General features: G+C 41.8%; 3 protein-coding genes across 5 annotated transcripts in view; 2 read left to right on the plus strand and 1 right to left on the minus strand.

Annotated features, from left to right (window-relative positions):
* The window catches only part of LOC306981350 (phosphatidylinositol 3-kinase regulatory subunit gamma-like), a gene marked incomplete at its 5' end in the record, with an annotated part of 19,771 nt that extends 5,306 nt beyond the window's left edge, over positions 1-14,465 (plus strand). The window contains 10 exons of the mRNA XM_079580942.1: positions 3,507-3,611; positions 4,197-4,299; positions 5,856-5,954; positions 6,092-6,272; positions 6,343-6,462; positions 8,456-8,589; positions 10,281-10,454; positions 10,934-11,005; positions 12,541-12,702; positions 14,029-14,465. Coding sequence (XP_079437068.1) covers positions 3,507-3,611; positions 4,197-4,299; positions 5,856-5,954; positions 6,092-6,272; positions 6,343-6,462; positions 8,456-8,589; positions 10,281-10,454; positions 10,934-11,005; positions 12,541-12,702; positions 14,029-14,218 — 1,340 coding nt within the window. The 3' untranslated portion in view covers positions 14,219-14,465. The remainder of the gene's footprint in view (positions 1-3,506; positions 3,612-4,196; positions 4,300-5,855; positions 5,955-6,091; positions 6,273-6,342; positions 6,463-8,455; positions 8,590-10,280; positions 10,455-10,933; positions 11,006-12,540; positions 12,703-14,028) is intronic.
* A 13,164-nt stretch (positions 14,466-27,629) lies between these two features.
* On the plus strand, positions 27,630-53,115 carry LOC306981241 (gamma-interferon-inducible lysosomal thiol reductase-like; the record flags this gene model as incomplete). Its single annotated transcript, XM_079580802.1, has 7 exons — positions 27,630-27,770; positions 32,585-32,773; positions 34,391-34,459; positions 34,839-34,928; positions 37,246-37,398; positions 38,404-38,472; positions 53,007-53,115. The coding sequence occupies 7 exons, from the start codon at positions 27,630-27,632 to the stop codon at positions 53,064-53,066; spliced, it is 771 nt and encodes a 256-aa protein (XP_079436928.1). The 3' UTR covers positions 53,067-53,115.
* An 11,578-nt stretch (positions 53,116-64,693) lies between these two features.
* The window catches only part of pde4cb (phosphodiesterase 4C, cAMP-specific b), a 141,224-nt gene continuing 133,828 nt past the window's right edge, over positions 64,694-72,089 (minus strand). For all 3 annotated transcript variants that reach the window (XM_079580931.1, XM_079580930.1, XM_079580932.1), the window contains 6 exons: positions 70,458-70,622; positions 68,505-68,604; positions 68,275-68,429; positions 67,950-68,072; positions 67,281-67,463; positions 64,694-65,348 (listed from right to left, as the gene is read on the minus strand). In XM_079580931.1, coding sequence (XP_079437057.1) covers positions 64,833-65,348; positions 67,281-67,463; positions 67,950-68,072; positions 68,275-68,429; positions 68,505-68,604; positions 70,458-70,622 — 1,242 coding nt within the window. In that variant the 3' untranslated portion in view covers positions 64,694-64,832. The remainder of the gene's footprint in view (positions 65,349-67,280; positions 67,464-67,949; positions 68,073-68,274; positions 68,430-68,504; positions 68,605-70,457; positions 70,623-72,089) is intronic.

The following is a 72,089-nucleotide window of genomic DNA, read 5'->3' on the forward strand; positions in this document are numbered from 1 at the left end:
GAGTAAACCATTATGATTTGGGGGGCCCGTGAGATTTTCTGAACAACACGGGGTCCACGATGTCCCAGACTTTGGGAATGGCTGCCATACAGTATCTAGATTGCGTGGCAGATGTTATGGCTTCACCCCGTTGGCCTCTTGCCGACCACCATCATGAGCAGGACGCGGGCCAACAATCCGAACCACTTTATTTCTTTGACATGTGACAGGGCTGAGCGAGGCGTCAGCAGGGGAGCGTAGTACTCAGTGGCATGTACTTGAGTAACATTTGGAAGTTCTTGGAGTAAGTCTGAGAACAGCAACTACCGTCTTGGGTCTTATTCATTCGGGGGATGGGTACAGGGGCGGACTGGGACTGAAAAACTGCCCTGGACTCTGACCAGCCTGGCCCAAATTAGCGTAATTGTGACACTTCCACAAATACATATTTTAACCTCTTACCACCCGCCTAAACCAAATGCATTCTGTCCTCTTTTGGCTGTGTAAACACCTCATTTGAAAGCTAAGATCCCACAAAGCTGACCCTTTTCCTCGCGCTGTTGCTGTGTCACCTTTTGTATGTTTTTTTTTTCTTTTTTGTCACATTTTTGTCGCATTTTTGTTGCATTTTGTTGAATTTTTAATTATTTTTTCTATCATTTTTTGTTGTGTTTTTTTGTCCGTGTTTTTCCTTATGTTTTCATCCTCTTTTTCTCGCTATTTTGATGCTTTTCTTTCTAGCTTTTAGATTTGGGTAAAGCTCGGTTGAGGCGGGACCGGTGGCCCTAGAGCCAGTGGCCCCTCTGTGCTCTTCCAGACTGGACATATGGCCAGTCCGCCCCTGGATGGGTACCAAGATCCGGCATCGTAACGGTCCACCTGGTCCACCTGAACTGATAAGCTATGATTATATGATATACACCTGAGCTTAGACGAGATTATATGTACCTGTCTGGTCTGGAAGAGCGCGTTAGCTTCCAACTTCACCCCCGTTTGGAGCTATAGGAATACATTGGGAGAGGCCAAATGCTAACAACATCTTCCTTTCCGTAGTCCCTCTGGGGGTAATAGTGTTAATGGGATGACTGGGGGGTCTTTCATCTCCTCCTGCTGTCTCTGGCCAGAAAACCACACTTGCATCTTCGCTGCGTATGGGTCGGAGGCCCCATTACACACTAATAGAATCACAAAGAAGCTAAAAGGCTAATGGGCAAATCTAACTGCGGGCTAGCATCACTTAAACAGTATTTACAGCCAAGTTTGAGTAAAAAAATAATCTCCATTGTGTAATTGGATGAACAATATCCCTCTGTCCCTTTGTCTTTTCTGTCAGCGTAGTATTTACTCTCACGGACAATTAATGAGTAAAAAACCATAACACGCCACAACACCTGCAGTGGCGCTGATGGCCTCTATTGGCAAGAGTTACTTAGTACTGCTTTAAAATTGTGTTGTGCTTGTTTTCATCTTCTCATCATCAAAAAGCTTCAGCCTATAATAGTTTCATATAACGTTAGCCGCTAGCCACAAGTGCTAATCAGCGTCTGTTTAAGAGTTTTAGGTGTTTCACTTTAAACACTGGGGAAAGCCTTGGCATAGATTTTGTTTGTATAGTTAAGTTAGGTACGCATCAACTCGTCTAAGCTCAGGTAAGAACATATCTCAGTATGGAAAAACGGTGGCCTGCTCCTTTAATGACGGTCTTCTTAACGGGGTCGGTGCGTCGCCACGCTAATCGCAAGCTCAAATGAGCACTAAAAAGGCTCCCTCCCTCTCATGGATGCATTCCCTGCATCGGATCTGTTCATCCCCACGACCCAGAGGGCACAGAGGGCACATCCCCGCGCTGTGCCTCCAGCCACGTCAAAGACACATTATGTTAAACTAAGAAACCCCCGAGCCTCTGCCGTTAACCCGCTGGAAAAAGCTTTAGAAAACAAAACATAACAACCTTGTATTGAACAGGCAGAAAGGCCACTTTTCTCCCATGTGCACCTCAGCACGAGCCGGTGTTGACTAACTGGACACAATCTGACTGTGACAAGCTTTTTTCCCCCCTTTAGGTTCCCTCCCAGAGCTAAAGCCAAGTCTACCCAAAGTTGTATTTTACCTCCCACATATTAAATATACAGTATGCTCAAATTGGAAATAAATTGGGTCCAAATGTAGAGCAATGAATATAGGCCTATGTTGCCTATATATACAGCCTGTTTCTATGTATAGGCAATATTATTAGTTTTTGCCTTTCAAGTACCAATAAGAGTACTATTAAAATACTGACTGATGTTCTGACCCGCCTTAGACCCCCCCAATAGAGCAAAACTGAGCATTTCACACAGTGTCTTTTTGTGCCTTATCACTACAGGCACTACAGGCAAAACTCATTCTTTTCAGTTTTCAGGTTTTGGGTCTAATTGGTCTCTGAACATATAAGCTTTCACCCGGAAACAGAAAATATACCTAATCTTCACAATAACATGTTTAAATATTGCGCTGATTCAATGTTCCCCCATAGACTTATATGGGAGAATGCAATTTCAAGGGCCTTTTTCTCAAAACACATTTTTCTGTCATTGTGGCGACACTATGTCCACGTCAGTCGGACCTAAAGACTTCAAATTTTCCAGCCTTGGACTGAACAATATTTGGAAGATTTTTTCAGAGGGATTTTTTATTATCTAATCCCTAAGCCCCATTTATTGAGTTTTGAATGTCAAAAAATGAGGCGAAAATTACATTTTTTACACATTTTTCCACTAAAAAACAGCTTATTTTAAAACTAAACAAGAAATCCTAAATCCCCTCTGAGAAAAAGTCTTGGTAACTCATTCATCAATAATATGAAACCATAAATTGAATGTAGCTCTATCCATTATTCAAATTTCATCACCGAAGAGATGGGAAATTTGGGGCATTTTTAGGCATAAAACACCTTGTTCTTATATGAAAAGATAAAATGACAGAAAACTTGTAATGTATTTTTTTCTCACATTTCTGCCAGTGATCTACAGCAACAGTTTCAAATTGATATCTGTAAATATACATTTTTTCCCCTATTCACCTGCAGTGTCTCGCCTTAATATGCCTGTGAGTGCGGATGGATTTGTGAACAATATTTGAGAGAAATCGTTCTTTTGCGTAAATAGAAAAAGCCTTTGAGTTCAGCACATGAAACATGGGAGCAAATTATTGTCTTTTCTCATGATTTCAGTATCTTACTTGAATACATATTTTGGATGCTCCTCCCAGCTCTGGTTGTCAGGGCATCTCCCCGCACAGCTGTTGTTTTGTGGGCGAACGGAGGCGAGGCAAGGCGAGGTCTTGGGCGCTGGGAGCAGGCCCGGGTGCTGAGCGCAGCCCCTCCCGGTATTTGAGGCAGGCAGACTGTGTCACCTGTCAGCTGGCCAGTCCGAACACACACAGTCGCAATGATATATTTGAGCGGAGCGGCGGAGGGAGCAGCAGAGCGCTCTGGGATACGGCTGCAGCCTAGTCTTCACGGCTTGTTGCTGTTGTTGTTGTTGTAGAGTCTTTGGAGCGAGGCATGGACCAGTGCGACGGTGAGCCTCCATCCAACCTCTCCTTGGTTCATCTAAACGGAGCCATGACAGCCACGGAAGCCAAAGATGAAGGTATGTTCTTTCACTAAGGCCTGAAAGATTTACTAACATCCTGATTTGCAAAGATGGAGAGCACATTTTAACTGCGTCCAAGAGTATTAGAGAATATGAAGTTCTATCTGAACAAGCACAAGAGTCTAAGAAAACGATGCATGGCCATAGAATAATGTTCTATATAGTGTTTTTTGAGAAATATTCTCAGTTTTCCTGAAAAGTTTTCCATTGTCCACAGCTTAAAATTCTCTTAGGAAAACAAACTGCATCTCTTTTCCTGAAGGTTTTCACTAATACGGCTTCTCCTACTCCTACAGTACTTTTATTGTGGTGGTAGGTGGTAGTAGTAGTAGTAGTAGTAGTAGTAGTAGTAGTAGCAGTAGTAGTAGTAGTATCTGAAAAACGCATCTTAGTAAAGCCTCACCCGAAATACCGTACAATCCTTTTCATATTTTTTTCCAAGGATAGGAAGACCCTATAAAGACGCAAATACACACAAATAAAAGATGTGTTTTTATTTTCTTAACAAATCTATTGTTAAACACCTAAATAACAGATGTCCCTTTTTTTCTTTTCTTTTTTTTAATAAATCTATTTATCAAGATCTTCAACTTGCTGAGACCCCAACAGCACTGACAGCGTGTACCTTGTGCACATGTGACTCTGAGCTGTCCGAAGCAGATTGGTACTGGGGCAACATCTCCAGGTACATCCACCTACTCAACCATCTATCCGTCCATCTATGCATTCATCCACCCATCCATCTTTTAGAGATTCATGACCGATCCAGTCTTTAAATCCGATCTATTGCGATACTCTCAAAATACCTGTATCAGCTACCGATACCGTTACTGAATGTTGGATCACGACATCCCGCATATAGACTGCAAGACTATGATGTCATATTGTTAAGGTATAAAGGTATAATACTGGAATTATTGATCACATTAAACCGTTTGACACTACAGTGTTTTCGATGTATTTGTCTCTAGTGACTCGGCAGCTAACAGCTATGTTTTCATCCATCCATCGATCTATCCAACTGTCCATCCATGATGCATCCATCCATCCATCCATCCAACCATTCCATCCATCCATTCACCCACCCCATCCATCCATCCATTCACCCACCCCATCCATCCATCCATCCATCATCCAACCATCCATCCGTCCATTCACCCATCCACCCATCCATCCATCCATCCATCCGTCCATCCATCCCATCCATCCATCCATCGATCTATCCAACTGTCCATCCATGATCCATCCATCCATCCATCCATCCATCCATCCATCCATCCATCCATCCCATCCATCCATGATCCATCCATCCATCATCCAACCATTCCATCCATCCATCCAACCATTCCATCCATCGATCTATCCAACTGTCCATCCATGATCCATCCATCCATCCATCCATCCACACACCCACCCAACCCATCCATCCATCCATCCATCCATCGATCTATCCAACTGTCCATCCATGATCCATCCATCCATCCATCGATCTATCCAACTGTCCATCCATGATCCATCCATCCATCCATCCATCCATCCATCCATCCATCCATCCATCCATCCATCCATCCATCCATCCATCCAACCATCCAACCATCCATCCATCCACCCACCCAACCCATCCATCCATCCATCCATCGATCTATCCAACTGTCCACCCATTCCATCCATGATCCATCCATCCATCCATCCATCCATCCATCCATCCATCCATCCATCCATCCATCCATCCTCCAACCATTCCATCCATCCATCCATCATCCAACCATCCATCCATCCATCCATCCACCCACCTAACCCATCCATCCATCCATCGATCTATCCAACTGTCCATCCATTCCATCCATGATCCATCCATCCATCCATCCATGATCCATCCATCCATCCATCCATCCATCCATCCATCCTCCAACCATTCCATCCATCCATCCATCATCCAACCATCCATCCATCCATCCACCCACCCAACCCATCCATCCATCCATCCATCGATCTATCCAACTGTCCATCCATTCCATCCATGATCCATCCATCCATCCATCCATCCATCCATCCATCCATCCATCCATCCATCCATCCATCCATCCATCCATCCATCCATCCATCGATCTATCCAACTGTCCATCCATTCCATCCATGATCCATCCATCCATCCATCCATCCATCCATCCATCCATCCATCCATCCTCTTGCTTTGTTCACAGTGCCAAATATAACTTTTCATTCTGGTGGTGGTTTCAGGGAGGAGGTTAATGAAATCATGCGAAACACTCCTGACGGCACATTCCTCGTGCGGGATTCCTCCAGCAGAGTTGAAGGGGAATATACCTTAACACTTAGGTAAGAGCAAATCTGCTTGACAAGAGCACACTGGAGCATGAATGACAGAGTAAAAAGCTGTACGAGAGCCCAAGAGTGGCTGAAAAAGCGCTTCGTAAATGGACTGTAAAGTAAGCGCTTTGATTTTGTGTTCACAGAAAAGATGGCACCAACAGACTGATAAGGATCTTTTACCGCGAGGGAAAGTATGGTTTCTCTGAGCCTCTGGGCTTCTCCTCCGTCATGGACCTCATCCACTTCTACCACCACAAGTCCCTGGCTCAGTACAACGCCAAACTGGACACTCGGCTACTCTACCCCGTGTCCAGATACCAGCAGGTGAGTCTCAAGTGACAAACCAAATTAAGTTAGTGTTTTTTCCTTTTTCTGTATCTCTATCTTTTTTGAGGTGTTGATGGAAGTGGACATAAATGAAGTTGGAGAGCAGCTCAAGATGTTTCAGGATCGGTATCAACAGAAGAGCAAAGAGTACGACACCCTGCTCAAGGAGTTCAACCAGACATCACAGGTAGAAAACATCACTTACTGTAAGGTCCAAAGTCATTTTTCTGCTCCACGTGTGATTAAAACTAAATTAAGTCTTTATTCTATCCAAATCCTTCTAACCTTACACAATTTGACAACAACAAAAAAGGACAGTGGAAGAAACTCAAAAGCAGCCCCTATGATTTCTGCGCCAACTTCAAACTACGACACCCAGAATGTTTCATCTTCATGGAGTAAATGTATGCATATATATGGGGGCCCACATCTACAGCTTTCATCTATCATCTCCCCCTGCTGTCTCTGGCCAGAAAACCACAATTGCATCTTCGCTGCGTATGGGTCGGAGGCCCCATTACACACTAATAGAATCACAAAGAAGCTAACAGGCTAATGGGGAAATCTAACTGTGGGCTAGCATCACTTAAACAGTATTTACAGCCAAGTTTGAGTGAAAAAAAATGATCTCCATTGTGCAACTGGATGAACAATATCCCTCTGTCCCTTTGTCTTTTCTGTCAGTGTAGTATTTACTCTCACGGACAATTAATGAGTAAAAAAACGTAACGGGGGGGGTCGCAGGATGGGTCAAATGCAGAGGACAAATTTCAATGTACAGTGTAACATTGACAAATAAAGCACCTAAACCTTAACCTTAACAGCAGTTCAGTCTGAACTCACCTCGGGTTAATCGGAGCTAACTGTTCGCTAATGACAGATAAAGGTCAACTAGAAATGGTGCACAGAGTCATCAACCTGCTGGCCAGGTGTTGTGCCACTGCCCTACTGCTTCTAGAAGACAGTGGCTGTCATTTAACTGAGACTCAAATCGAGCCGAATCTTTAGCCTAGCTGGACTAGTTGGACAATAATCACTGGCCGATGTTGTAAATGCTATACGTTTGTATAGAGCAGGGGTGTGGCCCAAATGTGGCCCTCAGACCAATTTTTGGTGGCCCTCGGGCTGCTTGCTGAATCAGTTCACATCATCAGAGATTGTCCTTTTTATTTAATATGTAATAATTCTCCACAATTCTATTGTGAGACAGAGCTGGCATTAAGGTTTTCAGCATAAATAAAGGCATGAGGCACAATTCAAACCTCTGCTACTCGAAGGTTTCGTGGAACTAACTACCGACCCATGGCCCTTTACCCCGTGTACGCTCCAACATGTGGCCCCCCATGAAAAAAGTTTGGACACCCCTGGTATAGAGTCTTTCTGGGGCTATTTTGTTGGTGTCGTCCTGATGGGCACTTTCCTCCCAGAGGACATTACACTGAAGAGAGTGAAAGTCCTGAATGGATTGCAGTGGGCACTGACAGTCTTCTAGCTCAGAGCACGGTAGTACGTTTCCGTAAAAGTTATGCAGGTTGGTTATAATGACCCTTTAGTAAATTAATAGTAAAATGGCAAAGTACTGGTGAGTGCTTGGTAAAATTATGATAAAATGGCTGGAAATGATTAAAATGGAAAATCTAAAATGACAAAGGCTTGTGTAAATTGTGGTCATGGTAGTGGCCTCTGTGTGCGCGCTAACAACATAACATTTTAACAATAACGAGAAAGGGGAGTTTTGTGCCTATAGCTTACATAGTACTTCTTTAATGATGCCCGGGTGTTGGCTGTTGAGATGGTACTTGTACTTGTAGTATATCTAAGCACTGCATTGTAATACTTGCATTTTGCCCCGTCACTCTCGATAGTAAAGTGCTCCCACGCTGGCCTTTTTTTTTTTCCCCACTTCATATTGGAAAACTGGGATGAGATGGACGACTTCTTGTGGACAATACAAATGTCTGGGAGTGCCCTGGCGGTCTCTGGTGGTGCAAAAATGTATTACAAGTATATGCACTGCCACAGCAAATTAGATGTAGATTAGCCATCATCTTAGTTTACTAATCTAAAAACGTTCCCCTGGCGACACCTAAACATTCAAACTGCCAGAGGGAAAAAAAAAACAGAAAGCACACGCACTCAAGAAGACACCATGTTGAAGTGAGTCTTCCTGGCTGTTCCAGGAGCTGCAGAGCAAGAGGACGGCCATCGAGGCGTTCAGTGAGATCATTCGTATCTTCGAGGAGGAGTGTGAGACCCACGAGCGCTACAGCAAGGAATACATCGACATGTTTCTGTCCCTGAGCAGCACCGAGCAGTAAGTGTCCACTCTTACCCTGACCTCAACCCTTTGCAGTGTGTGCAGATCCGGCTCCAAGGACCACAGAAAGTCATTTGTGATTTTATGCAGGAAGTGATTCATTAAGTCAATTTTGATGTTAGCGTTTTTCCACGGCATTTTAGAGGTTCGAGTATAATCCTTTTTTTCCGCCTCCTGAATTGTTATGCACCATAAACAGAACCTGAAACTTTTCTCCACATTTTAAAGCTTATAGATCATCACTGGGCATCTGTTCCTGGAAATGGACGGGGAAGTTGGGACATTAACATTAAGTATTTCTCAGCATTTTAAGCTCCTTTAAACACCAGAGCATCAGCTATAGTACTACAGCTTTCACAGTGACAGGCACAGGCTACTTTGGTTCTACTAAAGGCCTTCCCAGCTCTCTTGTTACTTTGGAGGCCTGAGTCGCACCCGGAGCACATGACAACTTAAGGGGAGACACTACAGGCAAAACTCAATTTTTTCAGTTTTCAGGTTTTGGGCCACATTGGTCTCTGAACATATAAGCTTTCACCTGGAAACAGAAAATATACCTAATCTTCACAATAACATGTTTAAATATTGCGCTGATTCAATGTTCCCCCATAGACTTATATGGGAGAATGCAATTTCAAGGGTCTTTTTCTCAAAACACATTTTTCTGTAATTGTGGCGACACTATGTCCACGTCAGTCGGACCTAAAGACTTCACATTTTCCAGCCTTGGACTGAACGATATTTGGAAGATTTTTTCTGAGGGATTTTTCATTATTTAATCCCTAAGCCCCATTTATTGAGTTTTGAATGTCAAAAAATGAGGCGAAAATTACATTTTTACACATTTTTCCACTAAAAACAGCTTATTTTAAAACTAAACAAATCCAAAATCCCCTGAAAAAGTATTGGCAACTCATTTATCAATAAAATGAAACAATAAATTTGAATGTAGCTCTATCCATTATTCAGATTTCGTCGCCGAAAAGATGGGAAATTTGGGGCATTTTTAGGCATAAAACACCTTGTTCTTATGTGAAAAGATGAAATGACAGAAAACTTGCAGTGTATTTTTTTCTCACATTTATGCCAGTTAATCTACAGCAAACGTTTCAAATTGATATCTGTAAATACAAATTTTTTCCCTATTCACCTGCAGTGTCTCGCCTTAATATCAACGTCAACAAAAGAACTACAGAAATAGTAGCTCCGATTACAGCTGTTCTGACTCTACTCTAAATGCAACGTGGAAGCAGTATTGTATTGCGATATTAGCTGATGCAATATTGCAAGAAGCCACGAAATATATCGCAGCATCACTAAAGTCAGCCAAAAAACAAACAATGCATTGAACTTATAAATGTGTAAAAGTTCAGTTTTAGTTTAACATGTACTATCTTGTTTTGGTCCTGATGTAGTCTCTTTTTAATTCTTCTTTTGACCCAATTTGCTGAAAAATTGGTTAAAGAAGGTACTGCTTTAACATTTACTGAAGTGATTAGATTGAAAGGTGCATTCACACAAAATGTAACAAAGTGCTGAAACTGAAAAAAAAAACTATTGAAGTATTGAAAGCATTGCGATACTTGCGATGCATCGATTCTTGGTGTTGCAGAACAAAGTATTGCAATCCATCCACGTCCCTAGTAAAAACAATGTCTTAAAGTAATAATGATGCATGATGTGTTCAGGACACAGGACTCGGAGGGGCTGCAGCTGAAAGTGGATGAGATCCACAGCAGTAAGAAGAGGCTGGAGGACGAGCTGCAGACGAAGGCTCGGGCGTACTCGGAGGTCGACCAAAAAATGAACAACCTCAAACCAGACCTGGTCCAGCTCAGGAAAATCAGGGATCAGTATCTGCTGTGAGCAACTTTTAAGTCATTTATGTTTATTTTTTATTTTATTTTTGTCGTTGTCAACCAGAAGAAATATGTTTCTCTTAAATTTAATGAATGGTGTCAAATTATAAAGCACTTTTCTATCTTCATTAGGCCCAAGACGCGTTACAGGCTGAAAAGTGAATCCACTTGTCAAAACGCAGTAATGAAGAGCCTGTGCCTGCTCTGTTTAAAGCATATACAGTATAACTTTTAGAAAAGTTTCTGTAGGGAATGTGTTCCCTGCATTTAAAGTGCATATGACAGACCAGCTCTACATTAACTGACCACTCCTGAATTCAAAAAGACGAGAACGCTGGTGTGCCAAAACCAGTCTTACACTTTCATCATGAGAAGCTTCTGGAGATAGAACTGAAACATCCCTTAAATAAATCAGCCCAGTCCAGAAAATCTACTACGTGGGCCGATCCCTGCACGGCACCAACAGTTGTGTTTCATTGCAGATGGCTGATCCAGCAGGGCACAAAGCAGAGTCAGATCAATGAGTGGCTCGGGATTCAGAACGATGAAGAAGAGTAAGTGTTCAGAAATCTCAACTGCCCTTTACAAACACACACATTCAGCTAATTTGCATGGTACAACCTGTTAAGGACCACCTATTTTGATGGACTCTCGCCTGGCTTAACTAAACAGTCACTTCTCCATATTAGAATTACTGTTAAAACAACATACTTTGTCCAAATTGCTAATGTGAACCATCATAGGAATCAGGACAAGAAGCAGCTTCTTTGTACATTTAGAACGACATTGTGACAAAAACATGTAAAAAGGTTCTTTAGTTATAAAATTAATACAAATATAGCTTTTTTTTATATATATCAAAAATTACACATAAACTGAAATATCTTTCCTTAAAATATACTTCATAGCACACACTGCAAATTGAGTACAGTTGTAACCTTACTGGTCCTCAGCATGTGTGCAAAATGTCAGAAGTCTAGGTCCAAGTATGTTGGATTTGTAAACTTTTCAGTGTTTTGGTGCTACATCTTATTAGCATTGTGCACAAACCTCTCCAAAGTGACAAATGTTCTAAAAGCAAAAATATTTTCACAAATTTGTCAAACAAAGTGCAGCTGTTACGACAAACCTCCAAAAAATGGACTAAATTGAAGCAAAACGAAGTGGGTCATTTTTCTTCCATATTTATCTCAGTCACACCCTTCCCCCAAAACAAAATGGCCGCCTTGTTTACTCAGAAAAGAGCTTTTACACGTCTTCATTCACTGTTGATCTGGACTATGGCAGATTGTTGGACAGAGACAATGAACCTCTACTCAGATGTACCACTGTCCACTGTGGACATCTTAGACAAGTTTGTGCCTAAATGCTAATGTGGCTAACATGTGGCTAACATGTGCTTCTGGCACCCACTGAGCACTGCCAGCTCAAATATCAATGGATTTCTTTGGGAAATGGCTCATTTTGAAGAGATTAGTCATTAGGATTAAGGGAACAGAGCTGGAATTGCCCAAAAAATTGTTTACAAGAAGATTTTCTCATTTGTGGAGTATTTTTAGCTAATTTCTGACCGTGAAAATTGAAAATAATGAGCCAAATTTTCCAAAAAGAGTATTTTGTTGAAATTTTTGTTGAATTATATTTTACTTGAGTATTTTGGACCAAAAAAATCCAGTCAGCCTATGATTGGACTAAAAATAATTTAATATGGATAAGAAATACTTAATTTTAATGCTCGATTTTTTTATTTTATTTTTCTGTCCTTAATTAATGTTTTGATGTATGTGATGGTGTTCCATGACTGGAATAGATGTTTTGGGGAGAATTGCCTGTTTAAAAATCTGTGCCACATGTCTATATTGGTCGAAATATAATTTGCCTAAATACTGTATGCAAGTCAATGGAACTGGAATCAGTCCCTGATCAGGGACGGCGGTCCTGAACAGGTTAAGGTTAGACTTGAGGTGAGAGATTTTTGGCTAGTTTTGTATGTGACCTTTGTGATGCCTTAATTCGGTCTTCATCGTGGAAGGAGAAAAGTCATCAGCTTTGTGGCATCTTCCTAAAAAAAAAACCTCTCCCTCTCCAGCCCCTATACGCTGGCGGACGAGCCTGACCAGGAGGACAGCAGCTGGTACGTGGGCGCCATGAGGAGGAAAGAGGCCGAGGAGCTGCTGAGGGGCAAACGGGATGGGACCTTCCTCATCCGGGACAGCCAGAGTCACAAGGGCTCCTTCGCTTGTTCTGTCGTGTGAGTGGCTGCGTTTTACAATAGGGCCGGTTCTGCCAATTTGGGGCCTGAGGCAAGGCAAGGCAAGGCAACTTTATTTATACCGCGCATTTCGCACACAAGGCAACTCAGTGCGCCTTACAAAAGAAAACATGTGAAATTACAATCAGGTTAAGTTAAGGCAAAGCACATATATGAAAACATCAAGACATTGGAAACACACAGTACACCTGGGCAGGCGCTGGAATTTTTTGTTCTTCTTGCATTACCGAAATATCTACTGTAGTCATTGCTTCAGTAGATATTTAAGATTGTGCTACTACTATAGATACAGACGGCATCGCTGCAATCGCCCATATATGGTCATGCAAACAGTTAAGGGGGAAAACAATTTGGAGAAAAATCTAAACTTTCTCTAATCATTCAAAAACTACTCCATTTATAATTCAGCATTTGCTATAGTTTTCTACTAAATAAAGAAACAAAGACATGGAGAGGAGCAAAGTTGTTCAACAGCCCATAAATACATAAAAAAAACGGAGAATAGATACAGACGGCATCTCGTCATAGAAGGGGGCGTGGCTTCGCCGAGGGGGAAAATAGAATCTTTAGAGAAACACAATTTTCCCTCTTTTTAGCCATTTTCAGGTGGAATATCAACTTATTTATCACATAAATAAAGTGTAAATCGGGTCCATATGGATATTTTCTCACAGCAGATTGTTCTGTAGAAGTGAAAAAACTGCAGTTGTAGCTAGCGCTAGCTAACCGTTAGCATTAGCCCGATGCTAACATGTAGCATCAAGTTAGCATTCTCCGTTATTCATGTATTTATGGGCTGTTGAACCACTTTGCTCCTCTCCATGTCTTTGTTTCTTTATTTAGTAGAAAACTATATTCATAATTCAGCATTTGTTACAGTAGTTTTTGAATAATTAGACAAAGTTTAGATGTTTTCAAAATTGTTTTCGCCCTTAACTGTTTTCAAAAATGACCATATATGGCCGATTCTAGAGATGCCGTCTGTATCTATGCTAACTTGATGCTACTTGTTAGCATCAGGCTAGTGCTAACGGTTAGCTAGCGCGAGCTACAACTGCCGTTTTTTCACTTCTACTGAAAAATGTGCTGTGAGAAAATATCTATGTGGGCCCGATTTACACTTGACTTTATTTATGTGATAAATGAGTTGATATTCCACCAGAAAATGGCTTAAAAGAGTGAAAAATTGTGTTTCTCTAAAGATTCTATTTTCCCCCTCGGCGAAGCCACGCCCCCCCTTCTACCACTTTCACCACAGGATACATAAATATTGTTCTTTTTGTCCCTCCCCCCCTTGTGTTCCAGTGTGGATGGGGACGTGAAGCACTGCGTGATCTACCACACCTCCACCGGCTTCGGCTTCGCGGAGCCCTACAACATGTACCCCTCCCTCCGAGAACTGGTCCTGCACTACCGCCACACCTCGCTCATCCAGCACAACCAGCAGCTGAATGTCACCCTGGCCTGGCCCGCCCTCAGCCCCCAGCCCAGCTAAGACCCCGCTTACGACCCAGCGTACCCTTCCTCCTTCCACCAACGGTACCATAACGATTCCACACTTTCAACCATCTCTGGTCCAGTTAAGGTCCACCAGCACAAATCATGAACCAAAACCACGTGCTCATCATCGATCCTTATTACCTTCTTAAAGTGGAAAGCACAACGTACAATTCTTTGGTTGGTAAAATGTTTCCAAGTATAATCTCCTGGCCAATATAAACCCAATCAAAACCAATTATCGCATTATGGGAACACTTTTTAATACACAACTTTGATGAGTAACAGATCTAGAAAATGTAAAAATGTACTTGAGGCTAAAGCAAACAGTATATCATCCTTTCTGAAGTCCGAGGCATTTTACCAGCCAGAGCGGAGACACTTTGTTAAAGCACATTTTCGTGGTGGACTCACAAGGACAACCTTAACAAAGAGCACAAACTCAAAAACAGATCGACATCGTCATTTCGCTATAAAAAAATCACACCAATCCTCATGAACTGCAGAGTGGGCCTCTTCAGGGAACCTCCGCTCAGGACGGACGCTGCACTACCTGCATGTGGGGAATGCTAAGCCTGTGTTAGACGAGCACTTTAAACCGAACGAGGACAAGAAGGGAACCTGGAGAAAGAAAGGGAGAACATTTCGGGTTATGATTACGAACAGGTTATTACTTTAGCTTGTTTTAAATCAGTTCAAATGTGGAACAAAACGTGAAAATTGGGTTCATTACAGAATTTCAGTTACCATATTTTGTCGGGACTCCTGAGAAGCATTTCGTCCGGGGCGGGGATGAGTCAAACAATACATCCTTAACTGAACATCTCAAATATAAAAGTCCTGTGTCGCGGAAATAGGACACAGAGGGCGAGCCGTGTTTGTAAACTACGTACATAGTGAGAATAATGGCCGCCGACTCGTCAAACTCAAGTGAACCAGCAGAAATAGACTCAAGATCAAAATTTACCCCCAAAATACTTTTTCTGTGCATAAATCCTATTTATTAACCTCTTAACTCCCGCCTGAACCGAGAGCATTTTCTCCAGTTCAGCTTTACCCAAATCCTGTAGGCCAGTGCAACGCCTCATTTGAAAGACCTACAAAACTAAATGGATCTTTTTCCTCACATCAGATTTTTTTTCATCACTTTTTTTGGTTGGGCAGTCGTCTCATTTTTGTCACATTTTCGTGACTTTTTCGTCAAATTATTCGCATTTTTTTGTCAAATTCAAATCACTTTTTCGTCCTTTTTTTCTCGCAATTTTTCGTCATTTTTTGGTCAAATTTTTGTCAATTTTTGTCATTTTTTTTCAATTTTTTTGGTCACTTTTTCGTCAAATTATTCGCATTTTTTTGTCAAATTCAAATCACTTTTTCGTCCATTTTTTCGAAATTTTTCGTCAAATTTTTCTTACTTTTTTGTCAATTTTTTGTCAATTTGTGTGAATTTTTTGTCAATTTTTGTCATTTTTTGTACATTTTTTGTACATTTTTTGTACATTTTTTGTCACTTTTTTGTTAATGTTTTCTCATTTCATCCTTGTTTTCGTCTCACTTTTGTTGCTATTTTCACACCTTTTTTCCAGAAGCTTTTGGACTGGGGGAAAATGTGCTCGGTTCATATTGCCTGCAGTTCACAAACTATCCACCAGGGGGGTTGCATCGCCCTCAGCACCCTGGGTTCCCACGGCCTTGGCTACAAGCTATTGCTAACACCCTGATAAGCTAAAACACTGATTGTGACGGCACTGCAGACAATACAAACTCTAATAATCACAAAGAAAGCATTTGTATCATTATATTACCTCTCGGATCATTCAATCTTTAGAGTAGAAACAGAACATGGCGCTGCTGCAGGTTCGTACTTTGTTTACTCGACGTGCGCTCTTGAACCATGCATTTGAGGCGACAATCTTCACAAAGATGATCCCAAAGAAAAAAAACCTTGGCTCATACACATATATACTTAATAGCTTTATCGTTTTTTTCCACCACAGAACTAAAAATATGGACCGTGATATCTGATACGAAGTGTTTTCCTCACTCGATGTTGGAAACTTGGCTGCCAGTTCTATCGTTTGATCAATGTTAGCGTTTGGTCGCATGTAATTGTTTGTTAGCAAATCGGCAATTATCATAAGCGCCAAATTTGGCATAAATGTAGCCTGGGACCTTACGATTCAGAAAAGCCTGTTTGCCGGCCAGAAACGTCTCATTTCGGAGAGGGTTTCCAATTATCCTGATACTGTTAATTGAGAATGTTTGTTTCCCTTTTAGAGATATAGAACCATTTCTCTCAAATCTGTCCAAATATATGTTAGTGAGCGCTTCTCCTTTACCTTTAGTCACCCTAGATTCTGGCTGGTTTTCTCCCCAATAAAGTAAAACTGAACATTTCAGAGTGGCCTTTTATTGTGGCCAGCCCAAGGCACACCTGTATTCATATTCATGCGTTTTTCATAATCTTTTATTCCAACTTGGCTGTGTTTTGTTTGGTTAACCTGCTTTCATTCACACCAATTGTGGCGCTTGTATCCCAAAGTACACGGCTCTACCTGTCCTAACCTAAATAACATAAATAATACAAGAACCACCAAGGTACTCCGAAGTACCATCCCCACTCGGACGAAATGCAGAGAACTGAGTGAGTCCCGTGTTTTGTTGCTTACAAAGAGTCGATCTCTCTATGAAAAAAACAGGAGTTCTCGTAGTTTTTGTCAGAAGAAGTGAGATAGAAGCTTCGTTCCATTTGGAGTCAAATGTGAGGTAATATTTTACAGATCTGCTCTCGGGCTCTGTAAAAGTACTGAAAGTGCCTTTAAGTGCTTCTCTTCCAGTCATAAACCCGATATCAAAACTCGATTATTTACTAAACACATTCTGCTGAGAAAATGTTACAGCCCAGGATTCTGAAACTGGATGTGGGAAGTTCAGGAGACACTAAATTACAAGTCAAAGTAAAAAGAACAAGCGTTGGGTACATTTTGAGGGTAAGCAGAATAATGCAGTAACATTTATGACACTGTATTTCATGAGGTTTTCCATTGAAAACACTATCATGAGGGTAAAGAACATCGACTATTTGGGAACAAAACAATCAATCCAGATTTGAAAAGTGTTCTGCTTAAAACGATTCCAAACGGTAACAACATTTGGTTGTTTGCTTGGCTATTTAAGGCTCAGCCCCAAGTAGTATGGACTTTCAAATAACGTGGACTGGACCGGGCGCTGGGCAGAGGACACTTCACTTCTGTCTTTAGAAGCGTCCTCTCGTACTTGAAGTAAAGTCTAGGCCTTTACTTCGTACTGCTGAGGGAGTACGATCATTTTTGGTAGAGTGTGGGCTAGTTTTGGGATCACAAGCCTTGATTTTCAGGATTGTCCCGAATGTTTGGGGTCGTATCGTCACTCTACCAAGAAGAAACATCAACCCTGTCTAGTAGATGATACTTGATAATCTATACTACGATATAATATTTCTGTACACACTGCAAAAAGTAAATATCAAGCATTGGCTTAAATGACTTGAATTGAGGAAATGTTTCTTGTTTTGAGCGGTTTTCACTCATTTAGACACTTTTCCTGATCGGACCGAGTTTGCTTTGCTTGTTTGAGGACATTTCAGACCAGTTCTAAGGTAAATCTCGCTTGAAACAAGAAAGTAAAATTGCCAATGAGATAAGAACAGTTTTCTTTCCCCATTGGCAAAGAAAATGACCTGAAATAAGGACGAAATATATCGAAACGAGTCAGAAACGTCTCAGAACAAGTGAAATAATCTAGGACAAATGCCCAACAACTTCTTAACTAGTCAAAACAACAAAAAATTGGATTATTATGCTACCAGAACCTCATGATTCATCTTGTAGGAACTGTACAACCGGTAATCACTAGTTAAAAAGATGAAAAAATCGACAGAGAAACCATCCAGCATTGAGTATTCCCACATAAACAGGAGCTACTGTGATATTTAAAATAATATCTCCCTTTTGAATCCAACTGTGTTTACATGACGGGGCCTGATCAGGCGCAGGCTCCGACTTTGCACTTTATGGCTGGAAATGGAAGCGGTGCTTGCGGGTAACACAACTAAATCTATTTTCATAAGAACCATGTAGAGCGTAGCACTTTCCGTTGGGTCCTGCATGCCATCACCGTCTACAGGTTTCAATATAGACTGTGTTGTTTTGATGGCATAGTTGTGTGACTGTGTATAACATTGATCATTGGTGCTAAGCACTTGTGGCTGTTTTCCCCATCAAAGTACAGCTAAAAGCACTAGACTCCCAGTGGAATAGTCCCAAATGACAATGGCACGACCGTTAAAAATGATGTATGTATTCAATGTAGAGACCAAACGTGCTTCAACTGTGTTTGAAAGTGCTGGCAACACTACAGAGCTTTTCTTTTAGACTGAAAGGGAACCAGTTATGTGGCTAATGGCAGGAGTACTTACTGTGTGTAACTACGAATCCGAATTTGACAAATATATGAAAAATCAAGTTGTTTTGTATAGCCTAACATCACAGTTGCCTCAGAGGGCAGAGTATGGCAAACAAAGCCACAGATAACAGCATCCTATCGTACCACATCCAAAATGTTTCCCAACAGTGGGTTCAAGAACACACACGATCTCGAAGAAAGAAGAAGCCATAAAAGGCAGTTGATTAAGAGATTTATTTCACTAACTATCCAGCAGAATGTATTTTTTTCCCAATTAGGGGCCGTCACAAATTACTTTTATGGAGAATAGACTTTGCAACGCTACGTACTGCTAATGGTTAGGGTTACTCCTATGTCTGCGTTTACTATTATCACCTCTAGCAGTAGTATTTGTAGTATTAGCAGTAAGCTTGAACAGAATCCAAATTAAAAGAAGTGTTCGTTACCACAGAAACGCAAAGCGGCTTCCCATAGGCTACCCGTCTGACATGAGCCTCTCCATTCCTATAGGCGTCTCCCAGTCACGTGACTAGAAATGTAAGCGCGGAAACAAAAATGGCGAATACTACAGAAAACGATGGCGTTTCCACACAGTTATGCAGCGTTTTTTCACCTACATCTGTTACGACTCACTTACAAGGAGATGCGGCACTTCGATACGCAAACAAACTGTCGCTGTTGGATATTACAGACCCAGACACGCTTCGGCCGAGTTATTTACTGACGTGAAGTTCTCGGTCAACATCCCTTCACTCGAGTTTGGCGATATTTACAGCTACTTGATAGACTTTCCGTCTTCCTACACAGGAAAATCATTAAAAGCATATAAAAGCCTTTCTGCATACAGATATTTTGAGTCAGGATGGGCATCGAATACATCTGTATGGCGACCAAAAGGAAAGGATATTCTCATTGTCAGGAGTAAGGTAAGCACTTAAAAACCAGTAGGCTAATAATACTGTAAAACACATTGGATTGGACACCCAGCTTGTTGTAAAGATATCTTTCACAGATTAGTGAACAGTAAATCTTACATTGACAGTAAATTCTTATATGCTACAACATTCGTTCCTTCTCTTTTGGCGTTCTATACAACGAAATACCAGCAATTTAATCTCTGACGTTGTTGCATCAAACTGCGCAACAAGCTTCAGGCATTTCAGCGGTTTTGAAATGTAGATTTTGAATGACACGTTGGCGAGTTTATGTGGAGTTCATTAGCATGTATCCCGTCAAGATGGAGTCACTTAGCTGGCGTGACGTCACATGGAAGGTACCTATAGAAAGGAATGGAGAGGCAAGTCCCCTATGTAAAAGTGTGGCAAGGTACGTTTGCCTGATTGTTACGAACCAGCTCAGCTAGGGTGAGGGACGTAGCAAAAACCAAGGTGTAAAATGGATAAATAAAGTCGTAGTTTAAGAAAAGGTGCGTTTAAGTTCAATTTAACAAATGAGTGACAAAAATAACCAAACAAAGGCTATTTACAGTATTTACAAAAAGGTTTAACCAAAACAGAGCTAGTCAAACTAAATCAAACAAACAAAATTAGGCCTAACTAATACAAAACCAAGTTATGTCACATTTAAGTGAACGTTCCAAAAAGTGACACAACATAACACACAAAAGGTTAAACGACAAAGGGACACAACACAAAATGGCGCACTGGCCACAAAGACCAGCAGCCCCGAATGTTCTTGGGTGTGGCCTTTTATAGGCGTGGCTGCAGCAGGTGGTTGATAGATACAGACGGCATCTCGTCATAGAAGGGGGCGTGGCCTCGCCGAGGGGGAAATTAGAATCTTTAGGGAAACTAAATTTTCCCTCTTTTTAGCCATTTTCTGGTGGAATATCAACTTATTTATCACAAACAAATAAAGGCAAGTGTAAATCGGGCCCATTTGGATATTTTCTCACTGCAGATTGTTCAGTAGAAGTGAAAAAACGGCAGTTGTAGCTAGCGCTAGCTAACGTTAACATTAGCCCGATGCTAACATGTAGCATCATGTTAGCATTCTCCGTTTTTTTATGTATTTATGAGCTGTTGAACCACTTTGCTCCTCCCCATGTCTTTGAATCTTTATTTAGTAGCAACTATATTCATAATTCAGCGTTTGTTAAAGTAGTTTTTGAATAATTAGAGAAAGTTTAGATTTTTTCCAAATTGTTTTCCCCTGTTTTCAAACATGACCATATATGGGCGATTCCAGAGATGCCGTCTGTATCTATTGGGGGCCAGGTGTTCCGATACCGCACCAATCAGGACCAAGAACTAGCAGGCAAACCAGAACCAAGCCTGAAACGAGTCCTCCAATCGCAGGCCAGAGCTCTCACAGCCAGGTTTTCATGGAGGGAAAGGACAGGTTTAGGCCACACACAAAAAAAAGATACCAAAAGGAGGTAACACTGACATATAAATGGTGAGTGCTAGATCGTGTGCTCCGGAGGGACGGTCTGCTGTGAGTTTGTATAGATCTATGAGTTGGTTTGTCTAAAAATACAAATAATCCTAATCCTATCCCTAATCCTTAAGGTTAACTCCTTAACTCCCACCTGAACCGAGCACAGTTTCTCCAGTTTGGCTTTACCCCAGTCCAAAAGCTTCTGGAAAAAAGCTGTGAAAATAGCAACAAAACTGAGACGAAAACAATGATGGAAATGTGACAAAAAAGTGACGAAAACTTGATGAAAAAGTGGCAAAAATGTCACAAGAAATTGACAAAAAATTGACGAAAAAGTGACGAAAAAGTGACAAAAATATATAAAAATGTTCCTTAACTTTGCGAAAGGAGTGAAACAGCGCCCCCAATTTGACGCTAGTGGTCAAAAAGTGTACTGCATTCATATTTACCTTTGAGAATGCATGGAAAAAAGTGACGAAAAATTGATGAAAAAGTGGTAAAAATGTCACAAAAAAGTCACAAAAAATCAAAAATGTGACAAAAAATGACAAAAAATTTATTTAAAAAAATGACAAAAAAATGACAAAAATGTGACAAAAAATGGATTCAAAATTGACAAAAAAAATGACCAAAATGTGACAAAAAAAATGGATGAAAAAATGACAAAAATGTGACAAAATGTGACAAAAAAATGACAAAAATGAGTTGAACACCCAACAAAAAATGTTGGAAAAAAAATCTGATGACGTGAGGAAAAAGATCCTCTCAGTTCAGGTGGGAGTTAAGAGGTTAACCCTTTCCCTGGCCCTAACCTTAATTTGTGTCATGATATCTCACGTTTTCACAGCAGACTGTCCCTCCCGAGCATACGATCTAGCACTAACCCATATAAATGCTGTGGTTTCTCCATTTTCTTTTTCATTCATCCAACCAAAAAAGGAATTAGCATTTAGCACAGAGGCAAATTAAATAGAGAAACATCTCTTCTGTACAGTCATTCATCATTTCTAATTTTGCTTTGATATTAAGCAAATTAGTCAATGGGCTGACAGCGATGTTTGACAGCTAAATGCTAACGGCTAAAGGATGAATACATTCACGAAGTAGCGGGCTAAATCCACCCATATGTTGTTAGGGTTAAATATAATTCCTCCTTTTTACTTTTTATGTTTAAAACTACCAACCAAGTAGCTCACTGTGAAGGTTTTGCATTATGATAGACGCTAAGCTCATTTCCCTCAACCAACACTTTTCTCAATGGTGGTCATTTGTTGACGGTCCCTAACACAAGAAAACATTTCCAGAGATCATTTCCAGCTTCTTGGGAAGAAAACATACTCTTTTACTGAGATAAATCTGCCGGTTATAAAACATACATCTTCACATAGGACCCTGTGTGGCTTCCGTTCAGCCGAAAAGTACAGCACATGGAAAAAATAACCTCTTTAAAAGTTCTTTAGTGTTGCCTGGAACTCTCAAAGCTAAAGACGTATAGCTTCACCCTTCAGACTGTTAATCTTGTATCTGTTTCCTTTCATTGCTTGCCTTAGACAATGACTACAAAAAAAAAGAAGAAGACTATCCCATCCTTTGAGAAACATAGCAATCAAAAAGTCAGGCCTTGCAACCAAAACGATAAATGTCCCGTCTATTCCTGTAATGGATACTTGCACTGAAACTTTACTATTCCAGCCCTTTTTACAAAACGTACGGAGATGGCGAGACTAGACCACTGCTGTTTTTAAACGCTGAACGCATAATATTTGCACACCAGTGTCTCCTGACCCGAGACACGGCCGATGTTTGCATGCGCCCCCTGTAGGCGGGAGAGGTGCCGGTGCTAAATGACCAAGTGTTGCAACTGAGATTTAAAAGAAAAGAGGAAAAAAAAAAATAATAATCAAAGCACCATTTCATTCTTTTTTGACCCCGACCTTCTGATATGTTTTGCGAAAATATCGTTGATTTGTTGTGTGTCATTTAGTTAGAAGAAGTGTAAGAAATATCGGAAATGTGTCTTGTATAAGTTTCATCCCCCGATTACAAATCTAATCTAAATTCACCCACGGTTCACCCCCGACATTAGTCGCTTGTCGAACAACCTCACTAGATGATTTTTTTTTTCTTTCTTTCAGCTTATGAACTAGGTCTGTGTGTTGGGAGAAGGTTTTTGTGAAGTAGTGAATAGGTTTGGAGAGAGCTGGGCAATCTGAGAGGCAGAGTGGCTCGAAATGTGTTAATAATAATGACATTTATGAAAGTAAAAGTCACAATCCACCCCAAATCCAACGTTTTGGACCGTTTCCAAACTTACTCAAAGACCACTGACTGTTGTCGCTGTTCGATTGCCCGGCACTCTCATTGGTGTGGATACGAGATGACTGTGATATTCTTGAAGTCTCCAAAAGTTACAGGTGAGTTTCAATTGCATGGGGTGTGTGTATACTGCCTGGCCAACATAAGGCCGCCACCGAGATTTGCTGAGCCTCCGATTAGATATTGAACCCAAACGGATCATCTCTTAATATAAGGGGAGGCACTACAGGCAAAACTCAATTTTTTTCAGTTTTCAGGTTTTGGGCCAAATTGGTCTCTGAACATACAAGCTTTCACCCGGAAACAGAAAATATGCCTAATCTTCACAATAACATGTTTAAATATTGCGCTGATTCAATGTTTTCCCATAGACTTATATGGGAGAATGCAATTTCAAGGGCCTTTTTCTCAAAACACATTTTTCTGTCATTGTGGCGACACTATGTCCACGTCAGTCGGACCTATAGACTTCAAATTTTCCAGCCTTGGACTGAACAATATTTGGAAGATTTTTTCAGAGGGATTTTTTTATTATCTAATCCCTAAGCCCCATTTATTGAGTTTTGAATGTCAAAAAATGAGGCAAAAATTACATTTTTACAATTTTTTCCACTAAAAAACAGCTTATTTTAAAACTAAACAAGAAATCCAAAATCCCCTCTGAAAAAGTCTTGGTAACTCATTCATCAATAAAATGAAACCATAAATTTGAATGTAGCTCTATCCATTATTCAGATTTCGTCGCCGAAAAGATGGGAAATTTGGGGCATTTTTAGGCATAAAACACCTTGTTCTTATATGAAAAGATAAAATAACACAAAACTTACAATGTATTTTTTTCTCACCTTAATGGCACGATAATTGCCTTCCATGAGCTTACACTATGATAATGAAGTACTTTTCATTTGTTTCGGGCCTGGCAGTGTGTAAAACCTCCAAGAATATCACAATCATCCAACTTTCCGGTTAAGAGCAGGTTTGAAGTTTGTGTTTTCGGAAAAGTTGGACGAGAGAGACATACTGCATGTACTTGGGTAAATAAAAATACTTCAATGTTGAACCCTTTGTAGATGAAACCGGGTGGAGATAGTCAGTCAGAGCATGCAAAGGTTTTCTTTTCACTCGTGGATATAATAAATACCTCTCTGTGTTGTTCTCCACGGGGCCGTGCCGAGCGGTTCTGCTTCGACCCCCACTCATTTAGCCGCAGTTAGTCGTGCCCCAGTCCGTTCAAAGTGGAGTTAATACTGTCGTGTAAAGTTATTCACTGTAACAATATGCAAATACATGTGTCCTTGGCTGTTATAGGCTGGGTCGTGCACGGGGCTCCGCACAGACTGGCCAAAAGGTGGATGGTGAATCTGTATCCTGTGGGCGCAAAGGTCAGTGTGGAGCCCCGGTCGTCGCCCCCCCCATCACCGATCATATCTGAGAAACTGAATAAACTGACCTTTCTGTTTGTAAAACCTTTGTTGCGAGATGTTACTTTAGCGACTTCAGGACATTGTTTCATGTTGGCACTTTAAACAATAAAGAGAAAGATCAAAACCCGGCGGTCTCCCTGTCGTGATTTTACATAGAAGTAGCAGTCGAGGGTTAAGTTAAGGGCGCCATCTGCTGGAGAGGATGGGGAATTGCGTTGTCATTTTTTAGCCCTTTGGAGGACTTACCAAAACTTTGAAATGGAAAGTGCGTTTTGTGTGGGGAAACTAGAAGATTTGTGCATTGACGTCAGAAGTCGGGACACCACAGTAGCGCCACGGTGCTTCACAGCTACAAGGTCTCCGGTTCGATTCCCAGATGGGGCCTTTCTGTGTGGAGTTATGATCTCTGTGTCTGTGTGGTTTCCTCAGGGAAAATCAGATCCAATCGTTTCAAAGGAGTTCACCCCTCTCACCTGATAACGGAGCTCAGTTGTGAAGATCCAGACCGTGGTACGACACGCAATGAGTACGAGGTCACTAGGTCACTTCAGCCTAACCGTAGCAACATTAATTTTTCTTCTAAATTTCTTCCCAAATCTTCCGGATCAAAGCAGGGTTCTAACTGAGGTGGTTATGTGTGTAATTGGTTGAATTGCTGCTTTTCTGTAGTTGCAGATCAGATGTTCACAACGATCAGGATGAATCTTCGACCTTTCCTCTTCCAGATTCCTGGGTGTTCACTTACTTTTTCCATGCTCTCCTGTGAATGTTTACATGTTATGGCCAATAAAACACTGAACACTGTTTAGTCATTCTTGTGATGAAGATCAGACCACAGTCAGTGACCAATTTAGGCAGAAATGTGAGAAATTCCAAATCATTCACATACTTTTTCCTCCCACTGTATAAAAATGTATCATATAAACATATAAACCAAGGCAGTGCTTCATTTGATCCCCCGTTTCCTTTCAGTTTTTCAGGGTTAAGGATCCAAGCGCTTTTTTGTGGGATCCGGCAAAGATTTGAGATGGTGAGACGGTGTTTAATGAGAGTCCAACAGTCAGGCCAACAGTGTTCCTGAAACTACAAATCCGCAAATGAAGCACATTTCTGTAAAGGTTTCGAGAAATTTTTTGTATTTTCTTCCTTAAAGGGACTATACGGAGTTTGAAAATGTTAAAATTAAGTATTTTCCTCCCCCTACATGTTCCAGCCGTGTCCTAATGTGTAGAGTGAGCTCAGACCTGTTCACCACAACGGCCTCTAAAATCCTGCACTGTCACTCAAAAAGTTGTTAATTCGGGTCCAAAGTGCCGTCATGCACGAGCTTAAAGGGATATTTCAGGATTTTTGACATAGGGCCTCATTTCCTAGTTATCCAGAGTGTTGCTGGTACCTGGAGATATTTTTTTGGTAATTCAAGTTCTTATGTTTGAAGAGTTTCGTGGCACTAGGCTAGTGCAAGGCTAGCACATTTCTATGTTATCAGCTAGCCTGCATTAAAAACAGTCTGACCTGAGGCAAATCATTTATAACACCAGACTAACCATATAAATGTTTGTGTCCATAGAATCATTTTAACCATTTTGCATTTAAAAGACCTTTTTGAGCAACATCAGCTTCGTGGTTGTAGAAGCTACGCGGCGGCGGAGTGATCTGCTAGAAAACAGAGGCTAGGTAACTTTGTGTGAACAAGCAAGAAAAATAGTGCTCAAGACAGAGCGAAATAGTGCTCAAGACAGAGCGAGTCCAAACAAGACTTAAAAATAGTGCTCAAGACAGAGCGAAATAATGCTCAAGACAGAGCGAGTCAAAACAAGACTTAAAAATAGTGCTCAAGACAGAGCGAGTCCAAACAAGACTTAAAAATAGTGCTCAAGACAGAGCGAGTCCAAACAAGACTTAAAAATAGTGCTCAAGACAGAGCGAGTCAAAACAAGACTTAAAAATAGTGCTCAAGACAGAGCGAGTCCAAACAAGACTTAAAAATAGTGCTCAAGACAGAGTGAAATAGTGCTCAAGACAGAGCGAAATAGTGCTCAAGACAGAGTGAGTCAAAACAAGACTTAAAAATAGTGTCAAGACAGAGCGAAATAGTGCTCAAGACAGAGTGAGTCCAAACAAGACTTAAAAATACATATAACTGAAAGTATTTTATCTACACTCTTGCCTCTTACTGTAATTGATTAATTCTATGTTGATGTTTTTATTGATTGTATTTGTCTTCTTGTATTTATGCAACTGTGAAGCACTTTGAATTGCCTTGTGTATGAATCGTGCTCTACAAATAAACTTGCCTTGCCTAGAAAATAGTCCCTCAAAATACGATCATTCATGCGATGCAAGGTCTGTTATATTCCAAAAATGATTCTATCGACACAGACATTTATATGGTTAGTCTGGCGTTATAAGTGATTTGCCTCAGGTGCTCTGTGGAGCGGGTCAGCCTGTTTTTAATGCAGGCTAGCTGATACCATAGAAATGCGCTAGCCTTGCACTAGCCTAGCATCACGAAACTCTTCAAATATAAGAACTGCATGAATTACAAAAAAAAATCAGCAACACTCTGGATAACTAGGAAAGGAAAGTAGGAAATGAGGCCCTATGTCAAAAATCCTGAAATATCCCTTTAATATAGAAGGTGCAGTTACAGATATGACCTGAGGTGGCAGTAGTGAGTATAAAATGGCAAACTTAAATCTATCCCCTTTAATTTCGTGTGTGTGTGTGTGCATGTATGTGTGTGCTTCAAAGTGGGCCGGCCTAGGATAGCACAAAACTCTGCTCTGCTTCTCCTCCTCAGACTCCCCTCCCAGACGTCCCGCCATGACGAGCCCGGTGCTGCTCTCGCTCTTTCTGCTCGGCCTTTTTGGACAGAGCCGCTCTGCCGTCGCTCACCCCAAACCGGCCTGCCGCTACCCCCCGTCCCAGTGGTGCCGCTCCCTGGAGATCGCCATACAATGCAAGGTAAGTGGCCTCCATACCGGACACTGAAGCACCCGCCCCAGTCTGATGAAAGCTGATTTTCCCCATTGGCAGAACAAGAAGTCGTGCCAATATTTCGGATTTACAAACAGGAACGGTTTGGAAATCGTGGTTCCTTAAGGCGGTGATGATTAGTTCTGGGTACCAGTACTTTAACCATACTTGGTTTTTGATACCAATACCTGAACAATACTTTTCTTTCTGGATAATGTGTGGGAGATGTGCAAATTTACAATATCAGCTCTTGGATGTGTGAAAAATAGAGGCAAAATTGGGAGAAATTATGACAAGAAATATGGAAAAAGTTTTGGGGGGAAAATGGGGCAAAAAAAGGGGGAAAAAATTGGGAATTATAGGGAAAATCCCGCCCACTTTCAGTCATTTTCCGGGTTCCAGAAGTAAAAATGGACCATAGTTGTACCATAGTGAACCATAGTTTGACCTTCGAGGATCAGAAAAGTTTTTCCAACTATGTGAACAAAGACTGGTGGTCACTTTTATGAATGGCCGCTCAGTTCTTTCAGTTTGTGTTTATCTCCGTACGCAGCCCTGGTTGTAAAAATAGACTTTAGGCAAAAACGCTTTAAATCATCAACTTTCCAGCAGTTCAAACGGTCCAAATCAGAGCTTTCTTCGTTGCTTTACGCTAACTATCAATATTGTTTGGTAGCCAAAAGAAATTCCATTACCCATAATGCAATGGGCGACCTGAGATGGGCATTCGGCTTGTTACAAAATGAATTATGAGCATGTTGTTCTGGATTTTCTTGTTTTTTATTGTTGACAAAAGGCTTAATGAGTCCTGTATGTTTAAATTAACCTAATCTTTATATTGGAAAAGTTTCAGAGTTTCTTTATTTTCAACACTTTCCAGCCTTTTGACTGGTGCTGTCAGGGGCGTAGCACTACATTCTGGGCCCTGGAGACCCCCCCACTCCCCCATATGAAATTCACATTTCATATTCTATGTTCTTATTTCAAGTCAATGTTTGACTTGAAATTGCATCTGATTTGGCTTCAGTTACAGAAATGGAATAACCTTTAATCCTGTAGTGACAGAGATATTTAGATTAGGGTGGAATATTCTACTTTCATTGGGCCAATTGAAATGGCTATTTTAGGTAGAGCAAAAGGATTATCAGCATCACATTAAACAGGAGGACTGCACCAGGGACAGAGGATATTTGTGCTGAGAAAACTTTAAAATAGGCTTTAAAATGCTACTTTACAAAAAAATATGATACTATGATGTCTCTGTGGCCACAGGCCTGAACACAAAACTCAAGGGCTTCAGTCAGATTTAGTCTCTCACCATATTTGAAGCCTTTACCTTTAAGTGTATTGTCAGTAAATTGCTGTTGTATAAAGTTACGTTGGAATAGACTAAATGGCTCGAGCTCCACCTTTCACTAGAACCAGGCTGACTCGTCTCCAAAGCTGCGCATTTATAATGCCTGAATCCAAAGGCATGCGGCTAATTAGCATCATTAATTCGGCGAAAACGCTGTGCGCGACCTGTGGCTTTTGTCACTGTATTGGCCTGATGGCTTAATTATAATAAATATGAGGAAAGAGAAACTTTAGAGGTTAAAACGAGGAAAGAAAGAGCTCTGTCTCTGACTCTGCACCATCCTCAGTGCAGGCAGAGGCAGGACTCGCCTCACCTCATGTTTAAGTGTCATTTATGACAGAAAGTTTCCTCTCAGGTCCGCTAGAACAGGCTTGTGTTGAATAAAAGAACATTAGAGTGAGGCCAGACTAATATCTGTCTTTCCTCATAGCTCTGTGTCATTGCATTAGAATCCACCTCATCAAAGTCACTGCTGAGCTGAAGCTGGTGCTGAACACCGGTGTGTGGGCTGAACCATTTGGCACATTTTTAAAGGGGTGTCAGGGGCCTGAGATATTATCCATCATTATTGTTTGTGCAAAATTCTGTGTAGCAACCATTGTATTTTAGCCCGGTTATGTTCAGTTCTTATAGCATCAATTATGAGGAAACTTAGAGAGTACAATATGCAGTATTTTTGAGGGCCCCTACCCTGCTCTGGGCCCTGGGTGCTGTAAGTGTACATTTGCATCTGAAGAACCTGTATTTTGTGTTTACCATCAAACATTTTTCATCATTAGTTTGTCGCTAGTCCTCGATCAGTTCACGATTAACTTATGTTTGTGAATTCCTTCTTCTTCAGCGTTACCAGTCCAGCAGATCCTTTCCATTAGATCTGTGTGGAGGTTTACTGTCGCTGCTCTGTCATGTTGTCCTCTCACGATGACCCCATGGGGAGGTGAAAGGAGCCCTCCACATTAACCATAATGAGAGTCAGGCCTCACAAATTGGACTCCACAGGCTGTTCATGTGATCTCCGGGACTTCAGAGACACCGCCCAGTCTACACCCACTTCGGACCCGCCTCACCGAGACAATTGGCAACTTTATTCCACACAGGAGCCGGCATTTGGAAGAGCCATATTAGTTTAGCCGAGGTCACGCTCCAGAATGGGATGATAAAATGCCTGATGGAGGACAGGATGCATGAACGAGGTCTGCAAAGAACATCTACAAGTGTCCCCAAAAATTAAAGTCTTTATCCTTTTTTTGATTTGCAAACTCCAAACTGGCTTTTCAGTCCATGTCGTGCAGGACTTGTTTCACTCTGGATAATGACAAACTCTTACCAGGTTCATCATCTTCACCAGGTCTTTTGTTCTTGGGTTGATCTTCACATTCCAGACACAGCACGTTCATCCCTGGGACACAGAACCCGCCTTCTTTCTGATCTGTGTGATGACTGGACGCTTAAATCCTTGTTTTAACCAATGAACCTGAAATTGCACTACAAAAAGTAAATATCAAGCATTGTTTTAAATGACTTGAATTGAGGAAATGTATCTTGTTTTGAGCGGTTTTCACTCATTTAGACACTTTTCCTGATCGGACCAAGTTTGCTTTGCTTGTTTGAGGACATTTCAGACCAGTTCTAGGGTAAATCTCGCTCGAAATAAGACAAAATTGCCAATGAGATAAGACCAATTTTCTCACCCCATTGGCAAAGAAAATGACCTGAAACAAGGACGAAATGTATCGAAACGATTCAGAAACATCTCAGAACAAGTGAAATAATCTAAGACAAATGCCCAAGAACTTCTTAACCAGTCAAAACAACAAAAATGTGGATTATTATGCTCAAATTGAGATTATTTATACTGTTTATACTAGTCTAGTTAAATACTTTTTGCAGTGCACCCAAGGATGAACCAGACTTGTGCTTCCAAGGACAAAATGAATCTAATTTGTAAACTTCTGACTTTGGAAAAAGTAATAAAAAATTGTGTAGAAAATCTCATTCTTCTGGAATTTGACAAATAATCATTTAAGAAAGGTTCATTCTGCTTTCAGTGTCAAAAAAAAAAAAAATGCACCAAAATACCAAATCACAAAAACATGTTTAAATATTGCACTGATTCAATGGATCTACGTTCCCGCCCTCACCTATGGTCAAGAGATTTGGGTCATGACCGAAAGGACAAGATCGCAAATACAAGCGGCCGAAATGAGTTTCCTTCGCAGGGTGGCTGGGTGAGGAGCTCAGTTACCCGTGAGGAGCTCGGAGTAGAGTCGCTGCTCCTCCACATTGAAAGGAGCAGCTGAGGTGGCTCGGGCATCTGTTCCGGATGCCTCCTGGTCGCCTCCCGCGGGAGGTGTTCCAGGCATGTCCTAGTGGGACAAGGCCTCGTGGAAGACCCAGGACACGGTGGAGGGGCTATGTCTCCGAGCTGGCCTGGTGTCGCCTCGGGGTCAGAACAGCTGGAGGAGGTGTGTGTGGATCGGGAAGTTTGGGCATCTCTGCTGAGACTGCTGCCCCCGCGACCCAGCCCCGGATAAAGCGGAAGAAAATGGATGGATGGAATAATTTAAGCAAGGTTCATTCTGCTTTCGGTGTCATAAAAATTGCACCAAAATACCAAATCATCACAATAACATGTTTAAATATTGCACTGATTCAATGTTTCTCCATGGACTTAATGAGAACATCTTCACCTCAGCTCCTATAGACTTCAAACTTTCCTGTCTTGGACTTAGCAATATTTTGAAGATTTGTTTAATTTCATTTAATTCCTGGCCTGATTTAATCATTTCCAATTATTATGCAGAAATGTTTTTTCTCATGTTAAAATGCACTCTATAGATGATGAATGATTACAATTACAAATAATAATGCATTGGTTTTATATAGCGCTTTTCTGGACACTCAAAGACGCTTTACATTGCACTATTCATTCACTCCATACCTGGTGGTGGTAAGCTACTATTGTAGCCACAGCTGCCCTGGGGTAGACTGACAGAAGCGAGGCAACCAGTCTGTGCCATCGGCCCCTCCGACCACCACCAACCACTCACTCACTCACTACATTCACCAGGCTTCCTGGTGTTACCAAACGGTCTCCCATCCAAGCACCGACCAGGCCCTTCCCTGCTTAGCTTCCAAGGTCTGACGGGATTGGGCAGAGCAAAGGCGGTATGACCACAAATGTACTTATTATATCTATTTATTGGTTTATTTGGTCAGGCTAGGTGCATGTTATTGAACACACATTGGACTCATGCATGTAAACACGCCACACCAGAGAGCCACAGCCTGGTTTCCATCCATTCTCCCACACTCTCATTCATCCTGGCCTGTTGTACATGTTTTATTGGTAGGAAAAAACCTACGCAGACACGAGGAGAACATGCCGCCCATCAATGAGGAGCACTTTCAGTTGTGTAAAAGAATCAACATGCTGTGTGTGCAGGTCCTGAAGCAGTGCATGGAGCTGCGGGGGGTGACCCCTCAGCAGAACGCTCCCCCCGTCTCCCTCTCCGTCTTCTACCAGAGCCTGTGTCCCGCCTGGAGACGCTTCCTGTCCCAGCAGCTCTTCCCCACGTGGACCATGCTGAGAGACATCCTGACCGTCCACCTCGTCCCCTACAGCTCCTCCAAGGTGCGGGAACGCCTTCACAATCACGGCACTACACAGGGTTTTGGTATAGCGGATTGGGCCGTGTTTGTCTGGGGAATTGAAGTTCATGACTAGAAGTGATGGTTCTGTTAATCAGGCGGTCACGAACACCATAGATTTCTAAATAAAAACAAAAAGAGGGGCCGAAACAGGTTTAACCCCCGCCCTAACCAAGAACATTCTCACCTGTCTAAGCTTCTTGAAAAAAAGGCAGATTTTAAACTGGGTTATTGACACAAAGCTTACTGTAAATGCTCTAATACAGGCCGGGGCCTTTATTCACTCAAGGGCATCTAGGACCAGGCCTTTATTGGAACCAGGCCACAATTAGAGACAGGCCTTTATTTCTATTTGAGCAAAACGGACGACCAGGAAAATGAAGAAAAACGAGATTTGTGTCCATTTGCACCTAAAATATTAGGTTCATTTATTAATTAACATTTCAAACCCTCTCCCAGCGGCTGGAACATTGACGCCTTTTATTTTGTCGGGACAACAGGAAGTGTTTCGTTGCTGTTAGCGGAGCTTTGACATCAATGTCACTGCAGGTTTCTGATTCGTTTTTACCGTGGACCGGATTATTTGTTGTTATCTTGTGTAAAAGGCGAGTTTAGACGGAGCGTTTGTGTTTGTGATCGATCATGAGACTGACCCGAGAGAAGACGAGACGCTCGCGCTGATCGAGGAGTTATTTTGAGGCGTGGGACTGACCTGCACACGGAGCAGCTGGACGTGCTTTGAAGACGCGATGGTGACTTTATTAAAACCCTGGAGGGTCACACAACATTTGTTGCCCTGTTTCTACAAATAGTCACAGGAGATTTGAACAGTGGCTAAATCTGTGTCAAAGTCACGCTCGGATCAGCTCCTCCGCAGCGTCCCCCATCGGCCCGGGTTCCCGTTTGTTTACTTCCTGCACGTGAGTTTTCATTTACACCAGTATGAGACAAATTCCTAACATGGGGAATATTTCTACCGCTATAGTTTCTGATAAAAGCCCCGGCCTGTTTTAGAGACCGGCTTTAATTCGCCTCCGCCAGCCGCAAACCCGGCCACTGTCAGAGACCCGGCCGCTAATGGAATACAGGCCAGTATTAGAGCATTTACGGTATATTATCACGGCAACAGAGATATTTGCCTTAAAATGTATTCTGTAACATAATCCGTTGCTTTGTCCAAGAGTGTATTCTAAATACTTAAAAGTCTTTTGCATTGATGTGCATTATATTCATGTATAAATAAAGCGTGTGATGAAAAACATGTAGCTATGGGCTTGCTACAGTGCCTGGTATGAACTTGTTAGGAACAAAGAAAGCACATTATGGACTATACTGTTGCCATTAGTACAAAACATGCTCGTAATGACCAGAAAATGCTATTGCAGCAGTGGGTAACCAAAGAATGGATTTGGATGAGGGTCTAATCTGATTAAATCTCAAATTATGCTGACTTTAGTCACATCTCCATGGAGACGAGCTGGAGACGCCCCCACTCCCGGTAAAGTTACAGCACATGACTTCTTAATTGTTCCATCACGTGTCTTTTTTTTGTCTCTGCAACGTTTTTCATTTTGACTGATGTCCACCATGTCTTCTCCAGGACGCCCCCTCCACATGGTTTTTCCCGTGCCAGCCCGGAGAGCCTGAATGCGCCATGAACATGATTGAGGTATAGGCGCTTCTCTGTGAAGGTCTCCCTGAGGACATGTCCTTCTGTCCTCTGTCCCAGGCATGAGTGGACCTGTCCCTCTCTCCTGTCTCAGCCCTGTCCTCTGTCCCAGGCTTGCGTAGACCTGTCCCTCCCTGTCTCAGCCCTGTCCTCTGTCCCAGGCATGAGTGGACCGGTCCCTCCCTGTCTCAGCCCTGTCCCTCTGTCCTCTGTCCCAGGCATGAGTAGACCTGTCCCTCTCTCCTGTCTCAGCCCTGTCCTCTGTCCCAGGCATGAGTGGACCTGTCCCTCTCTCCTGTCTCAGCCCTGTCCTCTGTCCCAGGCATGAGTGGACCCGTCCCTCCCTGTCTCAGCCCTGTCCCTCTGTCCTCTGTCCCAGGCCTGCGTGGTGCAGCTGACTGGCTCGTCTGCGTTGGAGATCATCAGCTGCATGGAGTCGGCTGCAGACGTCCTGACTGCAGCTCGTCCTGTAAGTTTCTGTGTTGTGCATATTACATGGAACTAGGGCTGTCACGGTATGAAAATTTGACCTCACGGTTATTGTGACCAAAATTATCACGGTTTCCGGTATTATCGCGGTATTTTTTTTAAATGCGTGTTAATATGTTCAGAAAGCATTGATAGTCCTACACAAACTGAAATCGTTTCAAAAAAGTTTAACAGTGCTTGTTACATAAAAAAAAAATACAGACAAAGCCTTTTCAATCAAAGTAAGGAACTAACGATGTGTGTAACGCACTGTGCCATTGTGCGGAGGTATCCGGACACGGCTTATGCTGGCGGTGGCGCTGCAGCCGCACTATGGGGCAACTCGTTACATTCTCCTTCAACCCAAAGTCCCACATCAGCATTTCAGCTAAAGTGCTAACGTTAGCTTCCTGCTATAGAGCTGTGGGAGACGGTCACGCTAACGTTAGCTTCCTGCTATAGAGCTGTGGAGACGGTCACGCTAACGTTAGCTTCCTGCTATAGAGCTGTGGGAGACGGTCACGCAGGAGAGTCAGAGGTTCCAAGTCTCGCTGCTTTAGAGACACTTTTTCCTGCACTTTTTCCTCTATCAACTGTCCTTCAGCTTCTTAAAATACCCAAAACATGTCCAGACTTCAGGCTCGGTCTCTGAGGCTGATCCTGCGCTGTCGTCTCGGACATGATTTCAGCTTGGAGAAAGTTTAGTTTTGGTTGTAGCTCCAGAGGCGCCGGCGGCAGCTTCAGCAGATGAGACGGCGGCTCATGAGGCTCACTTTGCCTAAACCGCGGGCGCGGTAATCCACCGCGGTAAAATATTTTTTCAAAAACAAGACGGTAATTATTATTGTCAACATTTTTACCGGGGTTTACCGCTACACCGGTAACCGTGACATCCCTATATGGAACACATGTTTTTCTGTTTTTCCTTCAGAGGCAGGCTTTGTAAGAGGCAAACTGACTGGTTAAAACATCATTAAAATGTATGCACAACATACAGCATTTCTGTAGGGGTGTCTGAAAGCCCAGAGAGAACACGTCAGTGCACTCCAGATTTCCCACAATGCATTCTGAAAAGGAGGTGAAAAGCCAAAAGCGACAGTTCTTTGCACAAATAGCTTCGATGCTTCTTTTAGGATCAATTTAGTATCGAGACAACCAAGGCCGTGGGAACCCAGGGTGCTGAGGGCGCTGCAGCACCCCCTGGTGGATAGTTTGTGAACTGCAGGCAATATTAACCCCTTAACTCCCACCTGAACCGAGTACATTTTCTCCAGCTTTACCCCAGTCCAAAAGCTTCTGGAAAAAAGGTGTGAAAATAGCAACAAAACTGAGACGAAAACAAGGATGAAAATGTGAGAAAAGTGAGAAAACATTGACGAAAAAATGACAAAAAATTTACAAAAAATGACAAACAATGACAAAAATTTGACAAAAAAGTGAGAAAAATTTGACGAAAAATTGCGAAGAAAAAGGACGAAAAATTGATTAGAAATTGACCAAAAAAATGCAAATAATTTGACAAAAAAGTGACAAAAAAATTTACAAAAAATGACAAAAATGGACAAAAAATTTACAAAAAAGTGAGAAAAATTTGACGAAAAAGTGAGGAAAATAAGGACGAAAAAGTGATAAGAATTTGACAAAAAAATTTGAATAATTTGACGAAAAAGTAACAAAAATTTGACAAAAAAGTGAGAAAAATTTGACGAAAAATTGAGGAAAAAATGGACGAAAAAGTAATAAGAATTTGACAAAAAAATGTGAATAATTTGACGAAAAAGTGACAAAAAAAGTCACGAAAAATTGCCAAAAATGCGACGACTGCCCAACTAAAAAAGTGATGAAAAAAAAATCTGATGTGAGGAAAAAGATCAATTTAGTTTTGTAGATCTTTCAAATGAGGCGTTACACTGGCCTACAGGATTTGGGTAAAGCTGAACTGGAGAAAATGCTCTCGGTTCAGGCGGGAGTTAAGAGGTTAATAAATAGGATTTATGCACAGAAAAAGTATTTTGGGGGTACATTTTGTCCCTCAGCGCCCCCTAACTAAAATATCTTCCCACGGCTCTGGAGACAACCCTAGTTCACAGTCATGCTCTTGATATCACTGCAACGTAATTTCACCACATTACTGGACTTGAGATACAGGAAGACCTCATCTGAATGTTAAAAAAAGAGAGAACACTTTAGCTAACTTCTGCAAATAGTTCTACAGGTGAACATATCCTATTGTCGGAATGAGCCAGCTCTTTAGGATGGCAGATGAACCCGGTCCTTTGCTTTGGCGACCTCAGCATTGTCCCGTTCTGTGTTGGCAGTGCCTGCACCTGTACGCGCCCGCCCTCTCCTGGTCGTCTGTGCAGTCCTGTGTGAACGGCTCCCGGGGTCCGCAGCTCATGACCAGGAACACCCAACTGGCCCGAGCCCTGACCCCCGCCCCTGCTCACCTGCCCTGGGTCACCTTCAACGGGGTACGCCTTCACTGTCATGTATCTGCGACTAGATGATGATGTGGACTGATGTATCATTTCAAGCAGAAATCCTTATATGAAATAAAACTTAGCGCTAGCCTTGCTTAGCATGACGCTAGTCCGTATTGCCCTAAACCCAATGGGACGACTTCCTGTCCCGTTGTAGTCCTACGGAGGATTAGCGAGAAATTGCAAATAAATCAATAGTTACTCACTGACATCTTGTTTAAATCACTTCGACTTCAGTGTTGCCTTGAAGCTACATGCTAACAGTAATTCATGTTCAGAATAAAAATAAATGGTAAAATAAAAGGTAAAGTCAGGTTGATTGTTTTTATGCAAATAAGTTTGGAACATGCCGCTTTTTAGGTTAGCGTTAGCTGTTAGCTCAGAGACAAAAGCGCCTCCCTTAACAAAATGGGCCCGATCTTCTGTCTGGCGCAACAACAGCTTTGCTCAAGATGAAGTTGGAATCTTGTGTACAAACAGACTTTGATGTCATATCGCAAAGCATCATGGGATTTGCAGAAATAATAAACTAGTGGAGATTTGAAAAGGTAAAATACTGGAGTTATTGTTCACACCACAGCGAGTTGTTTCACGTCTTTTTTCTATAACATTTTTTAACTACTGTTAGTATTAGTAGTCTATGGAAAATGTATGCTAACCACAGACATGGTGGATCTCCATGGTAACAGTGGATTCCCCAATATATTTTTGTTTCTAAACCTGTTCAGTGGTTCCTCTTCAGAAATCCTAATTTGTTGTTGGAGCAAGGCCCTGGGAACCCAGGGTGCTGAGGGCGCTACAGCACCCCCTGGTGGATCGTCTATGCATTACAGGCAATATTAAATAAATAGGAAATAAGCAAAGAAATAGCGTTTTGGGGAGCAATCTTGTCTCTTAGCTCCCCCTAGCCAAAATATCTTCCCACGGCCCTGTGTTGGAGCAGTGAGCTTTACCATCTGTTGCTAAAAACCAACCATCAGTGCCTCTTCTGTGCAGGAGTTCTCCGAGGAGCACGAGGACAGAGCCATGACGTCTCTCTTCACTCTGGTGTGTCAGCTCTACCAGGTACGCACACTCAACATGATGCTAGCACCGGCAACTTCCTGTTCTCAAAACTGTTTCATGTCCTTGTTTTTGAGGAGAGTGGCTAGGAACAGCCCTCTTCACCAACTTCATAACACTTGCTATCAATCTGGTTATTTACAAATGTAAGTACGTTTTAATGGTTCAATATTTACCTCACATTAGTGAAAAAAAAGTTTTGAAACAGTGACAATAATGAATCAAACAGAGCGGAGCATATACACCACAAAGTTGATTCATTTCAGATCAGTTTTTTCGATTGGTGGTTGCAGCAGGAAAGATCTTTAACCAGCTTTGCTCTAAAAATATACCTTGTGTTACTGGATAACACATTAAGGCTACAACCAACGGAGAAGTTATTAAACCCTTTCTACAGAACAAAATAATATAACTATAGTCAGGCTAACGGGTTAGCATGATACCACCAGATCCGTTTGCCCAAACCCAATCATCTTACACATACATGTAGTGATCATTTACAACTGTCCTCTGAGACTGTTCCCAAAGGCACAATCATACGCTTCAGTCACAATTATAAACAGCACTTCTGTTTTGGAAAGATTCTAACAGGCTCACGGCTAACCTAGCTAGATGCTGTAGCTCTCGCCAGTATTCATAAGAGTTATGATCCCATCAGTCTGTAGCTCCTCTCTCTCGGATCACTCACAGAACATTTCAAGTCTTTGCTAGTAGATTTTATCTGCAAAAATATGATTTGGAGGTAAAGTAACTTTTTCGCTCATGCTTGACTTTGTGTTTTAGGCTTTTAAATGAGCCAATAAGGTCACAAACTACACAATATTAAAACACAGCTTCTCAGACAAAGTTTGGTGCATTCTCCTGTTTCTACCTTCATGCTAGCATGCTAATACCAACAAGTCCTCCAAATCCAAACGAAACAAGTGGTCGTTTGTCAATCCTTGAATTACGACTATAAGACGTTTACTAAAACAGCGCCCCCAAGCTCCCATTGAGGGTATTACATTACATTTAACCCAATTCAGAAACGACTTTATTTTACGTAGTGTTTATGACCAACTTTGACGACGATTCCAAAACTCAAACGCAAAGAAATGAATCACAAACTTGCAAAACTAGTTAGTTAGCCCTGCGTTCAGCCCTGCCACACCTGTGGAGGAACTGAACGTCCAGCGGTGCCAAAGCCTCTCCAAGCGCGCTCTGCGCTATTACGCATCACACCTCCCCAACCGCAGCAGCGGCTACTATTCACCACTCTCATATTATATTATGTGTGCAGGCTAAGTTATCGCCATTTTACTCACAACAACAGCGACACCAAAGCACAACTCACCATTGACGCCTTCGTGTCTTCTCCTCCAGATGCGTCACTGCCAACTCCATAAACTCTCCTGTCACTTCCATCTCTGTCCTCAAACGTCCTCGTGTCTCAGACTCCGTGTCTCCCGTACGTCCGGGTGTCCGGTGACCGCGGCGAGCCTCGGATCCGCGCCGGTTCCAGTGCGTTTGATGTGGGGAAAAACCTCTCGTCACCCCGGGGCTCCGCTGCTGTTCTCCACAAAGTCCTGCGTCTCTGTCAGAGTTCCTCTGGAGAACGTGCTGCTAAATGTCCTGATCAAACTGATGTGGTTCATTTCTCCACAGTTTCGTCATTTAAAGAGCTACTAACCCCTCCTTCCAGAGCCTCAGTATCAGAGCCTCAGATTTGAAAATCTCAACAGAAAGGGGGCGTTGCCTGGAGGACTAAGGGGCACGCGGGAGGGGTGAGGGGTGGGAGGGGCTTGAGGCTTCTGACTTCGACGCTGCACCTGCAGCGCTCCTCGTAAACAAAGTCCGAGCATGGTAGCATGGAGTTCCAGCGAGCTAACTTATTTAGCAACTTGTTCCACTGGGACAGCTCTACAGCTCTCTCTACACAGGGGGGGCATCGTGGCAGACAGCGGCCTTGTACCTGAGGCGCTGGGTCATTTATTCCTCTGTCATTTACAAAGCTAGCGGCTTAGCATTGAGCTCGATCGACGTTAGCATCGCAGCTAAGGGACGTAACTGTCCTGGCTGCTTCAGAATTTACCGATCTATTTTAGATGTAGACTTTTGCTGTGGTCTACGTGCACATGGGAGATGTATCTCAGTGTCCTCAGCAGAGTGTGTGGTATAGAGACGTGGCTATTTGTGTTACAAAGATTTTTATTATTTTTCTTACAGCAAAGTGCACAAAACATATCACATAAATAAATATATGTAGGCCTGTATTATTGAGCAGGAACACTGTCTTTTTGAAATTGATTTTTGGTTTGCCATTGAAGATGTGAGACAGAATCATTCAGGTCATGTTTCTCTAAAGGCTTGACTGTAACATTGTGAACCCAAAGAGCCAGTTAGCCCTAAGTAAATAGCCTGAAGTAATTTCTATTACTAAATTTAGTGAACTAAAAGGTTTAACCAACGTTAACACATACACTAAACTACCACTGAATGATGACACTGTAGAGTAAAGGCTATAATGAAGTATTTATATGTATGCTTTTTTTAGTTGAATATTGAAATATTAATGAAAATTATAGATCTTGTTTTGTACCTGTACTTGATTCTGCACTTCTGGCTCTTACAACAGTGCAATTTCCCTATTGTAGCACAATTTCTTTGGTAAAACTTACTACAAACTTACAGCTCACATTTCACTTGAGGTTGAGCTGCATGTGCCACTCACTTGGCCTACATAGATGTGTGCAATAAACAAATTGAACAGACAAAGTTGACTGGTTATGTTATACAATACCAACTGTAATAAATATACATGCAAATATACACAATAAATATACATGCAGTAAGTTTTCAGCTTCTAGAAACATAAAGCGGTGCTGCATATACCTTCCTGTGACATATCTGACAGAACATATACAGGCTTCTTTTTTTTTTTACTGCTCACAATTAAATCTTGCATGAAACATTGATTTTAATCTATTACGTTGTCCAATGGGCACAGAATGGTTCAGGCACAGGTCCTTTGTGTGCTCCTGATATGGGAGAGGATCCTCGACCACACTTTCAAACAGCAGGGCCATTAGTTGGTCAAAGTAGACTGTAAACAAAGCACAAAACATTTGTTATTGTAAAAGCATTGGTTGTGTTGTTTTTAATGTGACATACCTGAGGTAGCTCTGGTCTTCATGGCTCTCACTGTGTCGTCTCCACGCTTGAATTTTGGATACACTATGACATACAGCAGCAAAACGATTTGCCTTTTTTAATCATAATTCAAGGCACCAACCTGCACCCTAAAATTTCACAAATAAACAATATGCAGTATCTATTTTCTAAACATTTCAAAGTGATAAAATAACTAGTGAATATTTGTTGAACCTTTAGGAATCATTACCTGGCCAGCATTCCTTTGGATAAGAGGCCCAGACTATTGTGAGAGAATCAGACTATGGATGCCTCAATATTTGAAGTGTGGTATTGTGGGCTTATTTTAGCTTAATCTTTCAGAAAACGTGGTGTTGACAAAAGAGTAAGAGTCTCTCGCATGCTGCTGTGCCTACAAAGAATTATAAAGAATTACAAAGAATAATAAATTGATATGTGAAGTGTAAATACATCAATATAAATTAGATATTGGGAGGAGTAGTTGTAATTACACATACTTGATTTTGGCTACACTCTTGCATCATCCCCAACCAAAGGCCTGTGAAGACAGCGAGGGGACAGGGGGTTTTCCGTGGACATTCTGAATGTAGTTGCCCAGATGTCCACTCAGCCACAGCCTTTGATGGTGACCAGTAGAGATGATTCATAGATGGTTCACAATGCTTTTCTTCCACCTCGTCATTTCCTCCGTTCACCTTTTCTGGCCCAGCGCATCATTTTTTCCAATCTCTGGGACACAAAACACAAACCCCTCCTTCTCCATGCGCACGCTGTTTCCAACCACATTGCTCTAATAAGACAAAAAAATAAGAATATGAGTTCTATCATAATGCACAGTTATCCCAAATTACATAGTTACATTTTTATTGTAATGTTTTACCTGGACTAGCTGGATGTCAATGACTTTGTTACTCGTTAGATTCATCATGGTGTAGCTGCCATACTTGGCTGAATGTCCTACATGAATGCAAGTTATACATTAGCTGACTTTTATTAATACTTCAGATAAATGTTTATGAAATGTATTTACCAGGTGAATCTGCCCGCATGTCCCCGCCCAGTGTAACAGAGCCTCCCTGATGAGGTCATCCTGCTCCAGCTTCCACTGCCAGTTGACTGTAGGGATGAGGAGCTTTGCCTGATGCCTATAGAAGCACTGCTCTGACAGTCCCTGAATATTGAAGGCCCCCAAGAACTATAAAATTAAAACATCTGTTATCATCGGATAATATATGGAAAAATAAAATGTTTTTGTAGTACCTTTGAAATCTGGCTAAAGGATGAGCCGGTGAACAGCACAGCAGCACAGAGCTGTAGGTTTCCAGCTGGGACGTTGTTCACCATGGGCTGACTGGACCACTGACTGGAGAACTCACAGCGAGGACACTGTTGAGTGACCCAGACAGGACATCGCCTAAACAGCTCCAGCAGTTGGTCCTCAAGAACAATATGTTCTTTGTCCTTGTGTGGAGGGACTTCAGCAGGAATGCTATATAAAATAAAGGATATTTCATCCCTCAAAAAACCAGGACGCTGTATATATTTTTTCAATTAAAACTCTAGATTTCCTTTGTACCTTGAACAGTTCACAGTGCTGGCGCTGTCATCTATGTGGAAGCTGGGGTCAGACGATGACACCTCACACCTTCTCCTTTTTAAAGGTGTAGAGGCTGCTCTGGGACTGTCAGGAAGAGGGATTTCCATCAGGTCCCCTGTCCCACAACCGACGCTTGTGTAAGCGGTCCGGGCTTGAGTAGCTGTACAAAACACAAACAAAATAAACACGTTTAAAATGGCAGTAATTACACAACTTGTGTCTAACTACAGTATATAAAAAAACAAAAGTGTAGACTGTTTTATACATAAAATGACAGTACTGTATAAAGGATAAATAGATTTCACCTTTGCGTCGCCTGCTCGGCTTCACATTGGCCTGGACACTTGCATGCCTTGTAATGACTGGATCAGTCTGGACATTTCTCTCTGCTCACTTTTGGCTGAAAACATAACAATAAATAATATTTATAAAGTGCACACACACGTGACATGCAAACACATTGTTTGTATTGATGATTTATAGGAATACAACCTACGATATACTTTAGAATATGCCACCCTATAGCAGATAAAACAAATATTTGTATCAGGTTAATTCTGGCTACAGTCGGCTTCTAAAAACTTCCAAATGGTTTGGCATTTTGAAAAGCTGCGTCCAAATAGGTGTAAACTTTGGTTCACTTCAGAAAACTTGTCAACATGAACATAATTATCAGAATTTATCCTACTTTGTGAACCTGTTCAACAACAATGGCAATAACAACTATACTGATTCTGAAAGCACGTAAGAACAGCTCATATCTGTGACCACAATGACCACACGGTCCACCTGGAGTGGTCAGCCCTCTCCTCACTGACCACACGGTCCACCTGGAGTGGTCAGCCCTCTCCTCACTGACCACACGGTCCACCTGGAGTGGTCAGCCCTCTCCTCACTGACCGCAATCGAGCATCAAACGGGAGCAGAGCGCGCACGGAGCCGGTCAGTTTAGCCTCAGACACACAGTACGTTCTAGCTATACGTTAGCTTTACAGGCTAGCTTGTAGCTACTGTCAAAAGCTACAGTCATATCAAACTTAGATTAGTTTGGTGCTCAGACTCGTGCACATTTGCGCACAGTGTTGGCGTAACTTTGCAGACTGATGCATTAGCAGGCTGCCCCGGGGCAGCGAGTAGACGCGCTTATAACCGGTGGCTGCTTTTCTTCAGCCACAGTGAGCGAGTGCGGGACACGTCGCCTGGAGCTGACGCTGCAGAGTCTATTTACACGCCATATTTTTTCAACATATCTACACGACTCATGTGATTGGTGTTATCAGAGGCCAAAACGGCGAATTTGTTTGAGACACTACAATAACGATCTATTCTGACGTGCACATCAAAATTCTATATACTGTACATGACTCAATCTGTGAGCAAAGTAGCTACTACTGACAGAAATGACCGGGACAGAGTGAACCAAGTGCCTCTTTTTACAGCAGCTACAATCAATGCAATTATTACCAAATCCAAAATGGGTAAATCATTATTTTTCTCACTCACCTCACATTGTTGGCGGGGCAGCAGTGTCTGTGGGGACGGCCTCGCTCTTCAAACGGAGAAGACTAGCATAGCCCAGTTCAACCTCGGTGAAGTTGGCGAAGGAATCAGCACGTAAAATGGTCTTTGCAAACTCCAGCCCCACTACGCTACACTTCCTCCCCATCCTAACACAGTACAATTAACAACTAACAATTAAATTATACACGATAGACCACTAAAAGCAATACTAACAAACGCCCTAAGCTAAACTGAGCTAACTAATCTAACAATAAAAGCAACTAGTGACTACAACTACAATATTCAACAACTAACACTACTAAAACTATACACTTATTTATAATAAAAAAGCTATCCTAATAAAATCTACCTAAATGCTATGATAACTAATCGCAAACCTGACAATCGATGAAAATATTCTCTCGTTATTCCAACACCAACTCGCTACGGGGGCGTGAGCGAGACTGAGCCTTTTTATACCCCAGAGCGGCAGGGCCCGTGACATCATCTCTCGCCTCCTGACATCATCTCTCTCCCCTCCGCTAATTGGGTGCCGAATTCAAAAAATCAAATGCAGTACAGACAGTTTGCTGCAGATGGCGCCACACAGACGGTTTGGGACACAAAGACAGGATTTCAACAAATTTGCACTAAATTGTTAAAATAGTGACATATACACGTAGACAACACTATAAGATACCCATTTATACAACTTAGCTAGAAAAAAAAGTTGATTTGGGGGTTAGTTGTTCTTTAAGGATAAAACATATAAAACATCACAGCTGTGTTTAGCTCGCGGGTTTTTGAACTAGATTTGACGAACACTCGCTCCGTCCAATGAAAACACGTGAATCAGACAGAGGGCGTTTGGGCAGGTGAGCCTGCGCTCTGATTGGCTGAAGGGTCAGCTACGTCATAACGTCATATCCAGTAGTGTGTCTTAATAATTATCATCATTATATTATAAACAATCTAAATAAACTGCAGTAGAGCATTTCCTCTGATGCCTGTGATGTAAAGACTAAAGCAGAATTCTTGTAGGAAATAATAATAACATATAGTGAAAGGTGTATGTGGTTTAGAGTTTAGTGATGGAAAGAAAAAAAAGGAAAAAAGAAAAAGGTTTATGTATTTGTGTAGGAGCCATATAGAGGTTTTGGTGATTTCCCCAATGAATGAATGGCGCGTGAGTGAGTACGTGCACGCGCTTTGTCACGTGCTTCTGCACCACGGTGATTGGTGGCACCGTGGGAGTGGTTTATATAGTGCGCGCGCTCACCTGGGCTGTGTGTTTGTGCTGGGCCTGCATCATGGCGGTGGGGTGAGCTTGGGGAGAAACTTTCTGTTGACCGTATTGTAGTATTTTCACATCAAAAGAAAGATTTGCACTGTCTTATTGAGGTTTGGCATTTCAATTTCAACATCGTCAAAGTAAGTGCCTGTTTTACTGCTTTGATCACGAATAAACCCTCGTAAGCTGTGCAGTTGTTCTGACTGCGCGTCATCAGTGTTCCAACCCCCTTGCCTTAGCCTACCGTGGCGTTTTGGATACGTTTGAAGTCATACGCCACAACATTTTGTCAACAGAAATCTCAATTGTTGAAGCGCAGTATCATCGTAGTGTCGGACAACTCTGGATGTTTACTATCGCTATCAAAGTTGTGAACGATAGACGTGAACGCGCATGGATTCTATGCAGTGCCCATTCATTCACAAATCTGCTGCTACGCTGCACACGCTGTTTGCCACAGTCGCTTCGGCTACAAGCCGCGCTATGTTTTCGTAAACATTTTGGATTGTTTGTCAATGTGCTATTCCCCATTTGGACGCTGCGGTGCTTTTACAAAAGGTGAAGTGCTGTTTGTTATTGGGACTTTAGCATCCACCGCTACGCAAAGTAAACGAGGGTGGAGCTTAAGCCTCGTGAATGGTTGGGGTGAAGAATAACTCGTTGTACCTTGATAAAGCAAAAATAAATAAGAAGAAAAATAAGGAAAAGGAAATAAAGCGCTGTGTTCTGTGTGTACTGCAGATTTTTGTGATTTCTGGATTTTTTGTGAAAGAAATATGTCAGATCAAGACGAGTCAAATGAAAATGAAACCATTCAGAAGAGACAAAGAAAGCTTACGTTTAAAGCTTTTGAACAGAAACTGGAAAAGCTTCAAAATGAAAGAAAAGCAAAAGTAAAACAGATAAAAATTGCAATGAAAGAAATAACAGAGCTGATGAAAAGTGCTGAGAATGCTGAACAAGTCCGCTCATGTATTGAAAATATGTCCAGTCTGTTTAATGAAGCAAGCCAACTGCATGATGTGGTCATTCCTATGGTGCCGTCTGATGAACAAGAAAAACAGAATGCATGGTTTGACCACGTTGAAGAGCACAAATCTACTTGTGTGGAAGAGGCAAATAAATGGCTCTTGGAACTGCCTACAGTCACTGATGCACAACAGATTCCACCAGAGGGCGCTGTCGACCAAGAATGCCTCCCACATGCAGATCCTGTTTCCAATGACGATACAACAAGCATTTTGAAGACTGTAATGGATCTGAAAAGTACTGCAGTGGATATCGGACCAATCGACAGTATTTCTAATGCATCTAATGGAAAAACAAGCAAGCGCAGTACTGTCGTGAGCAAGTCTGTTTCAAGTACCTCTTCAGCCCGAATAAGAGCAGAAGCAGAAACCGCTGCTCTTATGGCACGTCAAAAACTGTTGAAAGAAAAACATGCTATGCAAGAACAGCAAGACCAGCTACGGAAGAAAATGGAGGAACAGCAAGACCAGCTACGGAGGAAAATGGAGGCGATGGACTTGGACATGGAACTCGCGGCTTCTTTGGCTAAAGTGAATGTGCTAAAGGCTTCTGAAGGTTCTCGTGTGTCAGCTAAATCTGATGGGATGAACTCTTATTTACAAAAGAGTAAAAATACACACTTAAACGTGGATGCTCCTACATTTGTGCCTGCATACAGCACACAGCCATCGCAAACAGAGGTCACGAAGAACATGATACCTGCAGGCAATGTGTCAGTTAAGCCCAAATCAAGTTACCAAACTGAGTTTCGTTCTACTCTGACTGGGGCCGGCCTGCCAGCATTAACATCAGTTGCACTCCATCAATCCATTCCTCCTATCCAGCTTGACCAAACCTCACCTACAACCAAGCACACTTCCGATCAGCGTTTGATTACAGTGCTGGAGAAGCAGAATGACATTACATCTCTACTGGTTGAACAACAGTCGCTTTACCTGTTACCCAAACGAGACCTTCAAGTATTCGACGGTGATCCTCTTCGGTATCGAGCCTTCATAAGAGCTTTTGAACACAATATTGAAGACCGTACTCACAGCCACAAAGACTGTTTGTACTACCTCGAGCAGTATACCAGAGGCCAGTCTCAGGATTTAGTCCGAAGCTGTCAACACCTGCCAGCTGCTCATGGGTACATTAAGGCGAAGGCTTTGCTACAAGAGCATTTTGGAGATCCATTCAAAGTAGCCTCCGCCTATATGGACAAGGTACTGTTGTGGCCTTTGATAAAGGGAGAAGACCTTAAGGCTTTGCAGGCCTACAGTCTACTGCTGCGTGAGTGCTGCAACTGTATGGGAGACTCTGCGGGTGACCTGAACGTGCCCACCAACATGCAAACAATCGTAAAAAAGCTTCCTTACAAGCTGCGTGATCATTGGAGATGTGTGGCCTGCGATCTGCAAGAAAGGTTTAATCGCAGAGCAACATTCTACGACATTGTGGAGTTTATCGAGAGGCAAGTTAAGATTGCAAGTGACCCTATCTTTGGAGATATACAAGACTCGCCTGGAACTGGAAGAAAAGAGTCAACACCTGGATCTTTCCGGACAAGTCCAAAACCTCGAGGCAGTAGTTTTGCCACCAATGTAGCACCTGCTGAGAAGAAAATGGAGCCTGTAGACAAAAGAGAAGAGAACTTACCTGAAAGGTCGTGCTTGTTCTGTGGAGCTGGACATTCTTTGGATGTTTGCCTTCTGTTGGATAAAAGGACTCAAGATGAAAAAATGTCTTTTTTGAAGGAAAACAAGATGTGTTTCGGTTGTTTGTGCATTGGGCACAGAAGCAGAGATTGCAAAAGGCGTCTCATGTGCAGAGTATGCAACCTGAAGCATCCTACGTTGTTGCATATCCACTCCAAAACAAGGCAAATAAATTCTACACAGGCTAATGGTGGTTCAGAAAGTGCCAGAGAAGGTGTCGTGGTGTCTGTTCAGTCCAGTGGAGTAACTGGGGCCGGCAAGCAAGACTGTACGCTGTCAATACTGCCCGTGAAGGTGAAGTCCAAAAGGGGACAAGAGACTCTGATCACTTATGCGTTCTTGGATCCAGGGAGCACGGCCTCATTTTGCACCGAACGTCTGATGAATCGACTCAACCTCACAGGAAGGAAGCTCGGGATCCTCCTCAGAACGATGGGGCAAGAGAAAGTTGTGGACAGCTACATGTTGACAGATTTGGAAGTGGCTGGTCTGGACTCAAACAACTTTTGCGACTTGCCGGAGATCTTCACGCAAAGGAGCATGCCTGTCCACCGAGGAAATATTCCACAAAGAAAGGACCTCCAACGTTGGCCGCATCTGAGGCACATAAAAATACCAGAGGTTGAAGCAGATGTGGATCTCCTTATTGGCACTAACGTACCTCAGGCGCTGGAGCCCTGGGAGGTGGTACGTGCAGTGGACGGGGGCCCTTATGCCATCAAGACCATCCTGGGTTGGACGGTGAATGGTCCGCTCAGAGGAGATTGCCAAGTGGACAAGCAGTATGAGCCGCCTGACGTCACAGTCAATCTTATCTCAGTAGCAAGATTGGATGAGCTGTGGGAGAAGCAGCTGAAAGTTGATTTCCCGGAAACTCAACAAGATGAACAACATGGATTATCAAAAGAAGATGAACGCTTCATGGAGTCAGTCTCGCATTCAGTAAAGCTGATCAATGGACACTATAGCATTGGATTGCCAGTAAAACAAAAATACCTCAAATTGCCAAACAATAAGACAGTTGCAGTTCAACGAGCGTTCAGTCTCAAAAGGCGCTTGTCTAAAGATCCGACCTTTCGCTCTGATTACGTCAAGTTCATGGCAGAGATGCTGGAGAAAGGCTACGCAGAGAGAGTTCCGCCTGAGCAGTTGACTCAATGTGATGGAAGAGTGTGGTATATACCCCACCACGGTGTGTATCACCCTACAAAGAAAAAACTGCGTGTGGTCTTTGATGGTGGGACCACATACCAGGGGACCTACATGAAATCACAGCCACCTGGATTATTCGAGAAGGCTGATTGTTTATGCTCGTCGTCGCTGGAAGCAAGTGCAGTACATGTCCAACCTGTTTTGGAAGCGTTGGTTGAAGGAATATCTTCCAGGATTGCAAGAGCGCCAAAAATGGAATCGTGCTCAAAGGAACTTCGTGCCTGGAGATGTCGTCATGCTCGTGGATGAAATGTCACCGCGCAATTCATGGATTACAGCAAGAGTTTTGGATACTGTTTCGGACAAAAATGGACTAGTGCGTACAGTGAGGATTAAAACGAAATCGAGCACTTTGGACCGTCCGATTACCAAAGTCTGCCTTCTGCAGGAAGCGGATGAGCAGTGAAGATCGTGTGGATTATAACTCTGAACTTTTTCGATATGGATTACATGAACGAACTTGGACATTGCTGAACTATGGACTATGACTATGACTTCTACACATAGACTCTAAAGGACTCAGTTATGTTTTACTTTTTGCCCTTGGTTATGGTTCTGTCTCCTACTCCTGTTAATGGTGGTGGGTAATTATTACCATACAATAATTAGGGGCCGGAATGTAGGAGCCATATAGGGGTTTTGGTGATTTCCCCAATGAATGAATGGCGCGTGAGTGAGTACGTGCACGCGCTTTGTCACGTGCTTCTGCACCACGGTGATTGGTGGCACCGTGGGAGTGGTTTATATAGTGCGCGCGCTCACCTGGGCTGTGTGTTTGTGCTGGGCCTGCATCATGGCGGTGGGGTGAGCTTGGGGAGAAACTTTCTGTTGACCGTATTGTAGTATTTTCACATCAAAAGAAAGATTTGCACTGTCTTATTGAGGTTTGGCATTTCAATTTCAACATCATCAAAGTAAGTGCCTGTTTTACTGCTTTGATCACGAATAAACCCTCGTAAGCTGTGCAGTTGTTCTGACTGCGCGTCATCAGTGTTCCAACCCCCTTGCCTTAGCCTACCGTGGCGTTTTGGATACGTTTGAAGTCATACGCCACAACAATTTGATTCTATTTAATCAATTATAAATGCTTTATTATCTATTTTTTATTTATTTATGTATTTACCACAGCAATAATGATTCTTCCTGGGATCCATTTATTTGTAATTTTACTGTTACTCGAGATGAGTAGTGATATTATTGTGAAGTATCTGTACTCGTGAGTGTATAGTTCTCTTACTGAGTAAATCTTTAAGCGGAAAACTGAATAAAAAATAAAAAAAATGAAAATGAATCAAAGCGCAATTAATCTAAACCTGTATTAATTTTCTTGTGTCTTATCATAAGAATTATGTTTTTCTTTTCTCGGGTATTATTTACACATATCAGAATTTTCTCCATTGTTTTATGTTTTGTCTCTGCTTTATCAACATTAAACCTTAATCAGACAAACATTTACTCAGGGGCTCAGTGGTATTTTCAACAATAATAAAACAAATAAATAAAAACATAGCTAATTCTCATCGTATTCATGAAACGTGAACCCTCACGTGTCATCTGGACCGTGAGGGTTCGCACATACATGTGGGGGTCGGTTTATCATGTAAATGTAAATGTGTCAATGGAGCTCAGTCAATGTAACATTAAAGCTACTGTGGACATTTGACCATTAAAATAGACCCTCTCAGTGTCGTACACCGGCTCACAAAGGAACCCAAAAGAAGTTTATTTATGATATAATGATGATAAGACAAACTACTGGATATGACGTTATGACGTAGCTGACCCTTCAGCCAATCAGAGCGCAGGCTCACCTGCCCAAACGCCCTCGAGCTGATTCACGTGTTTTCATTGGACGGAGCGAGTTTCCATCAAATCTAGTTCAAAAACCCGCGAGCTAAACACAGCTGTGATGTTTTATATGTTTTATCCTTAAATGACCAAACTGCGGAGAAATGAACGACCTCAGTTTGATCAGGACATTTGGAGCTCGTTCTCCAGAGGAACTCTGACAGAGACGCAGGACTTTGTGGAGAACAGCAGCGGAGCCGAGGCCAGACTTTACCCGTGATGACATGGGGAGTTTCCCCGCATCAGAGACACTGGAACCCAGCGCGGATCTGAGGCTCGCCGCGGTCACCGGACAACCGGGCGTGGGGATGACACGGAGTCTGAGACACGAGGACGTTTGAGGACAGAGATGGAAGTGACAGGAGAGATATGGAGTTGGCAGTGACGCATATGGAGGAGAAGAAGGACTCACGAAGACATCAGTGGTAAGTCATGCTTTGGTATCGCTGTTGTTGTGAGTAAAATGGCGATACCTTAGCCTGCACACATAATAAATGATGAGAGTGGTGAATGGTGCCACTGCTGCGGTTGGGGAGGTGTGATGCGTAATAGCGCAGAGCCCTAACATATATTGCAATTGGGGCTAATTTAGCAAGTTTGTGATTCATTTCTTTGTGGTCAGATACACTACGTAGAATAAAGTCGTTTCTGAATTGGGTTAAATGTAATGGACATCCCCTCAATGGGAGCTTGGGGGCGCTGTTTTAGTAAACGTCTTATATGGTCGTAATTCAGGGATTGACAAACGACCACTTGTGTCGCTTTCTATTGGAGGACAGTCTCAAAGGTACGCGTTGCTTATGCTATAGTTAGGAATGCACACAACCTACTTGCCTAATTGGCGATATACACAATGAACGTACCTACATACTGTACATACTTGCATGTACACACTGTAACACAGGCATTTCTTGACTTGACTCCATCTCATGGTGTCTGTGTTAATGTTTCAGGAATTCTATGTGGACGTTTTGAGTAAAAGTTGGAGAGTCACAGCTCAAAACATAAAGTATAACGTACTCACTCAACTTTATTAAAAACCCATCAGCGTTAACGTGATGTGGGAATAATCTTAGATAACAAAGAGTACGATCTAGCATTAAAGACAAAGCTTCAAAGAGTTGGTCGTGTGTTGCTGAAATGAATATTGCATAAAGCCATCTCCTCCTCAATATAAAAGGATCATCTTTGGCCTGTGTGTTGTTTGTTGCAGGGGATAAAGCCTCCGGTGTGCACAGGCGTCCCGGTTCACCTGGACAGAGGATACTGCTGAGGCTTCCTCCACCAAACACTGCTTTTCCACGTGACATTTTTCAGGAGCCTTTACCTGAGGCAAAAAAACATTCACTGACTTTATAATAGCTCTTGGTAAACCAGGAAATAAGTAATGATACATTTTTAACCAGCTGTTCAATATGGAGTTTGATATTTTACCTGAAATGTTTCTGATGCACTTTCAGCACGCAGGCTTTATGTACCGATTCACTTCAAATAATACTGTTATTATCATTTTTTTTAATATAGGACTTAAATAAAACACTATATCCTCAGTCTCAAGTCATTTTTTTGGCCAAATATGCTTTCTCTATGATGATGACGTCGATCTTTGGGAGAGGGTCTGATTTTTGAAAGAAAACTCCTGGACTGGCCATCGTGAGCAGGTTTGGGCCGGTCAGACCAAATGATGAGATTAGGCCCGTTTTTACAGCACTGACCCACAATAGAAACATCCCTGACCCCTGTAGTAAAAAATGGCTTGTAGGGTGTACTTACAGCGGGACATTTCTTGGATATACCCAGGGGCGGACTGGGACTGAAAAACAGCCCTGGACTCTGACCAGCCTGGCCCAAATTAGTGTAAATGTGGACTTGCCACCCGCCTTAACGGAGCGCATTTTCTCCAGTTCGGCTTTACCCAAATCTAAAAGCTTCTCGGCTGGAGAGCAACAATGTAACACTTCATTTGAAAGCTGAGAACTACAAAGTGATGGAAACTTTTTGTCAAGTCGCCGCATTTTTTGTCATAGTTTTGTTGTTTCTTCATTACTTTTTGTGGCTTTTTGTTGAATTTTTATCACTTTTTGTTGAATTTTTGTCACTTTTTGTTGAATTTTTGTCACATTTTTGTTGAATTTTTGTCACTTTTTGTTGAATTTTTGTCACATTTTTGTCACTTTTTGTTGAATTTTTGTCACATTTTTGTTGAATTTTTGTCATTTTTTGTTGAACTTTTGTCACATTTTTGTTGAATTTTTGTCATTTTTTGTTGAATTTTTGTCACATTTTTGTTGAATTTTTGTCATTTTTTGTTGAATTTTTGTCACATTTTTGTTGAGTTTTTGTCATTTTTTGTTGGGTTTTTGTCACATTTTTGTCGAATTTTTGTCATTTTTTGTTGAACTTTTGTCACATTTTTGTTGAATTTTTGTCATTTTTTGTTGAATTTTTGTCACATTTTTGTTGAGTTTTTGTCATTTTTTGTTGAGTTTTTGTCACATTTTTGTCACATTTTTGTCATTTTTTGTTGAATTTTTGGCACATTTTGGTTGAATTTTTGTCACATTTTTGTTGAATTTTTGTCATTTTTTGTTGAGTTTTTGTCACATTTTTGTCACTTTTTGTTGAATTTTTGTCACTTTTTGTTGAATTTTTGTCACATTTTTGTTGAATTTTTGTCATTTTTTGTTGGGTTTTTGTCACATTTTTGTCGAATTTTTGTCATTTTTTGTTGAACTTTTGTCATTTTTTGTTGAACTTTTGTCACATTTTTGTTGAATTTTTGTCATTTTTTGTTGAGTTTTTGTCACATTTTTGTTGAATTTTTGTCATTTTTTGTTGATTTTTTGTCACATTTTTGTTGAATTTTTGTCATTTTTTGTTGAGTTTTTGTCACATTTTTGTCACTTTTTGTTGAATTTTTGTCACTTTTTGTTGAGTTTTTGTCACTTTTTGTTGAATTTTTGTCACATTTTTGTTGAATTTTTGTCACTTTTTGTTGAATTTTTGTCACATTTTTGTCACTTTTTGTTGAATTTTTGTCACATTTTTGTTGAATTTTTGTCATTTTTTGTTGGGTTTTTGTCACATTTTTGTTGAATTTTTGTCACATTTTTGTTGAGTTTTTGTCACATTTTTGTTGAGTTTTTGTCATTTTTTGTTGAGTTTTTGTCACATTTTTGTTGAGTTTTTGTCACTTTTTGTTGAATTTTTGTCACTTTTTGTTGAATTTTTGTCATTTTTTGTTGAGTTTTTGTCACATTTTGGTTGAATTTTTGTCACTTTTTGTTGAATTTTTGTCACATTTTTGTTGAATTTTTGTCATTTTTTGTTGAGTTTTTGTCACATTTTTGTCACTTTTTGTTGAATTTTTGTCACTTTTGGTTGAATTTTTGTCACTTTTTGTTGAATTTTTGTCATTTTTTGTTGAGTTTTTGTCACATTTTTGTTGAATTTTTGTCATTTTTTGTCATGGTTCTGTCACGTTTTCGTTGCTTTGTTGACGTGTTTTTGTTGACTTTTCATCACATTTTTTGTCACTTTTTTAAAATGCTTTTTCCGGCACATTTTTGTTTTGTTTTCATCCTCTTTGTTTCTCGCTATTTTGATGCTTTTCCTTTTAGCTTTTAGATTTGGGTGAAGCTCGGTTAAGGCGGGACCGGTGGCCCTTCTGTGCTCTTCCAGAATGGACATATGGACAGTCCGCCACTACTGCTCGCATGTGTGTAATGTACTTCCTCATCATATTTCTAAAAGGTTCAAATAAATTGCAAACAGCCGTCAAAATTTCTGAATAATTTATTGGCGTTTTCCACTCCGAACACCCTGCTCTCCACTCGCGACTTTCCACCCTGACCTCCCGTAAAGTCTTTTGGCTTCAAAATGGAACATGAACATTCTCTGGGACACAGACAGACATGGCAGTGGAAGACGACTACAGCAAAGGTACAGTAAAGTGGACAGACGGAGGAAAAGTCAGCTCACGACACAGAAAGCTCAGGGCGCTGTGCTGAAGCGCTGCAAAAACAATCTCCCATCGACGACTTGAATTTAGAAGTGGCTTTAACTCAAACAGATTATTGATTATCCGACCTCACAACCTCTGACTTTATTTAAACATCTTTTTCCATCTCATTTGTTAATGCTCATTGTACGTCGATTTCAGTGGATTAAAAACAAATATCAATCAAAGAGTTTTACTTTTACTTAGTTGTTTTAAGTCACTCGAAAGCACTTGTTTTAGTTTAACAGACTCAAAATGATTTATAACCTATAAAAATAATGGAATAAAAAGTGCAGAAAAGATGACTGATGATTGATTATATTGATTTTTTTTTCTTTTCCAAGTCAAATTTTGTCTGCTTGGAATCGACCCTTCGCGAAATTCCCATTTCTTTGGCGACCGGGAAAGGCCTTCAAACACAAAATAATATAATAAAATAAAAATAAATCAATGATAACTGGTGAGATTAAAATCATAGCGAAACAATAAATACAAAAATCCAATCTCCGAGTCTTTTTGGATTTGATTTTTTTGCGGTTTCCACCTGACATCCATTGCGCTGTCTTTTACAGAAACATAAAGCCGAACCTTTAATGACATGTGCACAACGATCCTGTACCGAAGAAGCCCACGTCCTAGTCATACGGTAAAACTGCAGTGAAATATTCGACAGTTTAAGACAAATCATGAGTGATTCAACTGATTTCTGTCAAATCTGTGTCATGGCACTGTCCACACAGGTTATTCAGTCTCTGGGGCCCCCGTGGCTTGGACAGGGTTTCCGCGGGGCGTTGATTAGTAGTTACATTGCTGCTTAGTTGTGATAAAAAATACAGGCCTATTGGCTCTAAACAACAAAACCCTGGTGCACCGTGGACCTAGGACAGACGTACAATGTTACACAGCCGTGTCGTACAAAACTACAACAAAGTGTTTTCAATCAAAGTCAAGGCCTGCACGTCACATCCAAACACCCTTAAGAGCGTTTACTATTGCAACAAAGTAGTTTGGTACAATGAGTTTTCATTTTTTGACACATCTTTGTATTGTAAATGTTTTTGGCACCAACTCATAGGTTTAACTGGAGCACAGATTGTGAATGAACAGACGGTATCAAAAGTTTAAGGGGAGACACTACAGGCACATTTTTTCAGTTTTCAGGTTTTGGGCCAAATTGGTCTCTGAACATATAAGCTTTCACCCGGAAACAGAAAATATGCCTAATCTTCACAATAACATGTTTAAATATTGCGCTGATTCAATGTTCCCCCATAGACTTATATGGGAGAATGCAATTTCAAGGGCCTTTTTCTCAAAACACATTTTTCTGTCATTGTGGCGACTCTATGTCCACGTCAGTCGGACCTAAAGACTTCACATTTTCCAGCCTTGGACTGAACAATATTTGGAAGATTTTTCCAGAGGGATTTTTTATTATTTAATCCCTAAGCCTCATTTATTGAGTTTTGAATGTCAAAAAATAAGGCGAAAATTACATTTTTACACAATTTTCCACTAAAACACAGCTTATTTTAAAACTAAACAAGAAATCCAAAATCCCCTCTGAGAAAGTCTTGGCAACTCATTTATCAATAAAATGAAACCATAAATTTGAATGTAGCTCTATTTTCTTATTTTGTAGCCGAAAAGATGGGAAATTTGGGGCATTTTTAGGCATAAAACACCTTGTTCTTATATGAAAAGATAAAATAACAGAAAACTTGCAATGTATTTTTTTCTCACATTTATGCCAGTGATCGACAGCAACAGTTTCAAATTGATATCTGCAAATATACATTTTTCCCCTATTCACCTGCAGTGTCTCGCCTTATTAAGACCAGCTGAAAATTGGCACACACAAAAAATACATCACATTTTGCATGATTGAATCTTAACAAAGTTTCAAGTAGAACTTCAATATGCAACAAGAAGACATGGGAGTGACACAAAACAGCTTTAAATCTTTTATTGAAAACAATAAATAAATAACAATAAATTGCTGATCAAAAGTTCAGGACCACATGCCTTTAAAAAGCCAAATCTGTGCCAGAACGTTCAGTGTCTTTGCACCAGGTCCTGATGCAAAGGCAAAGAAACGTTCTGGTTCTGAATGTGGTCGGGTTGTTGAGCTGCAGAAGCTCCATTGTTCCACTGAAGGAAAAAGCTCCACATCATTATGGCGCCCCCTTTCTGTGGCGCGGAGAAAACATCTGACAGATTTACCCTTTTAAAGGCATGTGCTCCAAAACAGACTATTCCAATGTACTTCTTGATTTTAATGAATGCTTCACTCAGATGTATTTGGTCTCACTCCCATTTCTCCTGGTTGCATATTGAAGAACTACTTTGAACCTTATTAATGTGAATTTTTACCATTTTTCAACTGGTCTTACCCTTTTGATGGGACTGTATGTGTTGACTTATACTCAGTGGTTTGAGCACTATGGCACGAGAATCCAAGTGGGATGAGATACTGTTACATACATTTAAAACTACAAACATTCACTCGTCCTGTGCGGAACATTATTAAGGTCATCAGATTTACAATTGTATGTATACTTTGAATTATGAATATGTACACTGAAAACAAAAAGTTAAAAAATAAAAAAGTATTTGAATTTGTTCTTCTTGATTGATTTTTGAAGTGTTTTCACTACAAAAAGTAAACATCAAGCATTGGCTTAAATGACTTGAATTGAGGAAATGTTTCTTGTTTTGAGCGGTTTTCACTCATTTAGACACTTTTCCTGATCGGACCAAGTTTACTTTGCTTGTTTGAGGACATTTCAGACCAGTTCTAGGGTAAATCTCACTTGAAATAAGAAAGTAAAATTGCCAATGAGACAAGACCGTTTTTCTTACCCCATTGGCAAAGAAAATGACCTGAAATAAGGACGAAATGTATCGAAACGAGTCAGAAACATCTCGGAACAAGTGAAATAATCCAGGACAAATGCCCAACAACTTCTTAACCAGTCAAAACAGCTAAAATTTGGATTATTATGCTCAAATTGAGATGTTTATACTGATCTAGTTAAATACTTTTTGCAGTGTTCAATTCAAACTTCATATATCAAGTATTTGATGTGTACATGATTTCCACAAGGCATGACAATACATAAAATCTATTCTTGTGCCAAAATGATTGTCATTAAAAAGCATTAACTGGAAAGTTGAGTCACTGCAGGTGAATAAGGAAAACAATAACATTTAGATTTGATTTGCTTAGTTTTGAATTGAAAAAATCTGAAACGAGCTAAAAATCGGAAAAGTTGAACATGAAGTTGAACCAGAGCTAACGGTTGGTCTTCCTCATGGCGTATGTAAAAACACATGCTACACACACAAACCCTGATATGTTTTCAAGCCTGTTCAGCAGGTACTTGCAACAAAGAAAGTTGAACCAATGAACTGCTGAACTGAATGAATAACATAGTGCTTTTATTTTGGCGCGCTGGATCGAAACAGGAAGTCACTTCTTGGGCGGCGTTGTTATGATTTGAAGTTATGCACAGAGTCAGTTGGATGAAAGCGATGTTAACTTGCATCAGACACCAAATTTAGTGATTTTAGGATGTTTCCAATTTGTAATTAGTTAGAAAATAGTGCTATTAACATTAGCATCCTGAAGGCATTTCACCTTCAGCTATGAGTCCGAGTCTGTTCCTACAAATGCACACATGTGTTAGCCAATGGCTCCCAGACCAATTTAAATTCCATCTCTTTTTGTTTACCTTATCACTGACACTTGATGTGTATCCGACTCAAAAATAGCATCAACTTAACTGAATTTGAGTTAGCATTTAGCCGAGAGGACACTTTTAGACGCTAATTTGTATTGAAAGTAAAATCTCAAAAGGCCTATTCATTCATTAAAAGGGGGGGTGTTACGCAAAATCGACTTTTTCAAGCTTTACATCATGTTATTATGTCACTCCCTCATTAAAAACATGCCTGAAGTGTTGCCTTGGCACATTCACGTATCTTTGAGTAATCTGTAAAAACTCTGATGGCGGCCATTTTAGGGATAGATTTGCCTGAGTCCTCCTAGGAACGCCCCCACCTCCTGGGATGGGGTTTTCTGTTGTGGTTGTTTTTTTTTTTAGATGAAAACAGTTCAAAGATTAAAATGAACAGAAAGTCAAAATTGCAAATCTGATGACAGAAATAATGACATTAATATAAACCCGAAGCCCTGCCAAAGCGCAGACATGTGCCGTATACATTCACTTTTAGGACAAACATCATTTGAACAAACTGTCCCGTCATCCGGACCCTCAGACCTCCCCTTGTGCTTGGTTTGTGGCCTGTGCCAGCTCCGCTCCTCCTACGGTGGGTACAGTGTGGGGCTATGGCAGCAGATCAACCTTTTTTTTTTTTTAAATCTATATCACCACGATCTAGTAATGTCCACAGATATTGCCAAATCTTCACAATAAGGCCTTTAAGGCAAGACGCTGCAGGTGAGAAGGAAAACATAAACCATTTAGGGATGTGAAGTTGAAACTTTTGCTGAACATTACTGATATAAATGTATTGCAAGTTTGCTTTTTTCAACTTTATCAATATAAAAAAAATTGCCAAAATTGGTGATTATTTTAGCGAGAAAATCTATATAACAGATGGATGATAGATGATGGTCTTGTTTTGTTGATACTGTACACTGGAAGAGCACAGAGGGGCCACTGGCTCTAGGGCCACCGGTCCCGCCTCAACTGAGCTTTACCCAAATCTAAAAGCTAAAAAGAAAAGCATCAAAATAGCGAGAAAAAGAAGATGAAAAGAAAACAAAAATGTGCTGGAAAAGCAACAAAAAAATGTGATGAAAAGGCGACAAAAAAACACGAGAAAAACACGGACAAAAAATGATGGAAACTTTTTGTCACGTCATTTTTGTCATATTTTTGTTGTTTTTTTCATTGTTTCTATCACTTTTGTAGGTCTTAGCTTTCAAATGAGGCGTTACATTGTTGCTCTCCACTCAAGAAGCTTTTAGATTTGGGTAAAGCCCAGTTTTAAAAAAATCTGAATCTAAAAGGAATTCCCTGGAGTATGGTGTACCACAAGGTTCAATTTTGGGACCACTATTATTTATTATTTATATTAATGATTTCGCTTCTGTTTCTACGACCACCTTTCCCGTTCTTTTTGCTGATGATAAAAAAATAAATAAAAATAAAAAGTCGACCTGGGGAAGGGAGGTTAAAATATGTATCTGTGGAAGTGCACAATTACGCTAATTTGGGCCAGGCTGGTCCGAGTCCGAGCTCCAAACCCAAGCAAAACGAGGCGACCGTTGAATAAAAAAAACTGTCATGTCATTTCATCTACAGGAAAAGTTTCAACCTCCCACCTCAAGCAGAACCACAGGCTCAAACCTTCGACATTCACTTGCCTCGCCGCGAGGTGCAAGTCCCTAACCACTATGCCGCCGCTATAGCCCCACAGTAAAGCCCTTTTGCGGGTGAATTGCTGAAGAGTCGGGAAAAACAAAAACAAAAAAAAAAGGTAAAGTGCTACTTGCGAAACTGGAGGCACCCTGATACGAAAAGAAAACGTTCTCGACAGACGGAGACGGGGCGAACGCACGACAACAAACCACCCGTCACCAGCTCAAATAGTGTCCCGTAGAAAAATAAAGCTCCGCTAAGTTTTACAGGTGCTGTGTAGTGTTCGTCTCTGCGCTGCTACAAGCCGGGCCGTCCCGTCGCTTCCTTTTCCCCATTTTTCCCGCCGCCGCCGTGTTCCCCGCTTTAAGGGTTTCCGGGATCAGGTTGGCGTCTCGGAGGTAAATCGAAAGCATGGGGGAGGGGGCGGCCGCGATGTCCATGCTACATAGTTCTCTTCAAACCCTGAGCGTGCGTCCAACCATTGCTCTGTACGTGGTTCAAAATGAAACAAAAAAATTAAATACAATACAAAAGGATCCACAGAGGTTGTTCAGTCTTCCATAAAAATAAAAATAAACATTCTTAATTTCTACAGAACCGACCAGTTTTTTTTGGGGATATTACACTATGGTGTGATTTAGGTGAAATGGTAAAGCCACACTGCGGAACATTTCAGGTTCGATTTTAGCAGCTAGAATGTAGTAAAGGCTGATTTACGGAGCAGCGATGTACATCCGAGGGCCAGATGAACAGCGAGAAAAAGAAGATGAAAAGTCAACAAAAACACGAGAAAAACACGAAAAAAAAAAAAACCTACAAAAACGTGAGAAAAACACAACAAAAAATGATTAAAAAAACAACAAAAATGTGGCTTTTGTAGGTCTTTCAAATGAGGCGTTACATTGTTGATCTCCAATCAAGAAGCTTTTAGATTTGGGTAAAGCCCAGTATAAAAAAACATGAATCTAAAAGGAATTCCGTGGAGCATGGTGTACCACAAGGTTCAATTTTGGGACCATCATTATTTATTATTTACGTTAATGATTTTGTTTCTGTTTCTACGACCACCTTTCCCGTTCTTTTTGCTGATGATACCAATCAAAAAAATAATAATAAAAAGCCGAACTGGGGAAAATGCACTCTTTAACGTAAAGGCGGGAGGTAAGAGGTTAAAATATGTATTTGTGGAAGTGCACAATTACGATAATTTGGGTCAGGCTGGTCAGTCCAGGGCTGTTTTTCAGTCCCAGTCCGCCCCTGCATTCAGGCCAATAAACGGCTCTGGACGATCGTAAACCACATCTCTCCTCTCTTTGGTCAGGCAGTGTAGACGTTTTTTTTAGGGGTGGCTAGCAGGCTGCGATGTTTTGACCATTTTGGCTTCCAATAACAATGTCATAGTACAATATCCCCAAAATACAACGGTCTGGTCATGAGAAACAAACCATTCCTCATCTGAAACTTAAATAATACAAAAAAATAAAACCCAAAAAATGGCAAATCATTCCAAAATCGGCAGGATCATTGTGAAAGGATCCCTCGCCGTCGTTCCTGGATTCGATTCTTCGTTGCTGACGAGGATCCTTTCGCGCTGTGCATGGGACCGTCCCGGCTCCAGCTACAGAGAAGCAGGACGGGACACTGGCTCCAAAAAAAAAAAAAAAAAAGAAAGAATAAAGAGTCTTTCAAAGAGAAAAGCGAGTCTCCCAAAGGGGCTTCTATAGAGCGGGTGTCTCCAGTTTAAAGGGACTGTGGTGATTCTACAGACTTTTTCTTCTTATTGGGCTGGGAAATGTCTTGGCCCCGTCCCGCACGGAGCAAGAACCGACGTCTAAGGGGCAGTTGCATCGACTTGAAGTAAGAGCTTTGTTTTTTGGACTGGTTTCAACTTCACAAATGAGAAGATTTTAGATTTTTATCGCAGCTATGTTTACATTTTCAAAACTTTTATTATGTTGTTTTTTCCCCCCAAGTGGCAGAGTTTCAAATTTGCTAAATCTCATACTCGACCTTTAATTCCACCGGCAGGCTACGTTTGCCTAGAAATAAAACATTCTTTAAAACTCCTGAAACAAAATTTAAAAAAAACAATACAAATATCACTGACTTTCCAACACACATTTAATTGATTTAAAGCCTCAATAAGCAATTCTACATGACCATTCTCACCAGGAGATGGCAGTGGTGCGTCATTTACTGAGCACAGACGCATTATGCAAAAGGAGAGCAACAGCTTTTTCTTATTTGCATACTAGATTTCACTAGAAATTTGTTTTTTGGCATTTAGCCGGGCCGGGTCATCTTTATGCTTATTGGGACATTAAAGGTTCTATATCTTTATTTTTATGTCTTTGCTTTCATTGTTTGTAAATGTTGGATATTTACATTAACATCCGAACATCCCCATTCGTCACAGGAGTTTACGAGCGCGTTTTAAGGCTGAACGATATGGACAAATGTCATATCTCGATATCGATACGATACGATTAACTATGGGTTAGGTCAGTGGTTCTCAACCTGGGTGTCGGGACCCCCAAGACAAATTTGGGGGGGTCGCCAGATCATGTAGATAAAATATACATCTTTTTATTAGCATATATTATATTATTTTATTGCATGTGTTTGCTATTTTACCAGAGTGCCATTATATGTTCGTAATTTGATCAATTTTATTTTAGCCATTTGTTTCTTTTCTTTGTTTTTTAAGAATTATGTGGCTAATGTTCCGATTTCTCACGGTGTGACCCGGGCGGGGGGTCACGAACCCCTTATGGTTTTTATTTATTTATGGTTTATTTGGTAGGGACAGTGCAAGTTAATGAACAAGCCACACCGGATTGTAGCCTTAAGCTCATTTCCATCCGTCGTCCCCCATGCGCACTCTCAAACACACTCTCATACATCCTGGCCTGTTGTACATGTTTTTAGTGGTAGGGGAAACCGGAGTACCCGGAGGAAACCTACGCAGACACGAGGAGAACATGCAAACTCCACACAGAAAGGCCCCGTGCAGGTGGGAATCGAACCTGGGACCTTCTAACCGCTGCGCCACCGTGCCGCCCTTTAACTGTTATAATGGGGGTCGCGGCCCCAAAAGGTTGAGAACCACTGGGTTAGGTGCAAACCAAGCATTTTTCAGAAGAATAAAATCATAATACAAAAGAGTGTAAAATCTATATCGTTTCTATCTTGCTTTTTCGACTTCAATATCTTGAATGTTCATATCTCGCTATTTTGACGCTTTTTGAAAGAAGCTTTTAGATTTGGGTAAAGCCAAACTGTGGAAAATGTGCTCGGGTCAGGTGGGGATTAAGAGGTTCAGGGAAAATATAAATGGACATTCATAAATATTGTTTTCTTCAAAGATTTTTTCTTTTCTCATTTCAAGGCAAAATAATTGAATTAAAATTGACGTAACAAAAAATATTTCTTCATTTCTTCAGCCTCAAATCAAAATAAAACTAATTGTAATGCAGTGACTATATTGTATTGTTTTTTTCCCCCTAATGTCAATCAGTAAAGAAACTAAAATGTATAAAGTAAAATAAAAATCCAAAGTCAAAAAACGCCTGATCTTAATTCAAGTCGCTGAAACCTGTCCTCAAGAATCTGCTCTGTGCCGTGTTGTCGGGACGGGCCACGCGGGACGTTATGTGCCCCGCTCCCACTCCCCACTGTCCCGCCGCGGAGACGAGCAGGAAGAGTCCAGCGTCCTGTGCGGCAGCGGGCTGCGCACAGACATGGCGGCCAGGCTGAGGGCTCGGGCCGGGTGCGGCGAGGGCGGCCTGTACCGGCTGTTGGCGGCCCTGGGATCCATGGGCGACAGGGAGGGTGGCGCCTCCTGGCGGTGGCGGCGGAACCTCTGCCCCTCCTCCTCCGAGTCGGACGCCTCCTCGTCCTCGTTCTCCTCCTCCAGGGTCAGCTCGAACTGGAACTTGTCGGTGGACGGGTTGGAGGACGGGGCGTTGGGCGGCTGCGGGTGGGAGGGGCGCGCTGGGTGGGCGGAGTGCTCCTCGGGGCTGGTGGGGGACGGGCTGCGCGGGATCATGCTCTGGTACCACTCGCGGTTGTCCTCCAGCGTGTCCAGGATGTCCTGCGCGTCCGGGTGCACCAGGTCGGCCCACGTCTCCCACAGCGGGTGCACGATGTAGTCGATGAAGCCCACCTGAAGAGGAAACAGGAGCATCAGACCCGGGACCTTCAGACTGTGAGGGCTGGGTCCTGCCACATGTGTGTCCATACTAGTACTTTAACAATACCTGCTTTCTGATATCAATACCTGATCCATACTTTTTCCAATACCTACACTATAGAGCAGGGGTGCCCAAAGTGGGGCCCGCCAGAGAGTGACCTGCTTTTGCGCTGCCTGTGGTTAAAGCAGTACTAAGTAACTCTTCCCCCTAGAGGCCATCAGCGCAACTGCAGGTGTAGTAGCAAGTTACGATTTTTTAACTTTTAGCTACGACTTGTGAAAGTGTAATGCTGTTAATAGGAAAAACTGCCTCCTGCCCCCCGCTGGGTCCGATGACATCATCATATTCTCACTTCCCATTCATTCCCAATGGTCAGGGGCGTCGGACTGGGGGGGTAAAGGGTGTGAGTACCCAGGGCCCAGAGCAGGGTAGGGGCCCTCAAAAATACTGCATAAAGCGTTTTGTATTGTACTTTCTAAGTTTCCTCATAATTGATGCTATAAGAACTGAACATAACCGGGCAAAAATACTATGGTTTCTACACAGAATTTTGCACAAACAATAATGAGTGATAATATCTCAGGGTCGTGACACCCCTTTAAAAATGTGCCAAATGGTTCAGCCCACACACCGGTGTTCAGCACCAGCTTCAGCTCAGCAGTGACTTTGATGAGGTGGATTCTAATGTAATGACACAGAGCTATGAGGAAAGACAGATGTTAGTCTGGCCTCGCTCTAATGTGCTTTTATTTAACACTAGCCTGTTCTAGTGGAGCTTAGAGGAAACTTTCTGTCATAAATGACAGTTAAACATGAGGTGAGGTGAGTCCTGCCTCTGCCTGCGCTGAGGATGGTGCAGAGTCAGAGACAGAGCTCCTTCTCTCCTAGTTTTAACCTTTAAAGTTTCTCTTTCCTCATATTTATTATAATTGAGCCATCAGGCCAGTACAGTGACAAAAGCCACAGGTCGCGCACGCCGTTTTCGCCGAATTAATTATGCTAATTAGCCGCGCGCATTTGGATTCACGCATTATAAATGCAGCTTTGGAGACGAGTCAACCTGGTTCTAGTGAACGATGGAGCTCGTGCCATTGAGTCTATTCCAACGTAACTTTTTACAACAACAATTTACTGACAATACACTTAAAGGTCTAGGCTTCAAATATGGTGAGACTAAATCGGACTGACCTTGAGTTTTGTGTTCAGGCCTGTGGCCACAGAGACATCACATAGTATCATCATTTTTTGTAAAATAGCATTTTAATGCCTATTTTAAAGTTTTCTCAGCACAAATATCCTCTGTCCCTGGTGCAGTCCTCCTGTTTAATGTGATGCTAATAATCCTTTTGCTCTACCTAAAACTAGCCATTTCAATTGGCCCAATGAAAGTAGAATATTCCACCCTAATCTAAATATCTCTGTCACTACAGGATTAAAGGTTGTTCAATTTCTGTAACTGAAGCCAAATCAGATGCAATTTCAAGTCATTGACTTGAAATAAGAACATAGAATATGAAATGTGAATTTCATATGGGGGGGGTGGGGGGTCCCCCAAGATAGTTAGTACCCAGGGCCCAGAATTTGGTGCTACGCCCCTGCCAATGGTAAATATGGATGCAGTACACCTTTTGACCACTAGCGTCAAATTGGGGGCGCTGTTGTGGTGTCTTGTTGTTCATCAATCACTGAGTGTCGTAGCATCAACTTTCACAGTTCAAACTTTTATTGCAAAGGTTGTTGACATCAACAAAGGTACATGTTAATGCTGTCCCAGGACCAACAGCATTAAACTTGGATCTGCTTTCGATGCTTTCCTTTTTGATAGTGGTAGTACCTAACCCTGTTTCCGATGCCATGTGCCGGTATTGTTTAACGGTACCCAGGCCGACTGTGCGTGCTCTGACCTGGCTCTTCTCGATGGAGGCGTTGTGTTTGTCGCACATGGGGCTGATCTCCATGCCCTTGTCCCTCTCGCGGTCTCCCTGAGTGAAGAACTCCACCATGATGCGGTCGGTCCACTGCCGGTACAGCTCCAGGGGTTTGGTGGGGTTACTCAGGTCTGCACAGTGCACCATGTTCTGCAGAACCTACAACAACAACAACAAGTCAGGGAATTCTGTGAGCATTTCAAACAAACTCAGTCGGCTGTTGTTTCAGAAGGCGTCCGGATCGCACTTTATCACTGTGCGTGATTCATAAACAAGCTGGAAGTACAGAGGGAATGCAAGGAGTATGGAAGATTTATTGTGTCATCAGAATATGAATCTGAATAATGGATAGAGCTACATTCAAATTATGGTTTCATTTTATTGATGAATGAGTTACCAAGACCTTTACTGAGGGGATTTTGGATTTCTTGTCTAGTTTTAAAATAAGCTGTTTTTTAGTGGAAAATTTTGTAAAAATGTAATTTTCGCCTTATTTTTTGACATTCAAAACTCAATAAATGGGGCTAGGGATTAAATAATAAAAAATCCCCCTGAAAAAATCTTCCAAATATTGTTCAGTCCAAGGCTGACCCTCTAAGACACAGACACCAAGATGCAGGTGGTGCAGATGGTATTAGCACATACCTGTATGCGGTCAGAATAGTTGTCCAGCAGCAGGACTCCCAGACTGGTCACCTTCTTGGTCTCCACCATGGTCTTCATATCAGCCAGGAAGTTCATGTGCTTGGACATGTCCGTGGCCAGCACCTGAGGGACACACTCTGGGTTAGGGCCGTGCATTCGCAAAATACTTTCAAAACAAGAGAAGCTTATTGGTAGTAGTTTAGTAGTTAAGTAAAAAAGACAACATTTAGAGTAGCTATTTTAGAGTTTTTTAAAGGACGTTCAGGCCAGCAGAACTAGCATAGCCACATCGTGCAACAAGCCAACAGCCCACGCTCCTCCTCACCATGTCTATGACCATCTTGCGAAGTGAGTCCCTCTGCTTCTTGCTGAGGTTCTGGAAGATGTCGCAGTTGTCCTCCTGCAGCAGTTTGAAGCCCACAGCCAGGTGATGGTTCTCCAGCACCGAGGCATCGTTGTACATGAGAGCCAGCTCCGAGCCTGGACGCCAGACACATGGTCAGACACACACACACACACACGGAGAAGACACCGGAGAGAACCTGAGGAACCTACTGGTGTTGATGAGGAACTGGTTGGTGACTCCTGGATGGTCCACGTCATGGATGGCACTGGCAAACAGGACAGCCATGATCTCCAGGTCGGTGAACACCGCCTGCCGTCACAGAAGACACCGGATGATACAAGACAGAGGCGGCACTTCACCTCACTCTTTTCTCTGACATTGTCCAATGGGAGTTTGTCGAATCACCCTAGGAAGAACATGCACTCCACACAGAATGGCCCCGCCCAGGTGGGACTTGACCAATAAGGATCCTTCGGCCCTGGGTCTCTATAGCCTGTCCGTCCATGGGAGTGGATCTCTCCTTCTGTGGTTCTCCCCAAGGTTTCTCTTTTCTCCTGCCGGGTTTTTGAGTTTTTCCTGGCCGTGCTGGAGAGTCTAAGGACGGGGGACGCCCACACCGCTACCTCCTATTGGACATTATATTTGCCTGGATTCACCTGAACTTTTAATTGTCATATTTATTGCTCTGTTTTATTGCCTTAATGTTCGGTGCAGCTGTGAGGCGACTTCTGTTGTGATATTGGGCTATACAAAACCATTAAACTTGAAACTTGAAACATGAACCCGGGACCTTCTTGCTGTGAAGCAGGAGCGCTAACCGCTTTAATGCCCCACGGAAACCCTGTAGATGAAGGTTCTTGAGTCATCATCTGCAGGGGCGGACTGGCCATATGTCCATTCTGGAAGAGCAAAGAAGGGCTCGAGGGCCACCGGTCCCGGCTCAACCGAGCTTTACCCAAATCTAAAAGCTAAAAAGAAAAGCATCAAAATAGCGAGAAAAAGAGGATGAAAACATGAGAAAAACACAACAAGAAATGATAGAAAAAATAACTAAAAATTCAACAAAAATGTGACAAAAATTTAACAAAAATGTGACAAAAATTCAACAAAAATGTGACAAAAATTCAACAAAAATGTGACAAAAATTCAACAAAAATGTAACAAAAACTCCACAAAAATGTGTCAAAAATGTGACAAAAATTCAACAAAAATGTGACAAAAATTCAACAAAAATGTAACAACAAAAAAAAGAAAAAAAAGAAAAAAACAACATACAAAAGGTGACACAACAGAGCAAAAGCGTGAGGAAAAAGGTCAGTTTTGTGGGTCTTAGCTTTCAAATGAGGTGTTACACAGCCAAAAGAGGACAGAATGCATTTGGTTTAGGCGGGTAGTAACAGGTTAAAATATGTATTTGTGGAAGTGTCACAATTACGCTAATTTGGGCCAGGCTGGTCAGAGTCCAGGGCTGTTTTTCAGTCCCAGTCCAGCCCCTGATCATCTGAATGTAGGACGTTTCACCTCTTCATCCAAAAGGCTTCATCAGCGACAATAAGGTTTCCAGCTCACGGGTATTTATTTATTTATTTATTGCTTTATTTGGTCGGGACAGTGCATGTTAATGAACATACATGGGTTTCATGCATGTAAACGAGCCACACACTCTCAAACACACTCTCATTCATCCTGACCTATTGTACATGTTTTTAGTGGTAGGGGAAACCGTAGTACCCGGAGGAAACCTACACGGACACGGGGAGAACATGCAACTCCACACAGAAAGGCCCCGTCCAGGTGAGAATCGAACCCGGGACCTTCTAGCTGTGAAGCACGAGCACTAACCGCTGTACTACAGTGCCGCTGGACTAGATAAAGATCAGTGGGAGGGGCTAGCTTGAATAAGCCCCTCCCCTCATTATTCAAAGGTTACTCTCAACCTGCTCGTAAACAACCAGCGGCTCACTAGCATTAGGGTGACAGTGCCCTCCAGGCTTGGGACGCACACCTCCACTAGAACACAGACGATGACCCAAGAACCCTCACTTTTGAAGGAAATAAATAACTCAAATGAAAAAAATATAGAGCTATTTGAGCCGACTGTGGTCATGGTGCCTCTGATACGCCTCTATACCCGTACTACTGCAGTGGTTGCGGGGCAGTACCTCCAGAGCGGGGGTGGACAGCAGCACATGGGTGGACTGCACCACGTCGGCTGCGTGGATGTTGTTGTGGTAGGCTACGTCCGCGTGGTAATGGTCCTCCAGGGTCATCATGAGGGTGAGGAAGGCGTCTGTGGGGATCTTGAAGGTCTTCAGCAGGTCCCGCTCCTGCAACCACCAATCAGAGAATACGTCGGAAAAGTTCTAGCCTTATTTTGGAATTCTGGGGAAAAGGTTTGTTACACACAGGGCAAAGTATGTCATGTTTTTCTCTCTCCCCAATATTGAGTGTTATTTCATTCATATTTCATTATTGTTGTTAGATATTTGCCCTACTAAGCCAACATGTGCTGAAAATACAGTTTTAATGCGCAACGACTTCAAATCGCGCTTCCTTCCTCCTCAGCCTCTCGGGCCGGGGCGGCGCTGACGCTCCTGATCCCAGAGGGGCGGCTGTGCTGTCCCCGTGTTTCCCCGTAAGATGGTACAGCCCATCTAAGACGCGGGAGTAAAGTAAACAAAGTAAATTCGATAACTTTATGAACGAACCAGCGCGACATGACGGGATTATTAAGGGGAAAGGAAACAAAAAAGGGCCGACGGGGCGAGGAAGTCGGCGCCGCCGCTCGTGTCGAGACCGTCCGGATAAAGTCAGCGGTAACAAGTCAGTCACTGTAGCGGTTCTGTTTTGTCGCGCTATAAAATGATCTTAAAGGTCCTATATCATGCTATTTTAGCCATTCCAAAGTTAAGTATAGGCATTTATATGAATGATTGTACCTCTACCGCTATTGAGCACTCATTTTTGTGATAAATATAAGTGTTTTCTGGAGGTATTTTTCAAACCGGGAAGACACTACGCTTTGATTCAGTTAACTCCGCCCCCTCTCTCCGCACATACAACTTTACCGTAATATAAATAAACAGCAATAAGTAAAGTTACTTCACGATGCAGTTATAAGGAGTTGACATCTGCAACACAGCTTCATAAATGGCTAACACACAAGCTAATATGCTAACACACATGCTAATATGCTAACACACAAGCTAACCCGCGTTTGGATTGACTCACCGCTCTGGTCCATCGCTGTTTACATTATGGGACTCGCGTTGGTTATAAAAGTTAATCCACTTTGATTCTGGCGAAGGTTCACCAAACATCCATCAGAGACAGTCACAGAAAAACAATATTTTGGTGAAAGTCGCTGAATCCCGGAGAAAAAACAACTTCAAGTGGCCTCTTCTTGAAAAAGGTTGAATAAACTCCCGTCCTCGTAGCCAAACGCGCTTCTTTTTCTCCGTGACATTATCGTTAGGTAAGAATAAAGAACATGTGTGTCCAGAGTAGGTTATAACGAGCTCAATCTTCAGCTGCAGCGCAAACATGACTGATCTGTTCAGACGCTCAGGGATGTGTTTGTTTTGGCCACAGCTGACCTGGAAGCACCTCGGGCACATCCTTTTTTTTTTTTTTTTTCTCTTTGCATCTCTCTTACGACAGAAATAATGAAAAAGCTGTTTTACAAATTAAAATCAGGCCAGAAGCATAGAATTAAGACATTACATTACAGACGTCGAGCACTTCCGTTCCGCTGTTACAACACAACTGAACACTCAGTCGTTCACCAGGAGAGG

The sequence above is a fragment of the Gobius niger genome (genome assembly GCF_951799975.1).
Source record: "Gobius niger genome assembly, chromosome: 22".
In the NCBI taxonomy this organism is placed as follows: Eukaryota; Metazoa; Chordata; class Actinopteri; order Gobiiformes; family Gobiidae; genus Gobius; species Gobius niger.